The sequence below is a fragment of the Aedes aegypti genome, chromosome 2 (genome assembly GCF_002204515.2).
Source record: "Aedes aegypti strain LVP_AGWG chromosome 2, AaegL5.0 Primary Assembly, whole genome shotgun sequence".
Lineage (NCBI taxonomy): Eukaryota > Metazoa > Arthropoda > Insecta > Diptera > Culicidae > Aedes > Aedes aegypti.
Genome location: NC_035108.1, coordinates 113,017,902 through 113,089,990, shown reverse-complemented (window position 1 = coordinate 113,089,990; position 72,089 = coordinate 113,017,902). Strand labels below are relative to the sequence as shown.

Genomic DNA, 72,089 nt, shown 5'->3' with positions numbered 1-72,089 from the left:
TCATTAGAGGAACTAAATAAACTTAGCGAAATTCTTAAAATATAAAATTTGAAGAATTCTTGGAGTTTTTTATGGAAGACTTTTTGCTTAAATCCTTATGTCATGCACATGTTTTGTGTTTTTGATACAACACTTTTGATAGAATACATTGAAAAACAAAATCCCTGCAAATTTCAAATACGTGGATGAATAACTAAAAAAAACTAGAGAAACCCCTACAAGAATCCTGAGACATATTCCTGGCAGATTTTCGGTCAGACTCCTTAAAAAAATACCTAGCAACCTGGACAGCTTCGAGGTCGTTCCCCCCTGATTAAAACCCTGGCTACGCCCATGAATGCTTCCCGAAAATATAGCGATGGGAAAAACGTTACAACCGATTGAATCTCACCCTTCGCCAAAGCACACTTTAGTTTTCTCCGCACTTATGATCCCCGAGGAAACAAAAATAACCATCAACCGTGACATCCTTTTTCTCTTCGGCAAAGCTCACGTAACGCTTCGAAATATCTTCATTACTCTGCAGAAAAAAAAAACCCTCTCTCTTTCCGGACACGCGAAACAGCTTTCAGCCTACGTAAGTTCAGCTTTTCTTCGTAAGTCGCCTACACATTCTAGCATACCTCTACTTCCCATAAAGCCATTCCTAAAGCCCGATGTTCGATTTCTGCACCGTTCATGCTTCCCTTTGTGTCCCCGACTCCCCCGAACATCCCGCCCAAGTGGTTCAGTATCATTTCTCCACGAAATTGTTCCTCCAGAAAGGACATTCCCATCACATTGCCGGTGGATGGAAAATATATCGAACGCATTAGAACTAGGGACTCTGGGCCCCATTACCAACCCTCGGAAGCGATTCGTTTTTGGGGCCTGGGGAAAAAAAGTCCCGATGAAAAGTAATTTTAAAGAGGAAAATAAATTACTTTTAAATGATGACTCATTGTCGAGGAGATTTTTTTTTGCCTACCGTCGGAGACGACGAATCTCTACCGTGTAACACTATTTCACGCGAACCAGTTCGCGTGAATTTTCGTCGATATCAGTTAGGAGCGCCAAACTAGAAACCAATGCTTCGCTCCATCCAGAGCCGGATTTACTAAATATGGGGGCTCCGAGGCCACAGTCTTGTGGAGGCCTTTTTCTCAGATTTTTTTTGTGATACCAATGAATACACTCATTGATAATTCTCCTAATAATGCTCCAAAGCTTTGAAGCCACAAATCTCGCGAAAGAAGCATCAAACGACTGCGCAATTTATATTTTTATTATTTGTGTACAATCAAAAAGCTTAAAATAAGAAGATCGACTTCGTATGTTTGTTATTTCGGCACTAACGTGCTTCTTCCGGATACAACTCCAGATTTTCGTGGTCAACTGCTTCGTATCCTTGGCCCGCCAATTATATTTGCACACTAGGGCACTGACGAAAAAATCCTCAATGAGACGGCACTGGGGCAAGTTGATCGGGTTCCTTTCTTTCAGCACGTACGTAAACCGTAAAACCGTACAGCACGCTCGCCGAATGCTTGCTATTTCAACGCCATCTTCGATTGAACTGACAGCACCCTAGCGAAAAGTAACATATTTAGGGAGTCCAGGGAGCAATTCTCTTGGAGAGAAAAAAATTACGCTCTTTACTTCATTTACAGAGAAGAATCATTCTCATTTTTACTGAACACCCGATAGGGAACACATAATGTGATCTTTGAGACACGCGAAAAGATTGGTTTGTTCCGATGTGTACTGAATATTTTAAACATGATTTGGGCGCCTTCGCCCTTTCCTAAAATACGACTCTGTCCCCCTCCCTTCAAAGCATTTCCAGCTCTGGAAGAATGTTATTAATGAACCTTCCCGTCCAAAGCCCCCAAACGCTACTCGCAGCATTAGCAACTACTCAATTTCCTCGAGGCCCTCCGTCCCAATTTCGGCACATAGACTCTCCCAGCACACCGGATCGAAGATGACAAAAAAGGGCTTCCATAATTCTATGCGATATTAGGAATCGCGATGATTGGACAAACAAACTGCTAGACAAGCGGGAGAAGATGGGGCATGCGACGCAAGACGCTCGCCTCAATTTGGTTTGAAAAATTGCGTTATTGGAAATTGATGACTCGCACCAGTGGAGATTCCGCGCTTGTGAACACGGTTCCACCTCGTAACGGGTGCTCTCTGGAATGGCCGATTTAGATTCCGGAAGTGATTTTGCATTGGAGGAGAAAGGAGAGGGTGGTTGGTTTCTATAATGGAAACGAATTTATCACTCGGTTCTAAATTCATCGCAAGTATTGAAGATCTATATGTTAAACATGATATATAAATTATCACTACGCATAGCAATCGTTCAGTAGTTGAACTGCATTGCTTATGTTATGTTCAGTTGATTTTGATCAGCTAATCCACTTCATTAAATCAAGAACCAAAATTTTCAGAACTTATCCTGAGCAAAACAGCAATTGAAACTCTTGTGAAATGAAACTTGAAATTGGCCCATAGGCAAAATGGCTTGAAGATAGCAAAAAATCTTCTATTTCCCGTTGCATTTCCCGCATTTTTAGCCTTCAATGACTCTACTGATTTATAAAATTCATGAACCTAATATACCGTTTTGACTCATATTCCGAACACTTAAGGCCAACAGTGATTTCAAATGCATCTGATTGGCATAAATTGGCTGATATTTGTGTAAATTTTCATTTCTCTGCAAAGTCTAACTGTTGGATGTACGGATAATATTGTTGATATAGTTCGTTTTAGCATTGTTTTTATGCAAAAGTATGGAACAACATTTTGCTTCAAATGCCGAACACTGTGTTCATTCTGTCTCATATTCCGAACACCTTGATTCAAATTCCGAACAGCACGAATAAATCGTATTCAAATGAATAATTTCGCAAATAAGTTTATCTGAGCTTGTTCTAATAGTCACAAACTAGAGAATCATCACTACTCCCGCGGTATAAATTGTATTGGAGACGTTAAAATTGAATTGAAATTAACTGCCATCTCCTTGTTATTTGGTGACATATTTCAGCAAAACATTTCAACCGAATCGCCATACAAAAACCGAGTGTTCGGAATTTGAGTCTGTTCGGAATTTGAGGCAAAACGGTAGGCTACTTGATAAGATTTACGATTTTAAACTTCTGTAGAGAGAAAAGCTACGTAAGTCTCCAGAAAATCAAGCCTACTACTATTACCATTCCCAGCTCTGGTCGCATTTAAGGGGACACGGGAGACCGTGTTATTATCCCTATCTTTTGTCTCACTCTAACAATTATCATCAAAACTTTGCCGAAGCAAATCTCGAGTTTTAGTGAACCGATGAAGCTGAAAATTTAATCGATTGTGCACCACATATATAGAATATAGTGATAAACTTTTCACATCCATATATGGAGTGGTACTTGAGATCTGCTTCTTCAAATGGATTGGATGATTATAATGACGTCCCGTGCGGCCTTAATGGAGTTTTATTTCGTTTTTAATTTAGCTACTTCCTCCGTCGCATTCGGAACCGATCTTGGAACACAATCAGTAGTCTCACATGTAGTTTGAGGCCAAAATCCGCCAACCATTTATCGAAATATGCATGAAAAACATATGTTTAAATGCATCGCATGGTGAGAGTCAGGCTTGATAGAAACTCCTCTGCGATGCAAAGAGGAGGCGATTTTGCCGTTTTTCTGAGGAGAAAAAAATAAACTCAAAATTTTCAACACAGATCCTCAAGCGATTCGAGTGAGAGTGCAGAAAAATGCGAGGATTTTTTCAGACACTCTCTCTCTCTCTCTCATTGCGATGCTCACCATCACTCACACTTCAAACGAACTCTCGAGTCTGCCGCCCGAACAGACAGTCCTCGGGGAGTTGTGAGAGCACCCTTTTTTGATGGAATTTAACTCGGCTTTTTTTTGTGCTGCATCTTCCTCGCTCATTTTTCGTTGCCTCGCTGCTTAGCATTTTTTGGCTCCCTCGCAAAGAGGCACTGGCAGCACGCTGCTCTAGAGTATGTCACCGAACTCTGATGATGTTGAGGAGAATTATCAAGCCTGGTGAGAGTTTTCTGTTAACACATTTGGTCACTTTCTCGGAGTTGATTTCGAACTACTACCGGTTGTCTCGACCTTAAATCAAAAAATAAACCCCAAGTTGTTGGAAAAGATGCGATATTTGATATGTTACTTGATTAGTCATTCAAACTGTTCTTGAACTCAGAACATCAATGTTGTGAAAAACTCAAATTCATTCGGTTTTCACGACATTCAAAAACATTCGGTTTTCACGGCCTCTGCATCTGAATCATTTTTGACAGCTTGAGTGTGATTGATGATTTTGTACGGAAACCTCAAGAATGAAATTTTCGGAGCAGATCTCTAATGAGTTTGCTCTCGCGGAGAGCTCATTGATTGAGATTTGAGTGTGAGTCTGTCAACAGTGACGACGCCCGTAACAATAGTTTATTTTTTTCATTTTCAATGTTATGAAGCTTGTATACTTCTTGAACCATTGCAAATCGCAACGGCATATATAACGAACGATTGGGATATTGTAAGTTCTGCAGCTGTATCAAAAGCGTTTTTCGACCTTTTGTCATTTCGACTTTTTGTCTTTCGACCTTTTGTTCTTTCGGCCTTTTGTCTTTTGACCTTGTGTCCATAAACCAACGGAAACAGGCCTGCAGGCTTAAAGTCGATAGGCCGAAGTCAGGACGAATGCCGATACAACAAAAGTTCGTTAGGATGAGGACAGAAGTAATAATGCCGACAAAATAATTACAACGAATGGGTCGTTAAGCAGACTATTCATAATACGAACAGGCTTTAAAGCCAAATTACATGAAGAATAATGCCGTAGCTTTGAATAACGAAGTAAATAGCTACTGAAAAAAAAACAATGACGAGCCTGTTTGTGTTCACAGAGGAAGTGTTTTATAGGAACGAAATTGAATTTGAATTGATTTGAGTTATCCTAACCGTATCCGCTATACAAACTAATCGCACACTTTCTGTTTTTGCTGAAAGAGAATCGGAACTAGTTTCAGGGTTTATTGTTGAATATAGAAGAGGAGGTTCAAACTGAGCATTACTAAATCTTCCACAATCATCAGACTACTTCCAATTGACGGCCTTCCTTCCTCTTTCAGCGATTAAATGCGGAGAAGAAGTGGTTCTACTTTCACACAAACTGGGCGTTAACACTGTACGGATTCATAAGCATACACTCACGCAGTTATATAGATTCCACTGTGGCAACCCCATTCATTCTTAGAGGTAGAGATTTTTATCCGCCGTCATTGAAAATCCTGGAATAATTTTACAGTCAATCTTGAGAGACTTTCCTCGGAAATCCTGAAAGAATTTTATCGGAATTTAAGAGAGAATTTCAAATTAAATCCTGAAAGAAGCTAACTGGATATTCGTAGACAATTTCATTGGAAATCTTAAGAGAATATCAATGTAAATCATGTCACCATTTCACAGGATATCCTAAGAATATTTCACTTGATATACTAAGTGATGTTCTCTACAAATTCATTTCAAATCCGGAATGGATTTGATTTAATATCTTGGATGGTTCAACAGAAATTCTAGAATAATTTCACAGGAAACCTTAAAAGGGTGTTACTGCGAATACTGACCGAAATTCATCAAAAATCCTATCAGGACCTTACTGCAAATCTTGAAAAAAAAGTTCACTGAAAATCCTGGAAGGCTTCCACAGAAAATACTTATTATCATTCAATATCAGTAGAATTTTTCAATGGAAATATTGAAAATATGTCACATAAAATTAAGGGGCTCACTGGTAATCTTGAGAGGATTTCACTAGAAATAATGAGTAGATTTTACTGGAATTCCTCTAAAGTTCAACTTCAACTCTTTTCCAAAGCATAAATAAAGTGTTTGCCGAGCTACACAGTAAACATGCGCGATCAAAGAGAGAATGGCTAGAGGCAATCCTGCTCTCAGCGAGAAATCACAAAATGAGCATCCATTGGTGACTCACAAGTATTGTGTGCGTACGAGTTTGCTCTCATTCTCTCTGTCCGATTGAGCCTACCAATATGAAGCCAGGTAATCACACAACAAAGAGTAGGATTAGCTTCGAAACGGGTCGCCTCGATTGAGAGACGCTAAATGCACAGAAGCACAGAATCCACTGACTTAATTATATTATGCGGTTTGCTGGAATCTGAATTCAAACGGCTGTTTTGGTGTTATGAAATAGGAGTGGCCGTTTTGCCCCACGATTTGATTGCAGTTTAGGTCTTTCAATACGCTTTGTAAGGATAATTTTATCACTTTTTTCGCATGGAAAATCAACTATAGGAGTGCACAAGGCGATTCTCGGTGACAGTTTCAAAAGATTTGTTGTTTATCGACCTGAAAAATGACCTAGAAAATAACACAAAACTGTAACGAAAACAGCAAAAACCTTTTTTTTCGAGTTTTGCAGGTTTTTGCCAGGAAAACGTTAAAAAAAATAAACAGAGAAGCATTTTAATACATTTTCTATTATCTCGAGTGAAAAACTGCGTCCCAAAGCACGTCGTTCGTTCAAATCGAAGGTGGCGCGTTTTACCCCAACGGCGCATTTACACCCAGTGTTGGTCCATCAATAAGCTTTATAAGGACTAATTTGACATCTTTTTTCAATACAAGTTGGCGACAGTTTCAGAAATTTGGTTATTTGTCGACCTCAAAAATTACCAATCGCACAAAATTGCAACGATAACAGCGAAAAACGTTACGTTTATTACGATTTTCTTAAGAAAAACACTTGAGAATCTATTAAGAAAATTTTCTATGATCTGGGGTAAAAAATGCATTTTAAAACACATCGAACGTCCCCCTATGGGCCAATTACCCCCAGTTCCCGCTACCTTTCATTTGTTTGGCTCTCTCATTCTTTCATTGAAACCCACGACATACTCAACCGATTTCCTCCATTCACCCTACAAGAACCAAAAAGAAAAAAAGCAGGAAAAGCTTTGCCAACTGCTCACTTTTTGCTCTCTACCTTTCATCTGCATACAAGTGGGCGGGGCAAATTAGTTGTTTGGTTGTGTATGCTGAGAATGCGGAGCTGCTGCAAACTGTGTTTGTATGTCTGCAGAGGCGCGCAAAGCAAGGCACGTGTCAAGCGTTATAATAAAGGCGAGAAACGAACGAAGGGAAAGAATTCTCGCATAACTTGTGACCTCGCCATAAAAGCCATTGGTAACGCAGGGTTTTGCTTGTAGCTACCGATCATTCGAATGGATTTACAGGTTGCTCAACAATGCTACGAAGAAGAGAAGATCCTCCTCTATCTCCCAGTGATGGTAGTTTTCATCCAGGTCCATTAATTTGCTTAGAAACAAGGAGCTACATACTCGGTTACCAATGGCGAGAACGGTTATGCGAGAGTTGGTTCTTCTTTTTCTGGGACATTTTTTTCTGATCTGAGCTGATCAAATTAACCGCCTCACGGGTGAAAAGAGCCATGGATCTTTTGAGTGATCCGGATCTTTTAAACGGCTCCGATTCTATTGCAAATCTCTACTACTAAGCCAACAACCTTCCCATGATAACTGTGAAAATGCAAAAGATTTTTCAGTCTCTAGTAACAATGGTTGTCTAACTAACATTTCTTTCCTTCTCCAATGACCGTAAGGACGTTGCCGGTGGCGTTATTGTCTTTTAAAATTCGAGCTCTCGATTTGTGCACTTTAAGGAATGGTAAGCTAATCCCAAGCTCCATTTATTAAACCTATGTGCAACTTCATTGCTCTGGTCAACCACGGAGTACCAGCTACGAATTCTAATGCTCAAAATTTACAAAATATAGGGAAAGTGTACCAGTTATGACCATAGTGGTTCCCTTTTTGGCCATATGTGAATTTTCTATAACTTTCACATTTTAAATATTTTTAAATGTTTGAACATCAAGATATATCTTAAATCTAACTACTACAACACACAAAATTTTTAAAAATTTGAAGACATGAAAGTAATCACGTATGGCGAAAAAGGGAACCACTATGTTCATAACTGGTACACCTACCCTACTACTATTTTATGAATCATGGGAAGTATGATCTGATTATTTTCTATGAATTATTCAAGGAATATGGTACTGAAATATTTATAACAATTCAGCCATGAAATTATACAGAGTTTGCTCCTGGAGTTCTGTAGGAATTGCTCAAAGATCGTCAAAAGATTTATTTTTCTGGGAATGCCTTGAGAAATCAAGAGCATCATTGGCCATCGCCAGCAGCACTACGCTCGTGCTGTGTATAACAAGCAAGCTCTGCTTAAAATCCGTATAATCAGTACACGTTGCCACTGATCTTGGGTTAATCCATGAAATATTCCAACGATTTTTTAGCAATCTTTTGATAGTTTTCCATGCACATTCCAGTAATTTGACAAAAAATACTTCCATGAATTTTCATGGCAATTTATCCAATAACATATTACATTTCGTAATTTCTGTAGGAAAGATGTCACTTCGAGTTGAATCATTGGTAGGACAATGCTTTGACTATCCTACTCAGGTATTTTTGTGCGTAGGACATGTCCTAACTGCCCTACCCACTTCCCGCGCCACTGATTGATAAACATCGTTTGATCACTAAGTCAATCGGGTGACGCACTACTTTTTTATGTTATAGCACAATGAATTCTCTATATTTCCATACATTCGTACTGTTGTTTTTACTTCAAAAAACTAATCGTTGAAATCTATTTTCGTCTACAAAATATTACAATACTTTACAAAGTGTTTTTTTTTTTTTTTTTGAATGCCGTTTTGTGATTCCATCGCATTTCCTTTGATGTTTTTTGAAATTATACAAACTAGGGAGTCGAATCCTATTCTTGGCACCTTAGATTCGCCTAGGCAGTGGTTTTTTTTTATAGGTACTGCGCTCATATTTGACCACAATATGCGTCACATTGATGTGTTTCTTATTACAAAGTTTCAGACAATTCGGTAGAAAAAAACAGATAATGCCAAAGTGAATCATGAAAGTGCCCAAGTGGCTCTGCAACCTGTCTTCTTTATTTAAGTTAAAAGAAATCGCTCTACTGACAAGGAATAAAGCTATTCTTTGTCTTTCATTTTTTGAGTTTATTCTCCGCGGAGAATATTCTCCGCGTTAACAAAATTCAGTTTTAAATGCTTCGCTAAAATAAAATTCGAAAAAACCCCATACTTGCTGTACACCAGAAGTACATTTCATGATACGGTGTTTATTGCTACTTGGGCACCACATGATATATTTTAATTTGTCCATGAAAAAATCAAAAGCGCTGAAAATAGCATATGAATCTCTATTACTGATCTGTTTTGAAAAATCATTGCTAGAATGCGACTTTAAACAATCTATTGTTGCTGCTCTCAAACTCCACACAATAAATCCTCGTATTCTTCCAAGATTCAAATCTAACCCCCATAGAGTGATATATCTGTCTAGTCGCGGCCCATGAGCCCTCGATCTCCACTTTATATCCATCCACCGAAATCCTACACTCCATCATCGCATTACAATCCCGGGACAGTTTTTTATTTCTTTTCCCATTCAAAGTCACAATACCGGCAAGCCACCAGTCGCCAAACCTCCAAAACTCCATATCCTCCTACTCCCAAACCGAATCCCCCCGTCAGGCACCATATCCTTGAGAGGGGGAAGCCTGAACCGCTAAGAAAAAGCTAAATAATGACACATCTCATCAATCTTCGGCTACTTGTTCGCTTTCTCTGTTCTTCCTGAGTGGTCTCTTTTTACCATAGGCACCCTCGCCGCGTGTCGCCTAGCGAAGACTTTTTTCACCACAACGAACACTTGAAGATCCAAACCCTCACCGAGTGACCATATCCTAGACCATAACAACCAGAAACTAGGCTCCGCACAAAAGAAATGCCAACCAAAACTCAAAATAGGCCATTTTCATGGGAAAACACTTTGGCGACTTCTGGCCGCTACTGGCCGGACCTTCAAGTCATTATCAATCACCATTATCACAGGAAAAAAAGTAGAACCAAAACCGATCCACCAAAATAGGATCGTAAGTCCTTCGTAGTGTAAAAAAAACACCAAACCCACCCCGTAGAGTGGAATGCCGCGCTTTTTATAGGCTAAACCTAGAAAGAAAAGAGCATCATCTTCAATCATCGTCGCCATCGTCTTCGTCGTCGGCATCATCACCGTCATCATCATCACCAGCAGATAAACAGCGCGCAGCCAAGTACAAAAAAGTGCTATCGCAAATGTCAATTATTTTATATACGTTTTTAATCGATTAATCGATAAGTCCGAAAGCTGGAAGCTGAAACGATTTTTTTCTCCACGCACCCCCCACCATTCAAGAACCGGACGAAATAAAAAGTGAAAGAGGAGAGAGGGAAACAGAACTTGATGGAAAACAACAAAGAAACACTGATGGGGAAAAATGTAAAAACAAATATTTAGACACCAAGATGAAGAATAAGAAGACGAGCGATTTTCCTGAGGCGCCGAAAGGAGAAAAGATGTTTTTCTTGTTACAAGGGCTCAACCGTGTATCCTTCCACCCCCGGCCATGGGCAGCAGGCTTGATTCGCTCGATTAGGTAAGAGAAAAAAAAACTGTGAATTTGAATTCATGTAAAATTACATACAATTTCATTTAAAATTTTATGTGGCAATAAAACACGAAAAAGAAGTGTAAAAACCGTTTCCATACTTTTATACAAGATAATGTGATCAAAAATTCGTGTAATATAGTTTTTAATATAAGTTAAGGAATAGTTTTAATGATTATGTCTAAGTTTTATTATTTATTTGAAAACCGAAACCAGCGTATGAAAACTTCTAACAATGTAATGTTCCAAGTGAGTGAAACCTGTCTAAAAGAGCACACCAAGCCTGCCCCGTGCACAGCACTTATCATTCTCATAACCACCCACCAGGGTGTCCCCGACCTTCATATTGTGTTGATAAGAAAGATTTAAAGCCGGTTTATGCTTGTCGCGGATGAGCATGAGTACACCGAAGGGGGTGGGAGGATTCGCCAAACAAGATGTGAGCGAGAAACGAAACGGCACGGTTGTAAAAAGCCACTTCCATTCAAGTGGAAATGCTACTTTTTTTCTGTTGTGTCCCCGCTCGCGCCAAGCTCCTCAAGCTGATGCGTGCTTTCCGCAGTTATGATAAAAACGTGGCCGTGGAATGTTTATTAAGGAAAGAGTACACATACACTAGTAGAGTAAAAATATCAATCGATAACCATTGTAAAATATCTGAATAGTTTTAAATCGATCAATAATAGACAAAAATCAGTGTTGTCAGATTATAAAAAATTGTAGAGTAACAAATTCGCCATTTCGGGTTAAAATATTTTGACATCCCAGTATCTTAGTGCTTGACGTACGGAGTCCCAATGTAAAAAGGTCACATGGCAAAAAAAAAACAAGATTGACTCTATTTCAGTAAACTCGTAACTTCCGAAAGAAGACTCAGAAAATAACATTTGTTGACACTTTGAAATACCTTTCAATACTAAGACAACATTTAATCATTAACTAATCTCATTTCAAATCATTTCACTAATTTTAAGAGTGCTTAATGCAAGTTTTAACTCAATTTCTTGTTTGCAGTTTCAAGGATGCTATGCCATTTCCCAAAGTTCAATATTGAAATCTGAAGACCTGAAAGATTATCTAAGAAGTTAAGTGCTCAAGCAACTACTTTAACTTTTCCAGAGCTAATTCAGCTCTCCTGGATCTTATTTAGTTATCTTGAGCTAATTCAGCTGACCTGGTGCTAACTTGACTCTCCAAGAGCAAATTCAATCATCATAGTTCTTTCAAAAGTAAGCCAATATTTGTGTTGGAATAATCTAGATCTTATGGAGCTCATTTAGTTTTCTTAGATCTAGTTCAGCATTACTAAGGAACTACTATTGCTATTCTGTAGAGCTACTGAAGCTCTTCTGGAGAGCTACTTAAGCTCTTCTGGAGAGCTACTTAAGCTCTTCTAGAGAGCTACTTAAGCTATTCTGGAGAGCTACTTAAGCTCTTCTAGAGAACTTCTTAAGCTCTTCTAGAGAGCTTCTTAAGCTCTTCTGGAGAGCTACTTAAGCTTTCCTTCCGAGCTACTTAAGCTGCCTTGGGGAGTTACTTCAGTTCTCCCGTGAAGCTGCTTCAGAGATGTCTATAAGGAGCTAATTTAGAGCTCTCCTGTGGAGCTACGTTAGAGGTCTCCTGTGGAGCTACTTCTGAACTCTGCTATGGTGATACTTTAGAGTTCTTCTGTAGAACTACTTAAGAGCTCTCCTGTGGAGCTACTTTAAAAGTCTTCTGTGGCGCTAATGTAGAGCTCTCTTGGAGCAAATTTGACTCTCCTAAAGCTAATAAGCTTTCTTTGCTCTTTCAAAAGTAACTCACTAGTTCTTCAAGAACTAATTTAGTATCTTGGGGTGGTACTTTAGCTATTCTGAAGAACTATTTTAGTTTTCCAGTCGAGCCGTTTGGGAAAACCGCTCCCATTAAGTTACTTTAGAGCTCTTCTGTGAAGCTACTTTAGAGTTGTTCTGTGGATCAACTTCAGATGACTATTGTGGATTTACTTTAGAGCTCTACTGTAAAGCTACTTTAGAGCTCTCCTATGGAGCCTCTTCACAGCTCTCCTATGAAGCTACTTTGCAGCCATCCTGTGCAACTACTGTAAAACTCTCCTGTGCAGCTACTTGGATGTACATTAGACTCTGTGGAGTTTTCCTCTATAGCTACTTTAGAACTCTCTTCTGTAGCTCTCCTGTGGAGTTATTTTAGAGCCCTCCTGTACAACCACTGTAAAACACTCCTGTAGAACTACTTGGAGCTACATAAGAGTCTTCCTGTGAAGCTACTTCAGAACTCTCCAATGGAGCTACTTCAGAGCTCTCCTGTGGAGATACTTTAGAGCTGTCCTATGGAGCCTCTTTAGAGCTCTCCTGTGGAGCTACTGCAAAATTCTCCTGTGGAACTACTTGGAGCTACATAAGAGTCTTCCTGTGAAGCTACTTCAGAGCTCTCCAATGGAGCTACTTCAGAGCTCTCCTGTGGAGATACTTTAGAGCTCTTCTGTGGAGCTAATTTGGAGCTGTCCTGTAGAGATACTTTAGAGTTGTCCTATGGAGCATGCCCGAATCTTTGGAGATACTTTCTGAAACATCCATGAACTGATAGAAACTGTGTCAGGTAGAAGTTCACCACTCAATGCTTCCTATTCATCCACGTCAACAGGTTCTTCCGTACGTTTCTGACGTCTCATAGTTGGTAGCACTCGATGTCCTCCACCAAAGTCATGCAAATTGGGATCATCTCGGCTATAACGCATACTGCTACAGTATCTAACGATATCATTCTATATTTATGCTCTCGCGACTCGAACTGCCATCAGCCGAAACGCACTATTTAGCATTTCGCAGTTCCGCTTTGTTTTTAGTGCCTTGCCCCAAGCAGGAACTCCATACCTCATTATCGATGACGAGACGTTAGCTAGCAGACACCTAGTTTTGCTGCTTAGACCGCCTGACCGCATGATTCTCCCTATTGCGTTCATTGCCTTCTCGGTCTTTTCGCATGCGTATTCAACGTGGCTGTTGAAATTCTGCCGATCGTCGATATTTACTCCCAGGTGCTCCAACACGCGTTTCGGTGCAATCACATACCTTCCGATTGACCTCCATCTGCTGAAACGCCGTTGCTGATCAGCAGTAGCACTGTTTTGTGGTGAGCTATGAGCAGTTTGATTCCGCTCATCCAGCCCTCGATTGCGTCAATTTTTTCCATTACTGACATCTCCACTTCTTTCAGCGTATTGCCCATCACCGTTAGTGACACATCATCCGCTACACCAACAATCTTCACCATCTTGGGTAGCCGCACTGACAAGACTCCGTCGTACATCCCGTTCCAAAGAAAAAAATCCGAAAATGGAACCTTGAGGGACGCCCGCTGTCACTTGCATTGACTTCTGCCCTTTATTTGTTTCGTACACCGAAATTCTGTTCTGGAAGTAGCTTTTCAGGATCTTGCACAGACAGACGGGAACCTGCATTCTGTGCAGAGCTAGCAAGCTGGCACTGTTAAATGCGTTTTGCGATCTCCTCTTCGTTTCTGCTTCGACGCCGTTTCAGCACACTCGAGTACTGCTCGAATTGCGGAATCGTATCCATCAGGTCATATTCCATATTCCTGGATAGTTACCTTCGTCAAGGCATTTCTGCAACATCTTCCTGAACATGTCCGGATATGCCAGGTTGACAGCTTGCAGCGCTGTGTACCGTATTTCAACTGAACCGAGGGCTTTCTTAGATTTTAGTCGTTTCGCCGCTTCTACAAGCTCGTCGTTAGGCACTTGCTGTTCCTCAGCGATTGCTTCTGCTTCTTCACCGTACGACGTTGGTGGCCAAGGCGTTGGATCGTGCTTCGGGAAGAGATCAACTTCAGCTTGTCTGGCCCAGACAGTCTGGGCACATCTCATCTGGTGTCGCAGAACCCTTGATCTTTGCCATAACGACTCGATACGCATTACTCCACGGATAAGTGTCAGCATCTCGGCACAGCTCCTTGTAGCAATTAGATTTACCAAGCTTGATCTCCCGTTTGAGTGCAGTCCTAGCTTCTCGAAAAGCCGTTCTTCGATCCCTTCTCTTCATTTCCGTCCCTGCACTCTGAGCTCGCCTTCTGGCTCTGAGACAAGTAGCGCGAAGCGTGCTGAGTGTGTCATTCCACCAGTAAGCAGCTGTTCGCCTTTGTGTTAGCTCGGTGGCGCCGATATCCTTGTTATCGCCGTCTTGACGAAGTGCCTCGACGAATAGTTCCTTGTTAAAGGTTTTCGTCTTCCAAATCCGCTCGCAAGTTATTCTTCCCATTGTTGGCGCAGGGTTCCGTTGACCGATGCGATAGCGAATCGCAACGTAAATGATGGATTCCCTTCCCAGTCTAGCTTCGCTAAAACTTCCTGCAGGATATATCCTCTTGCGTTGGTCACTCTGCTGCCCCACACCACAGCACGGGCATTGAAGTCTCCTGCAACGAATAGCGGCTTCCTTCCAATCAACTTGTCAGTTAGCTGATCCACCATCTTGCTGAACTGTTCCACTGTCCACCTCGGAGGTGCATAACAACTGCATACATCAATACGTTGATTTTGGCGATGACGAAGCCTTCGCCTGAATTGTCCACCACTTCGTAAGGAACCTAACACTAACATGTATCGCAGCCGTTTCCGTTCTATCCATCACCCAGTTACCGTTATCAGGTGGAACTTTAATACGGCTCTGCAATGATCGCCACGACACACATATTTTCAGTCGTTGACTGCCACAACAGCTGCTGTGCGGTGTTGCAGTGGTTCAGATTGATCTGCGTGATTTTCATTAATATTGGCTTTTTATCGCTCTCTTGTAGGCAAGGCATTTGAAGCCACCCGTTTGATGGTCGTTTCCATCCTCTGGAGTACAGAGCATGCACTGTGGGCTCTGCGTGCAGTCTTTCACAAGATGACCCGTTCTCCCCTAAATCCAGCATATTTTGGATCTGTTGCAAGCGCCTGTCCGGTGTCCAAAGCTTAAGCACTTGAAACATTTTTATGGATGCTTGTTCAATCGACACTATGCCTACCTCCAATACCTTGTTCGCAGCGGTCACCGGCAGACGAATCTTCACTGTCAGTGTGCCTCCATACACCTTCCTCAATCTCTCCTCTCTTCTGTAGCTCTCCGGTGAAGCTACTTTAAAGCTCTCCTATGGAGCTATTTTAGAGCTCTCCTGTAGAACTACCTTAGAGCTTCCCTGTGCAACAATTATGAAACTATCCTGTAGAGCTGCTTGGAGCTACATTAGAGCCTTTCTGTGGAACTACCTTAGAGCTCTCCTCAGTACCTACTTTAGAGCTTTCCTCTATAGCTCTCCTATAGAGCTTCTTTGCAGCCTCCTATTGAGTTACTTCAGAGCTCTCCTGTGAAGGTACTTTGGAGCTCTCATGTGAAGCGAAGCCCTCCTGTAAAACTACCGTAAAACTTTCCCGTAGAGCTACTTTGAAGCTCTTAGAAATGCATGAAACGTCGAGATCTGGTGTTATTTGGAAAATTTTTTTTTGAAAAAATCGACCTTTTGGGACTTAGTAAATTTTTGAGTTGGGGGAGTGAATTGAATTTGAAATTAACGATTTGAATTCAATTGCTGAGAAATTCAAGGCAATAATATTGAAACATATCCTATATCATAGTTGGCCACTGAAAGCATATGATATGTGATATTTCATTAGGGTGGTTCATTAACTTTCCATTAGGGTGGTCCTTTTTGTTAAAAAATAAAAAATAGAATTTTAATTTAATATTGAAGACAATAGTATTGGAACATCTCTCACATTATCGTAAGCCATTTTCTACATTTAATATGTGGTATTTTATTAGAGTGGTTCACTTCTTTTCAATTACGGTGGGGCTTTCTGTCGAAAAATCATAATTTAAATGGGATATTAAAAACAATAGTATTTTATCACCTCTTTTATCATCGTAGGCCATTTCCTTAATTAGATTCGTGATATTTCATTGGGAAGGCTCACTTATATTCCATTACGATGGTCTTTTAAAAAAAAATTGAGAATTTGAATGGAATAGAAAATACAAGAGTAATTAGTAATTAAACATCTTCTTTGTCATGATAGGCCACTGTTAACATATAATATGTGATATTTCATTGGGGCTATTGTCCTCAGTTTTGCATAAGGGTGATCATTTAATTTGTAAATTAAAAAAAAATATTCTCAACAGATCTAAAAAATCAACTTTGTTTGTATAGTTTTGAATCATGATTCTTCATTGGCATGCAACTCTTTGTTAAGATATTTTCATTAAGGTTTTCTTTTGAATAGTTAAAATAAAACGTTCCAATAACAATAATCAGTGAATTCAGTGAAGCACAACTCTTACTGCCATAATCAAAATACAGATAAAAAAAGAATGAAATAATTTTTGACATATTCAAATTATGACAATAGCTTGATGGGCGACGATGAAGGGCAACAAAAGTGTTTAGTTTATATTTTCAAAAGAGATTCTCAGCCTTGGGCTCCTTCATTCCCGAAACAAAAGTACGTTGCCTTTTGCTTGCTATAGTACACGCGATTCGGTTGTGACAACGTAGGCAATTCCAGTTTTAACAATCATTTCTCGTTTATTCTTCAAAGATGTAACAAAGTTCCTTATAGAAATTTCGTTGGAATTTCATATGGATTTTTCCGTTGGAATTTTCAACGGAACTTTCTTTGGAGTTTCCTTTGGAATTTTAATCAGAATTTCCTTCGAAATTCCTTTTAAAAATTTTTATTGGACTTTTCTACGAAATTTCCTTTGAAATTTTCTACGGAATTTTCATCAAAATTGGAAATTTATCCTGAATTTGCTTCGGAATATCCTGTGGAATTTTCCTTTCATTGGAATTTTATTCAGAGTTTCTTTTTGAGTTTCCTTTGAAATTTGCTTTGGAATTTTCTTTGGAGTTTCCTTCCGAATTTCTTCTAGAGTTTGTTTCGGAATTTCCTGTGTAATTATCTTTGGAGCTTCCTTCAGAATTGTATTCGAAATATTATTTGGAATTTCTTTCGAAGCATTGGAATTTACTTTGGAATTTCCTTCGATATTTTCTTTGGAGCTTTCTTCGGAATTTCATTTGGGATTTCTTTTGGACCTTTGAAATTTAGTGCGGAAAATTCTTAGAAATTATCTTTACAATTTTCTTTGGAATTTCTACAGAGTGTTCTTGATAATTTTATTACAAATTTGCTTTGGATATTCCATAGAAAATTCCTTAGAAATTTTCTACGAAATTTCCTTTTACTTCCTTTTTTCATTGCAATTTGCTTCGGGATTTGCTTTTGAATTTTGTTTGGAATTTCCTTAGAAATTCCCTTTTGAATATGCTTTGGATATTTTTCAGAATTGTCGGCGGAATGTCCTTTGGAATGTGCTTCAGAATTTCTTTTAGAATTTTATTCAGTTAGTTTTTATTTTTATTTTTTTCGGGATTTTCCTGATATTTTGAAAGTTTCCATGGAAGTTTCCTTTGGAATTTCTTTTGGAGCTGTGACTTTTTCTTCGAAATTTTCTTAGAAATTCCTTTTTGAAATTCATTCGGAATTTGTTTTGAATTTTTTTTATGCAATTTCCTATGGAGTTTTCGGAATTTCCTTTGGAATTTTCCACGGAATTTTCTTTTGGAATTTCTTCCATGGAATTTCCTTTGGAATTTCTTTTGGAGCTGTGATTTTTTCTTCGAAATTTCCTTAGAAATTCCTTTTTGAAATTCATTCGGAATTTGTTTTGAATTTTTTTTATGGAATTTCCTATGGAGTTTTCGGAATTTCCTTTGGAATTTTCACGGAATTTTCTTCGGAATTTTATTTTGGATTTTTTTCGGAATTTCCTATGAAATTTTCTACGCAATTTTCGTCAGAATTGCGAAATTTTTGAAATTTGCTTCGGAAATTCCGTTGGATTTTTTTTTAGTTTCCTTCGGAATTAACTTTGGAATTTCCGTATCCTTTAAAATTCCTTTGCAGTTTTCTTTGAGGCTACTTATCAAATTTTCTTCAGAATTTCCTTTGGAATTCCTTTATTACTTCCTTCAAAATTCTCTTTGAAATTTCTTTCGGAATTTCGTTTGAAGTTTACTTCCAAATTTGTTATAGAGTTTCCTCGGAATTTCCTTTGTAATAACCTTTGAAATTTCCTATGGAGATTTCGGAATTTTATTTAGAGGTTTTGATTGGAATTTTTTACGGAATTTTCCTTTGGACTGTTTTACGTAATTTTCATCGGAATTTCCGTTGAATTTTCTCGGAATTTACTTTGGAATTTGCTTCGAATTGTTTTTTCGGAATTTTCTTAAGAGTATCCTTTAAAATTCCTTTGTATTCTTCGGAACTTCATATTTCATTTACTTCAGAATTTCCTTTGGAATTTCTTCATGAATTTCTTTCAGTAAGTTGCTTCAGGAATTTATTTTGGATTTCTTTGGAATTACTTTCGGAATTTCCTTCTTCAGTTTTTCAAATTTTTCTTCGGCGTTTTCTTTGGAATTTCTATTGGAATTTCTTCTGGAATTGCCTTCGGAATTTCCTTTGGAATTCGCTTCGGAAGTTCCTTTGCAATTTCTTTTAGAGCTGGCTTCGGAATTATATTCGGAATTTTCTGCGCAATTTTCGTCCGAGTTTTCTTTGGAATTTGCTTCGGAACATCCTTCAAAAATCCATTCGGATTTATTTTTATGGAATTTCCTTTGGAATTTCTTTCGGGATTTGCTTTGGAATTTCTTTTGGAGCTACCTTCGGGATTGGATTTGGAATTTTCTACGTTATTTTCTTCGAAATTTACTTTGCAATTTGCTTCGAAATTTCTTCTGGAGTTTCCTTCGGAATTCCTTTTGGAGCTTCATGCTAAATTTGATTCGGAATTTCATTTAGAATTTCTTTTGAAGCTTTGAAATTATTGCGGAATTTTCTTCGGAAGTACCTCTATAATTTTCGTTTCCTCTGGAATTTCCTTCGGTATTTCCTTCGGAATTTTCTCTGGAATTTGCTCTGGAATTTCCTTCGAAATTTTCCCTGGAATTTCCTTTGGAATATGCTCTGGAATATCCTTCTGAATTTCCTCTGGAATTTCCTTCGGAACTTCTTCTGGAGTATAAATAACACAAGATCTCGACGTTTCATGCATTTCTAAGACATCTGGCATCAAAAAAAAAATTTCGATTTCGCAAATTTGGGGGCATGGAGATTTTTCATGGGTCAAAAAAGCCAAACTTTGACCGCTTTGGGGGTCCACTTAATGAAGTCCGATTGAGCTCAAATTTTGCATGGGGACTTTTTTCGAGGGGACAAAACTTTTGAGCACTACCATTTTTTGAAATTCGAAAAATCGATTTTCATTGGCACCTTTGCTCATTCTGTTCGGTTCCATAAGCCGTTCATTTTTCATTTTTGCGTTCTTCTATTCAGTCCTCAAGTTACGTTCACCGAGAAAAGACAGTTATAGTCATTATCGTACTTAAAGCACGATGATTATACATAGTAAAAAGACACTTTGAAACTGCCTCGGAGACACATCAGAGTTTCCACGATGTTATTGGAATGCTATTCTACAGCTGGTTAAAGCGCCATTGAAAAAAGGTTTCCCTTTTCGAATTACTTGAGCTCTCAAGTGCTACTATAGCTCTCGTAGAGCTTCTTCTCAGCTAGAAGCTACTTTAAAAAACTAATAGCACTATTATACAACTTTATTGGGGCTAACCGAAAGCTTCTTCCAAAACCCTTTTGAAGCTACTTAAAAGATCTCTAAGTGCAAAATTTAATTTTATATGGAATCACTCTTCAGTGAATCGACGCTGAAAAGAGGGACGAGAATCTAACAAGAAATCTTGCACACAGAAGTTCCAATACATGGCAGTCATATTAATTTGAACAAAAATCTATCAATCATAGAGCTATGTATACATTTATAAATATAATTCATTATACCTGAACGACCCTACCTTCAATTTTCTTGGACTAGAAGACGTGAAATTAACGAAAGCTTTTCAAAAACTTCTTGGCGATAATCTACAGAGAAACAGTTTTCACGTTTGGCGTCTAAAGTTTTGTCATTAGCACAGTAGTTATCAACTGAGAAGCTTTCTGCCAACACTGCTTAGACTGACTACACATAGGTACCAATGGTTGCTATTCCGTGATTGACCGAAGTCAGTGATGTGTATCTTTTAACATAACAATTTTGCTTTTCATGCAAAAAGTCTCTCTGACGACACAAAATAAAAACACGTGTGCTTGGGCTTCCGCGAAGCACTGCCCAGCATATCGTGCAAACCGAGAAAAAAACACAAACCGCACTCTTCTGCCATCACTGTGTTTTACCGTGGATTAAGTGGCAAGCAAAAAGATACTCCAAACTCACGAAAATTTCGAACCCGATATGATCTTCATCCGTTTTGTGATTTGAATCCATCTGCTGTTGGCTTAGTTTCATTTTGTAGCCATGAATAGCGATACGATATTGTCGAAGCTTTGATTCACCAAACCAGACTGGCAACACTGAAAATTGTTAAACGCAAAATATAACAAACGCCCGGTTAGTTCAGTTAATCAATCCACCAATCGTTCAACGAACGAGAACATTCAATATAAGTCAATTTATTCACAATTAAATACAAACAATATAATAAATCGTCTAATTTCTAGCTTTTTTCTAACTAATCTAAATCGATATACTAAGAAAAAATCCCCGATCGAAATTTCAAGAGAAACGCAACTACTGTATGTGTACTTTTGATTAATAGCAACAGAATCAGTCAGATGTAAGACTTAAGGAAAAAAACGAAACATCAAACAGTAAAAAAAGACGTAACAGAGAAGATTGTAGAATCAAAAATATGAAAATGAAACATTCTTTAAATGAAACCAATGAAAATGTATAAACGAATGCATGAAGTGAAACCAAAAAGAGACAAACATCAAAATCTAAAGCTATTTTTATAACGCCATATTTTTCCGTTTATTATACAGTAGATTTAGCATGGTAGTATTTGAAAAATACTTTACTCCAGAAAACCAAGCAATTGCTATTCAGCTACCAAGTAGAACCAAGAAACTAAACGCAAAAGCAATACATTCCACTACCCCTGAGAAAAAAGCATTCTTGCAAAATTCCTTCGATTTTTGCTGTAAAGTTTAAGGATCATAGTGCAATACCGTATAGATCGAAAAGAGTTGGTGATTATATTACGATTTCGATCCAGAAAATTCGCACCACTTTTAGCCGTTAAGGAATCTAGGTCGTTTGCGCTGGAGCAAACCAGAAGAAAATAAATCCACCATCATCAGATAGCGATGAGTACCCAAACCCTGACAAGTAAGGATAATTAATAACCCATTACACACCCGGCAGCAAACCCGGGCAGTTCGTAAACGGGCAAAGTTCGGCACTTGAAACTGTTCCAAACAAGCACACCCTAGCCCTCTTTTGTGGGGCCGCGTGGGAAGTCGGGTGCCAAAAGTCAAACCAACACAAAAAATGGCAACAACTTTCAAGTGTACCACACCATACACCATTCACTTTCAATCCCAAAAACAGCAAGTGGAGAGCATCATCAACAGCAGCACCCTAGAGTGCGGATTATTTTATGAAAGGTCTCAAACCCGAAAGTTTGTGTGCTCATCTGAGTTCTAATCACATTGAAAGAGGAACCTTAAAGTTTGAGTCAATAAATCTTAATACTCAAAAGTGTATTTTCATATTATAAAATATTACGTTAATTTATTATTATTTTTAATTTTGAGAACTTTCGAAAACAAGCCGCACCCTAACCACCACCCGAACCGGTGAACCACAAGAAACTACATATGCGGCGCTGATGCAAGAAAGGGGGTCGAACCGAGTTTATGTGACACTTGCAGCAGCAGCAGCATGGTAGATGGTTAAGATAAATGGTCACTCAAGTGGTTCCGGTCAATGTTGGATGCTAGGAGTTGAGAGATGATGTTGATTGACACCGTCAGGCTAAGCCAAGCTAGGGGATGAAGAGTGAGAAATGACATTAAAATTGAGGACATCGGCAGACCAAACGAAAAAAAAACTGGGATAACAAAAGTGAGGGATTAGGGAGGAAAAAGGGACATCAGGCAAATGACACGTGACGTGAGTCGTCCCACGAGCAATATGAAATGTACACATGGCAAAAACAAGCAACGAAATTAGTTGATGATAGATCCTGTTTGATTTTATAAGAAATGGAAAAAGAGGAGAATATTCTCGTGTTTAGTTGGTTTGTTCGGATGTTTAAAAATATGTAATACTATATAACAGAAGAAGATGCAAAATTGGGAAGAGATTTGAAGGAGAATGATTGAAAGCGAGCGAACTATAGTAATTAGACCTATCTAGCACCATGTATCGTAGAAGTACTCCAAGACAATTTCAGTAAGCAATACTCCTATACCTAGAACACTTACAAAACTAACTTATAAACTCCTAGAGTAATCTAACCATAATACTAAAATTTTATTAGGTTCAGAAGCGCGTAGTGATTTTTTTTCTTCTAGCGATACAAAGAGATAAATTGCAATTTGCCATTATGCTACACTATTACTACTACTATCGGATATCGAAGATATAATTAAAGGCGTTGGGCAGTGAGCTGCGGAGAAACACAGTCAATATACAGATACGGTTGCGATTCGTACCATTCCTCCTAGTCAATTTGGTTGCATGTCGGTGAGTAGAGGTGATAAGATAGGAGGGATTCATTACAAGTAGCTAGATTCAACCCGAGTCAATTGTAATCAAGGTAAGTGAAATATTTGTTCAATTAAATGAAATGTGTATGAAATATAGTCGATTCCACCACAACTAACATGATATTAATCATCAACAATATATAAAACATCAATAAAATAAAAAGTTTATTCAAATCAACCAATTGTCCTAACGAATTTAAAACTTACATCTGATACTTTCTCATAAGTAACGCTAGATTCAAAATGGAAAATAAATAGGCCTTTTCATTTGACAGGTCCGTCTATGCATTTGTTTACATCGGTGAAGGATCGGTGCAAACACGAGGTTGTCATTTCCATAGAAAAACTGTCAAAGAACTTCCCGATCAGCTGATTTGAAACGTCTTGTGGAAAGGCCTACGGAAAATTTGAAAAAAATCGTTGGGCTCGTTTTGAAGTTGCGCCCTTTTGAAGGTATTAGTCTAAAAATCAAAGGAAATCAGAGCGGTTTATCATTTACCATACTTATGCAAAGAAATCTCGAAAAAGTATACAAACAGCCATAACTCCAAATAGTAAACAAACTTAGATTGTATTCCGTAGACTAAATTCTACAATTTACAATTCACTCTGAATCAACTCGATTTTAACTTTTGGAACGTTTAATTTCCGGATTTACAAAACGACGCAAGTAAGGTTTTTAACTTTCAAAAGCTAATCACTACTTTCACCGCTCCGTTATATAAAGAGACAAAGTGACTTAACCACGAATCAAAACATAACTCTACTTGAGTCTATTTTACACAGGTACAAAAACGTCGTAAGTAATTTAATTAAGGCTAAGTAGCCCGTCATTCGTTTTGGCAACAATGATGACTTTTCAGCTTGCATTTCAAAGTGATAAAACTCAGTCTTGATAGTTTATATTGACTTGAAAAAGTATCACTGTACGCACTAACATGCATTAAGTATGCTGTTACTTTTTCAGTTGTGTCAGTGCAAAACAAACTAATTTTCTTTGATTCGAAATCGTGAGATGAATTAGCAACAATCATCAACGACGCGTACAAATTTCAATGACGGCCTACTTCGCCTTAAATGGTGTATTATTTTATCATCAAATTTTTGTGGGAAATAATAGAAACTACCTAGAACTTGAACGCAAGCTGATTGTATGCAAAATTTAAGCGATGTACACAGCGAAAAAATGTTCAAAAGAGGATTCATTTTAAAACAGTTTTAAAATACGGGTTGTGATTCTTCTCAATTAATTTTCTATAAACCGTATGAAAGTTATTTATGTCGATTTGAAAAATTAATCGAGAACTATAACTTACATGCGTTAGCAATAATTTTCTTTATATTATTTTTTAATTCATAAAAACACATGGAACGCTTTTGTTGTGACCTTCTTCTTCTTGGCATTACGCCCTCACTGAGACAGTGCCTGCTTCTCAGCTTAGTATTCAATGTGCACTTCCACAGTTATTAACTGAGAGCTATCTTTGCCAAATTTGCCATTTTCACATTCGTGTGGCAAGTACGATGATACTCAATGCTCAGGTAAGTCAAGGAAATTTCCATTAGGAAAAGATCCTGGACCGACCGGGAATCGAACCCAGACACCTTTAGCATGACTTTGCTTTATAGCCGCGGACTCTAACCACATGGCTATGTTGTGGCCATAACCATTGTATATGAAAAGTACTCCGGAAACTTGACAAACTCACTCTTAATTCTAAAAAACTGTGCCCCTGAGCTTCCCAAACATCCCAAATTTACCGCACCGTGACCGTCAATTCGGAAAAATTTCCTCCAACAAAAACCCACGCCGCCAGCCGCCATTGGTTTCCGCCTCGTTGTGCTTTATTGTGATTGCTTTACTGCCTCGATGGGTGAATGGCAGCGTCGTCGCCGGCTGAGCAATGGCAATTCAGTCTCACTTTTTAATGAGCCTCTCTCCCGGAGTCATCAAAATTGAAATTAAGAAGCAAAAGGCCATCGAAATTTCTCCCCACCCATAGCCAAGAACCGCAAAACAATTGTTATTGTTCGGGACGCAGTCATCGCGGGCACTATGGGCAGTTTACATATAGTTTGGTGGCCAAAAATAAGTTTTACAGCTCATGTCATACTTTGGAATTATGTGACTAAAAAAAATATTTTTAAAAAGGATCAAAAGCCTCTGTTTGAAAAGGATAATGAGTCTTGTTATTATTGATGCATAAAGGCTGTTTATGCAATTAACTTTGCAAAAATAGTATACATGTCTGTATTAACGACTTAAAATGATTGATTGCAAACTAATGTAATAACATAATGATTCGACCAGCAAATATGATTAACTGAATTATTTGTTTTCCTTCGTATACTCTGATATTTCAGGAATATCTTACCGGAAGTCTTAACTATGAAATTATGTACAAGAAAACAAATCAGAACTATTTTTTTGTCCACCTGCCTGCCCATTGTGCCACGGTCCTCTTGCGCTACCGCTGTGACGTCAAGTGTTTGGCTGCAGTGCCCTAAGAAACGGTCATCCTAAAGGGGGCCGGGGGATGAGGGCTGATTCCGAATTCAACCGAAAGTGGCAAAACGCCACCGCGTCGCACTCAGCCCGAGGCTTCCAGCTATTTGGCTTTTTTGTGCCCAAACCATGGGAAACAATCGCACACAATAGAGCAATTGCCGGTTCCGCCAATGTGCAACAGCCGAAAAACGACGACCGACCGTCAGAATCCACGACATAACGGGGCTATTCTACATCGCCATTGACTTGGGGGTGAAAAAAGTGTTAGTGAAGTGGTAGCGCTCCGCCACTATAACAGTCAGAAGCCAGCACTCGGTCCGTCAGGGGTGGTGGCATTTTCCTCAAATTCAATTAAAAATAATTACATAATTTCTCTCTTTCACGAGCAACAGACTGTGGAGGCGAAATAGCGATTTTATAATGAAGAGCAAGGAATGGCATCCTCCGGATTGCACCGCACCGGAGTAGACGAGCTTATGGCAATTGGACGGGGGTGGCGGATTGTTAGGAAGGGAACTCGATCCAACAGTGAAGCATTTTTCTATCCTTTCCCAGTAACGGTTTTGCGATGGGAGGTAGAAAAAGCAACAATCAACGAGGGACAAGTGCATCCCCTTGGAATTGTGGCGAAGGTCTTGAGAGAGGGGAAATATCTTTCTGGAGAACTTTAGCAAAACAATTGAAATTTATTGTAATAAAGAGAAAAGATTGCCATCGCACTGACTTATATCAAATGCTACTTTTAGCTTTACAAGCTTGCGCGATATGCCTTTCGATCTTCTGGAAAAAGCTTAAAAAGCTTCCAGCAAAGGTTTTTGAAACTTTCATAAAAAGTTTTCCAAGCTTTCAGGAGAAGCTTCCTGAGCTACCCAGAGTAGCTTTTCTAGCTTCCAGGAGAAGCTTTTTTAGCTTCCAAGAGAACCTTTTAAGCTTCAAAAATAAGCTTTTCTAGCTTCCAAAATAAGCTTTTCTAACTTTCAAAAGAAGCTTACTAGTTTTCAAAAGGAACTTTTCAAGCTACCAAGAGAAGCTTTATAAGCTTTCATGTTTTCAAAAGAAGCTTTCCAAGCATCTAATAGAAGCTTTCCAAACTTCCTAGTGTAGCTTTTTAGGCTTCCATAGAAAGTTTTTCAAGCTCTTCAGAGAAGCTTTTTAAGCTTCCAGTGGAAGTTGTTGAAGCTTTTAGGAGAAGTTGTTGAAGCTTCTAGGAGAAGTTTTATAAGCTTCCAAGAGAAGCTCTTCTAGCTTCCACTAGTAGTTTTTCATGCTTCCAAGAGAAGCTATTCAAGCTTCCAAGAGAAGCAATTCAACCTTCCATGAGAAGGTATTCAAACTTCCAAGAGAAACTATTTAAGCTACCAAGAGAAGCTAATCAAGCTTCAAAGAGAAGCTATTCAAGCTTCCAAGAGAAGCTTTTCAATCTTTCAAGAGAAGCATTTCAATATTTCAAGAGAAGCTTTACAAGTTTTCAAGCCTCCAAACTTCCAAGAGAAACTTTTCAATTTTTCAAGCTTCCAAGAGAAGCTTTCCAAACTTTTTCAAGTTTCCAGGCAGTTTTGTTAATTTGTAGAATTATAGTACCGTTTTGATTCATATTACGGACACTTAAGGCCTTAGTGCAGTATAACTCATCGGAAATCATATAAAAAAATCATCATGTATTATTCCTCTGCGTAATCGAGCTTTCAAGGTGTTTAACTTCCGAATGGTGGCTGAAGATTTTGTTTCCGCAACATGAATAATTTTGAATAAATAGAAATGTCTGGGCTTTTCATGATTCTTATTCCGGACGCTTCCTTACTTTCGCATCATATTTCGGACATTGTGATTCAAATTCCGGACAGCTCATGAAAATCATAAATAGAAAAATCAAATTATCAATTCAAATCGCCAAACTACTAAAGAGACGTGTAAGCCAGTTGGGCATTATAAATTTGCATAAATATTTATGGATAATGTTCATTTAAACGAGCCTTGATTGCGAGAACTTTAAAACGGCAATAATTGAAACATTTCGTGAGAAATGTTTCCCATAGAAAGTCGATTGTCCGGAATTTGAAGCTGTTCGTAATATGAATCAAAACGGTAATCCTTTCTAACATAAACAACAACATTCGGTTTTCATGAGTTTTTGACAGATTTTATAACTAAAACAGTTTTGAAGGTTTGAGTATGATTGAGTGGTTTCGCACGAAATTCTCTAGTATGAGATTTGCGAAGCAGATCTCTTATGAGTTTCCTCTCACGAGAGAGCTCATTGATTGAGATTTGAGTGTGAGTCTGTCAACACAGCTTCCAGGTGTAGCTTTTTAAGCTACCTGAGAAAGAGTTCTCGGAGAAGCTTCCAATAGTACTTTTTAAAGCTTCAAGGAGAAGTTTTATAAGCTTTCGATGAAGATTTCAAACCTAATTTTAAAGAAGTTTTTAAACCTTTCAGAAGAAGCTCAGTTTTTCAAGCTTCCAGGGAAAGTTTTTCAATGTACCTTGGGAAGCTTCATCAAGCTTTCCGGAGAAGTATTCAAAATTTCCAGTACAAGTTTTTGCAATTTGAAAGATTTTTTTTTAAGCTACGAGTACAAGTTTTTTTTTTTGTTCAACGAGTCCAAACTTCTAGAAACTTGTTCAAGGTTCCAGAAGAATTTTTTAGGCTACATGCTTCCCAAGTAATACTCAAAAAAAAAGAAACTCAAAAAGATACTCGCAGACAAAGTGATGGTTCCGTTGCATATTAAAATAAAAAATAAACTCATGCATTTCAATTGCAATTCCAGTTTATTTGTAATTTCCCAAGAAAAAATATCCCACACTTTTCCTGGATCCGAAAAATAACGGATACCTGATTGTTGGATTTCATATTCTTTTTACAGAAAACGCACTGAGTTCAGTTGTCTCGTAAATCTTAAAGCTGAGATGAGAAAACCCTAAACCTAAACAAAATACATTAAGTTCATAATGCGATACTTGACAAAGTTGTACTTACTGCACAATAACTAAATCTAACTAGAAAATAGAGTCGATTCTCTCGACTTAGTGAAGCAAATTCAATAAAAACCTAATATTTGTTAAATTCACGATGTTTCTTCTTAGCAATTCCGAATGATGACTTTCAATTTTGATCTACGTTTGATGGAGTTTTTCGCGCTCCTCTTCCACGTATCTCATACTAAGAGAAGTTCCGCTGAGGTTCATATGCTGTCTCGTAGAATATTTTCCCAGCAGTGCTTCCAGGATTGGCAACACGGATATTTATCTAAAATCCAGCGAATTCCTGAAATTTTAGTTTCATTATCCTAACATTGCGGAACACGTCTCAAGTACCACTATTTACTAAGCTAAGGGTTGCTTAATCCATTGCAGTTTTTAATAAAATATCATAGCTCATCTAGTTTTTGAGAGATTGACTGCTGAAAATTCAAATATGACTATTTCAGTCAACTTGCATGCAAGTTTACGCAAATGTCATTTTTGTTATGCTGTGTTATCAATGAGCAAGTCACAAAAATTCTTACGGGTAAGAATATAAGACAAGGCTGCTTAATTTTTTTAATTAAATTTTCTTTTTATTTTATTAGCACAAAAGAGCATGTTCTTTTTCGCATTCTTTTCACTCAAGCAACAGCTTATTCATAATTAAACATGAATTTAAAAAATGTGTTGCATTCTCAAACTTGACTCTTTTGTTCATGTTTGACGTTCACTTCTCAGACAAAAAAACAACTGGTGTTTTGCTTTTTAACACTGGGGTTTTTCCTATCTGACAGTTCAAAAAGTACACGAAAAACATAATTCAGTTGAGTTAGGGATTCAGCATAAGCTTGAGTAAACGTGTATTTCTGACGTAAGTTCATGTTGTTTGACTGCTGCAATCTTCCCATCCGTTACCCAAAGATCGCAAGTTGAAGCTAGTGATTCTTTATAAGAGAGATACGCGGAAGCTGACATTTCTGTGAAAGAGTGAGCCAATCGAGCAGTGAGAGCTGTCAAAGTGTGAGCCAAACGAACATGCGTTATATTTGATTTGACTTTTCTTGAGAAGTAATGTAATCCGCTTGAAATTATTTCGGTGAAAGTTGTTTCAAATAGAGCAAAAGTTATGAAATATTTTCTTTTATAGAATTTTTGTCAATGCGATATTTTTTGTTGATTTTTTCTGCTGTTTATTAGTTTGGAAGTGTAGCACTAGTTGAAACTAAACTCTTGATCTCAGACCGGACTTACGGATTTTTGGCAGTCGAGAACTAATTCGACGAAATGCTGTGAAATCTTTCAGGATTTATCATGGTTTTGAAACCAACCTAAAACCAAAAATTGATCTATTTATTTGTTTTAAATTAAATTTTGTACACTGAAACGACATAAACTTAGTAAAAGTTATTTCAAAATCATAATTGTTTCAGTATGTAAGGACTTGAATAAACAACTTAAGTCTCAACAAATCAATCTGATTTGTAGGCCATAATGCACATTTGGAAGTGTTTAATCATTAGTGCATTAATTCTCTACACTTCACTTATGTTTCGATCGTTTTATACGGTTATTGTTGTTTTAGTTTTTTTTTCTAATCCTAGAATCCCGGGAATTTTTGAGATTTCATAATTAAAAATCCCAAATTACTGATTTTTTCCGAGTCCGGCAATCCAATCCCTTCCAAGATTAGTTATCCGAGTTCTAGGAGTAGTTTTCTAAGCATACAGGAGGAACTTTTAAAGCTTCCAAGAGAAGTTTATAAAGTTTCAAATTGAAGTTTGTACAGCATCCTGGAAAAGTTTATTTTTTTTTATGTTTCCCAGATTTTCATTTTCTTCTAAACTTTCAGGAGAAACTTTTCAAGCTTCTTGGAGAAGCTTTTATAGGCTCTAGAAGAATATTTACAGGCTTCCAGGAGAAGTATCTCGAGCTTTCTTAAAAAGCCTTTTGAGCTTCGAGGAGAAGTTTTTAAACCTTCCAGGAAAAGTTTTCAATGCTTCCTTAGCCGAGTGGTTAGAGTCCGCGGCTTCAATGCTGAATACGTCTGGGTTCGATTCCCGGTCGGTACAGGATCTTTTCGTAATGTAATTTCCTCGCGAAGAATGCGAAAATGGCAACTTTGGCAAAAAAAACTCTCAGCTCATAACTGTTGAAGTGCTCATTTAACACCTAGCTGAGAAGCAGGCTCTGTCCCAGTGATGACATAATGCCATTAAAAAGAAGAGAAGAAGGAGAAGTAGATGATGATGATGATGATAAGCTATTAATGCTTTCAATAGAAGCTGTACAAGCTTCCTTTTCTAGGAGAAGCTTTCAAAGCTTGAACGAGCACCTTTTTAAGCATCCAAGACAATTGTCTCAAGCTTCCAGGGACAGCATTTCAGGAGCAAGAGCAGCTTTTCAAGCTTCCTGAAGCGGGTCATAGAGCCATCACTGGAAAATTGCTCCTTCATATACTATTTTGGCACAGAAATGATTTTCAATTATTCACAAATGCTCAAATAGTGTGGAGATGGTGTTCGTCTGACCCACAAGCTAGCATTCATTTCTGCATCAAACACCGCCCGGCACCCATTCTAGCTGTTTTCAATTATTCGCCTTCATGCCCAAGTGCACTTGTGTCCGTTTTTAATTGGATTAAAAACAATAATATTTTTTGTTTTCTCATTAAATTAGTACCCCGGCTGTGGTGGCAGCAGCGGAAGCAGGATGCCCTGAGGAATCATTTCCCTGTTCCTGTTGCTTTAGCTGGGTAAGAAAGTACGAGGGCAGGCCACCACTTGTACTCCAACAAAAAGAGGAAATGCATCGCACAAAACAATGCAGCTGGAAGTCTTGCTACACAATGGGTCGTCGCGAGAACATAGTGCATCAAAGAAAAGCGGAAAGAATGAGAAAACCATAACCGTCTCTGTTCCTCCCGAACTTCCCGAATCCAGACGGAGGAAATGGCCGAGAGAGGGAAAATAGTATTCTTTTGTTGCACCAGGTTCCGCTATTTGCTGGGCGCGCACACCCAAAGAGCAACAAGAAACAAGTGTTGCTACAGAATGGGGTCGTCATCGTCGGCAGTTTGTGGCCCTCCAGTTTTGAGAGGTTGTGGGAACGTGGAAACCCACAAGCCAACTTTGGACGCTTTCTCCGTAAGCGTGCCTCTGGTATGGGGGCAATACCGAGTCGGAGCAGCGAACAACAAGTGACCTCCTCCAGTTTTGAAGGTTTTGCATTTTGAGATTCTACTGTGATGCAAGTCTGGTTTATTTTTCAATTGAAAAATTACATGAACAACGTAGTCTTTTCATAATATTTTTCTTCCATAACCGCAGATAGCTTGCGAATGAATTTATCTGCAAAATATTTTTGAACTGACGTTTTGCAAGGTAAAAATATAAATAAGGATTTTTTGTTGGTGTTTCAATGTAATTGTGCATAATTCTCTCTCGTCTTCTGCGTTCCAATTTCGATAACTTTTGCAAGTTTGTATGAATTTTCAAGAAACAATTCTTCTAGATCGAAAGACTGTAAAACGTGTTTCGCTATAACAACTAGCGGTAGCACAGTAATTAGTAAAAATCAATTAAATTCTACGTAGGACAGACTATTTAATATTGGTCCCAGAATTCTGTCTTGAGAAAGTCCAGCTTTTACAGGAAGTCTGTTTTTTTTTTTTAAATAACAGTTAATTTATCCACTAAGGGGCGATTCCACTAAGATATTGCATCAAGCAAGCGTAGGGCTAAACAAGTTTGTAAAATACCGTCCAGTTTAAATGATAAATTTTAGATTACATACTTCATTATAATTCAACGATATCCACTTTTGAATACTACCCATTTTGAGCTATGATTTATTTTTTCTGCTCTACAGAATTGAAAATAATCATTGTCCAGTTTCATAATGATATCTCAACTTATAACGACGTGAACCTATACGATGTGTCATTCGATAACCGGTTCCAGAGTATAAACCTTAAAACGGATTCCAAACCCTGGACCATAAATATAAAACTAAAATATTTACTCTATTATTTTATCCAACGCAATCCAAATCCAATCGAGCCCAAATGAAACCCTACTCAGAGCACACAAACATTCACCATTGAATCAACAGTTTTCATCACTACGCGAGTCGACCGATATCGGATGGTATTTATATTACGCGTTATAGGCTTAACGCACCATCAAAAATTCAAATTGTCGAAATCGATTGCAAAATGCAAAAGAACCATTCGCCGATACCTACGCACAGGTTCAATAACTATTTTTCCACGTTGTCCGATGAAGACCGACAATAGAGGTTCAAAACGACAGTGGCAATGGAATGCAAAATGCTTACCTATGCATTAGACTGGCGCAATTTTTTTTTTTGTTTTGGCTTCCCTACGCTTAAACGTTGTCGAATAATGACAAATAGCATCATCCCAAAGTTTGAAATATTTCAAACCTTGGGAAGATGATATTTAACATAACTGAGATCGTTTAAAGCATATGGGAGCCAAAACTTCGAAATTGGCATCAGTCTTCTCTACTATGCATATTGTCGACCCGCTCCAACCAGCTGTGACCGAACCACGCTGACTGACCGGCGAATCCGGCTTAAAATTGGTTTCGAGTAAATTCCCAACATTCGAATTTTACCCACCCGCCGTCGATCTTCGGCCAGACCCCTAACGCAGTTCCGTTGGGACAAAATTAATGATTTTTGCTACGGATGCAACAGCTTATTGCCAGTTGATCCCTTCGTTGGTCGACAAACCCTATAACACACTGTGTTGGGAAACAGGGAATAATCCACCTAGAGGATGATTTGAGACTATGAGCAAAGCTGAGCCTTCAACCCCTCTACAGGTAGTAGAGTAAGGTGGGGCAAAAGTTCGACCTTAGTGGTATAATCGAAGTTTCCAGAAAACCAATAGCAGTTGAAACAAAATAAATACCATACAGTGAACCATTGACTATAATTTTGCTGAACATACATGTGTCAAAATATTTACCCATTTTTAGTTATAACAGTTACAAAATTGATTGTCTTAAACGAACTTTTGCCCCACCGGTGGGGCAAGAGTTCGAATCAAGTGTGGGGCAAAAGTTCGCTGGCTAAAACACTAAATATTGATACTTTTATGACAGGCATACTTTATACCAGCCGTTAACTTTTGTTTGCCGAAAAATACACACTAAATTTTCATCAAAAAATTGTCCAAAACAGGGTTAATTTTAATATACCTAAAAATAGCAGTTTTTCGCAAAACTAAGTGAAAATGTAAAATTTTGGTAATATTTTTCGCACGATCAGGCAAATTTCACTAAATTTGAAGATAATATGTGGATTTTGAGCTATTTGAATTTTTTTCCGTGATTTTATACATGGGTCGAACTTTTGCCCCGCTGATTTGAACTTTTGCCCCACTATGGGCCAAAAATTGTTTCCAAGCATTTATGCAAAAACTAATACACCTCAAGGCATGCTAGAAACGCCCTTACATAAAATATTGAAAAAGATTTTATCTTTATTTGGTTCCGTGAAACGAAAGTTTGACCAAAAATTACAATATTCACGTCAAAAAACAACAAATAGCCTTAACTTTTCCAAATCTCAACCGATTTTTATGATATTTGGAGTGAAAGTCTCCTACTTGAACAGCATTCAAACCACCATGACATTTATAAGTTTTGTATTGAATTGAGTTTGAAATCTTAAAAAGAAACTCTTACCTCACTCGAACTTTTGCCCCACTTTACTCTATCACTTTTTTACTACAGAAAAAACTAATTTTCAAAATTTCTTCTAAGCAACAAGAGAGAAAAAGTATCAGAAAAAATCTTTCGATTTTTTCTTGCATTCTCCTTGAATCGTTTGAGGATCTGTGTCGAGAATTTTGAATTCAATTTTAACTTCCCGTTTAAGAACCGGGCATACGCGGGTTTCTCATATCGTGGATGGACGTGGTCCTTTTAGACGGATGTGCTCAATCTGCGGCGTTCAGAACTCCGTCGAGCACTTTATATGTACATGTCCGCAATACGAATCAGCCCGGAGATCCTTCGGAATTTCGGGAAGTATCCGCAGCGCCCTAGGAAACGATGCGGCCACCGTGTCAACTTTAATAGGGTTCCTAAAAGCTATCAACCTGTACGGACAAATATGACCCAACACTACAAGCCATCTTAGTCCGGCTAAGTAGATGTCCACCGACACAGTCGGCGGCTATAAGCAATTAGGTTATCAAATTTTTCAAAATAAGGAAGTTTCGCATTATGCGGTGCGCATTTACAATTAGGATATTTCAAATCAAGACTGTCTGTGGGTGTTACATGTAAAACAACGACAGGTCGACTGTCCAGTGAGTCATCTACAATAGCGTTACTCTGTGTTTGGCGAGACCCCTTGGTTGGGCTCGAAAGAGGCACCCCTTAAGGGTCCTCTTCTTCTTTTTTGAGGCACCATTTCGGTGACCTCTTCTGACGAGTGTTGAACTAGCTTTAAGTCAAAAAAACACTCATGTTTGTATCGCAGAGGAGCTTCTGTGAAGCCAGGTAACAACATTGCTGTTCTGTCAGACGCATAAGGCAACGATGGCGCTATCTATTTTTCCAAAGCGGCCGTTTTGGTTATATTAATGATTCATTATCCAATGTTTTCTTTTCTAGAGAATGCTTCTGGAATGCGTTCAGGAACTGCTCGGAAAAACCCCTTAAAAAATTCCCCAAGTAATTCATCATTAGCGGGATTTGGGGCAAGTGTGCCATCTTAAGCAAATTGTTCTCTAACTTTGTCTAAAGCTTAAAAAAACCCGCCAATTCAACCTCACGATGTTAGTTTCACATTTTTTCATAAGCACTGTGCCATTTAAAAAGAAAATAATTTCAAAAAGTATTAGTTTTGGAGCTCCTCAAATACCATCCAAAATACCCTGATTTTCAACACTATGGGGCAAGTGTGCCACCCTTATGGGGCAAGACGGCCATCGAATGAACATTCATGTAATTCTACTTGTAATGAAATTTTCATTATTTCCTGTTAATATTGCTAACAAAGCAGAGCCTAATTGACAATTTTAAAAATATTTTTAGGTTTACCGTCATGAGGGGATGCTTTATAACAAGATTCGTCCCATGCGGAACTCTCTACTAGTCAATTCAAATAACAAAAATCGTTATTTTAGTCTCCATTCAATGCGATATATGAATTACTCTTTCATTATAGAGGATCTGTATAACATTACACTAGATCAGCACTAAATAAAGGTAAAATATTGATGAAAATAAGTGAAATAGTTCTTAAAACGCCTAAAACCATGTTATTATCGAATATTTGGAGAAAAAATCATTGTGGGAGCAAAAATGTTCGCTATTCCTCTTCTACACTTCAAAAACCACTACTGGTGCCTCATTTTGGTTCATTATCATGATTTTGTTGATGATGTTTACATTTTTATGAATTTCACTCCAACCATTTTTGTTTACCAAATAGGTGGCACACTTGCCCCAAAAAGTATAGATTTCAACCAAAATGGATTTTGTATGTAAAACTAAACATTTTTTTCGTTCAAATGCCACAATTACTTACCTATTTGTTTAGCTTCACAATGTACAGTACGTTTGAAAAATTAATTTACCTCTCACCATGCTATTTATAAACAATGAAATCTTATATAAAATCACTGAAATTTTATGGTTTTCACAAAAGTCGATGTAAATACGTGAAAAATAGAGCAATTTGCGTCATATTTTGACCTTTGTATTATGGACTATAAGGGAACATATTGTTAAGCTCAAATGAAAAATATAGTTTGTAGTTTTTACAAAAATCAGGGGTGGCACACTTGCCCCTATGGCACACTTGCCCTAAATTCCGCTAAGGTGATTATAAAACGAAGCCAAACTAGGAATTTTCAAGTGAAAACCAATCAAATTGCTTGTTTACTGGTGGTGACCAATGGGATAGATTTTCAACGTGGAGCGCGGTTCGGTTCTCAAGTCTTGTGCTCTTAAAAATTTGAGGTGTGGCTTCGTTCTATAATCACCTTAATGATACAAATCTCCCAATTGGCAAGGAAAGTGCCGCCAGATTCACCTATCTGATATCTGATACGTGCTATTTCTCGTTTTATTTTCATAAATTACGCCAAACATTTCTGAAAAATTTCTTCGACAATTTCTGAATAAACCAGGAAAAAATTTAGATAAATTCTTTCAAAATTTCCTTGAAAAATACTTCAAATAGTTCTTGAGGAAATCTTAGGAGGAGTATCTAGAGTTATTCCTGAAAAAATCCTCGTACAAATCTTAGAGAAATCCTAGACAACATTTTTTTGATGAAGAAATCCGTGTAGGCACAATTGAAGAAATGGCTGGTTGAATTCTCAAAGATGTCGGACAAAATTCTAAGCAAATCGAAGAAATAACCACTGTGTGAGTTGCTTAGGACTTTTTAAGAAATTTCCGAAAGAATATTTGAATAAACTCCTGAAAAAATCTTGGTTAAATCTCTGAAGTAATGTTCAAGAATATCGTTAGAAAAAAAAAATCTTGAGAGTATGAGCGAAATTATTGTAGAAATTCCTTCAGTTCTTCGTTGAACAATCAGCAAATATACGCTTGAAAAAATATTCAAACCTGCTGAAATCGTTGGACAAATACTTGATTCATTTTCTGGTGAATTTTGCTAGACGAAATCATGAAAAAATACAGTTAATAATACCAGCAGTGATACCTGTCATAATGCTACACAGAATTTTCAAAAACAAACTGAACAGATCATTAGAGAAATGTTTGGTCAGATTCTCGGTCCTTATAAAATCCCATGTATGCTAATTCCGTTTGGTTTCGTTCTGTTTTCTGAGTTACTGTTCCTTTTGCTCATTTTGATTCCAATTTTGTTCCTTTTCCAGGCATAAGATCTCTAGCTTTACTATTATTTTAACTCATATCTGGTTATTACGTTTGGTTTCGTCTTGTTTTCTCGATTCCTGTTCGGATTCTTTTTGGTTCCTATTTGAATTCTCAATGACGAGGTTGGCAGTCGAACGGCTATCACTTCTGCTTTCCATGCAAGAGGACGAGGGTTCAACCCTAGGCCCGTCCTTTTCTCATATATACCTCTCTTTCTTTATCCCTCTTCGTCATCCTTTATAATGACATGTAGGGTAACTCGGTATAATATGCCCCCCCTTAAGCAAAAATGGATATATCTCTGTCAAAAGCACTATTTCTAATGGAAAAACCACTTCAATAGGACTATTACCTTACCAGTTGTGTAAAAAATGTGAGCTTTTCCGCAACATCTATTTAATTAACTGAAAATAAAATCTTTTTTACAACCATCTGAATCTCGCACTTCAAAAAGCGCCTGGGCAATATGCCCCAGTATCAGTATAATATGCCCCACAATAAACGGATAGTACGCCCCATGACAAATGGACAGTATGCCCCACAACACAGGGGTTATATGCCCCACGACTGTCAGCTGCTTATGCACGCTGAAAATCTGCTAACGAGCTTGCTTGGGAATAAATGGCATCAAGAATGGGGCATATCATCCGGCCCGTGATGGGGCATATTGTCCAGAGATGAGAAGTTGTTGGAAAATGAATATTTCAGTGAATTTCCACTCTTTTTGGTCTTTCTAACTAATGATATTCGTTCATTAGTTAAAGCGTCAATGTTTTACAATTGGTTGCTTCGATGTTATGCTATTTGACTCAAAAAATGCTTAAATCCACTGCGTGAAAATTTACATCGAAATTCGACTTTTGATACTTTTTGCATTATCTCTGTTTTGCTGCACGTTATAACTGTCAACTTTTCATAGTGAGACAGTCTCATGAACTGTAAGGATCCCCAGTCATTTTCAATTTCATATTGAATCTGGTCCGTTAAATATTGAGGAGGGGCGTATTGGCCGGGTGGGGCGTATAATACCGAGTACCCTAACACAAACAGTTCTATCTATCGCTGGAATTGAATAAATCGACTCAACCGCTTAGCATAGCGGTATCATATGGTCGAATCTTTATCAATTACTAACAAAACACTTCTGTTTCCAAAATAGTTGTGGGAAATGCAGGAGATTCTCCGGTTTTCTAGTAGCAACGGCGGTATTGACATTCCTTTCGCTTCCCGATGGTTATAAGGACATGGTCGGCGCTGTTATTGATCTAGCAGTATGATTGTACATTAGACTGATGCAAATTTTGAAGTTTTTGTTCCCCTATGCTTAAACGATGTCAATTATGATGAAAATGATCCTCCAAAAATTTGAAGAGATTCGGAAGAAATATGGTTGTGCACACGCTATTTGAAGTTTATATGAGAATTACTATGGAAAAGGTAAACTTTTTCTGTTCAGTCCTACACTGAAAAGAAACACATAGTAACAGCAACTATACCGAGGGTAAAATTAAAAATAGTTTACCACTTGATTTCAACGGAAAATGGTCCGGTATTAGAAAAACTATACCATTGTGAACGTTACTATGTTTTGACAAGCGACCTCAGAGTAGTTAGGGTTACCATGTTTATATTGATAAGTAATATAGAAGTATAGTAGAAATGACGAAAGTTCATGGTGTGATATGGTATTTCTCACTATTGCTACTGCACTGTCATCAATATCAAAACAAAACAATAATTTTGTAATTGCGATTTATTAATTTAAAATATTTGTGCCTCTTTACTCACTTCAAGCTTTAATTATTTATATTGTGAATCCTATTGACTCAAATGATGATCGATAACGCTTCCCTTCATTTGAAATTTACGATTTGGCATGCACGGCAGCAGTTTTTGTCCATCCGTTACCGTGCAGGATCCGCTCGAAGAGAAACCTTGAGGAACTGCTTAGCTCAAAAGAACCAGCCGGCCACGAATGGGATGCAGCAGTACCTACATTAATAAATGATCTTCCCTCCGCCGACATCCCATCCCATTGTGAAAGCTGGAGTTGTAAATTTATTCGCGTACGATACTCCGAATCTGCGGTGTTGAATAAGGCCAGGATGTCTCATTCGCCAGTATTTATGTGGATCACTCATCCTTTCCCGATCAACCAGTCAGTGTTTATCGATAGCGATCGATATCGATTCGATTTGAATCGTTGGCGATCGCCATCGCTGGACAAAGATCTATAAAGAAAATGTTACAATGGTTGACCGGGATCGCATTACGTACGCAACTGAGCTAACAATCCGGCAACGGGAGTGGGTGGCTGGGGTCCATTTTCATCCGGCCTGAGCAGTTTGGCTAGTGGTGAAATAAGTTTGTAGGATGGCATCGACGGTTTCCGTCACTTATTCTCTGCAAATCAAGTTGAACAACACATCGTAGACACGTTTTTTAATTTGTTGCATAATTACTTACCATTGTAAAACAGGAAAAATGTTTCAAATCATTGAAGATCAATTTGAAAAATATTCAGGGAGTTCGTATCAGAAGCTGCGATAAAATGGCGTCTTCCAATAATATGACTATGTTGAATGGTAAGGGTAACTATATCAATCACTATCCTATTATAGTTGTCGATACCATTCTTCATTACATGGAACCACATATGGTGGTCATAGTTACCATTTTATGGCATAGTAAAAATGAGAATGATGGTGTTGTTTGATACACTATGTATTTTCTATCAGTGTATTACTGCTCGTCATAATAATCTAAGTGAACACACTCATCTCATGTGAAAACTTCCCAGTTACAACTTTGCCGAAGACCACATTTCGATGGCACGTAAGGATAGTTTGTTATTAATGATAACAACGTCTAAATCATGCTGAGATGATCATTCATTTACTTTCAGAGCAACACTGCTTTTTTGCTGTAGAACACAGTAGTCTGGATTACTTTGATCTATCCTTCCAGCCAGGAGCACCACTGTTGCCTGCTGAACAATTGGTGAAGCATGCTACATGTAAACCAACTTTATGATGATGAATAACAATTTATCCTGAGGTCCAATCAAAAAGTGGTTTTCGGCAAAGTTGTAGCTGGGAGGATTTCATATTAGAAGGATTTGTTCACTTTTCCATAAAATATTATGACGAAGAGATAGAGAGCTGAGCACAAAAGATTGGTGTTTTCCATTGTAATCTCCATATAAACTTCAAATGGCGAGTGCACAGTCAAATTTCTTCCGAATCACTTCAAACTTTGGGAGGATGCTATTTACCATAATTACAATCGTTTCAGCATAGGGGAGCAAACATTTCAAAATTTGCATCACTCTATTGTACATTAAAGGTAGTAAAAACCTAAAACCAGAGCTCCATCTGAATGATTCTTTGTGCAATATCACAATGTTGTTTGATCACGAAGTAGAAACTACGAAGCATATGTTCCATCAGTTGATCGTTTGATCGTACGTATTTGGTTTCTTATTAGTCTCTTTTTGCAGACAAGAGGTCTCTAAAGTTTCTAATTTTAGGATACCCAGTCGATACCAGCCCTGTAATCGACATAGATTCTAAAAATAGAAGAGTTTTTTGAGAGCTTTTAGAAAAAAAAAATGGTACAAAAATATTGAAAGACAAAACAATTAACGCGTTTTAAAGGAGTTGTTGTGCTAAAGGATAATTATGCTACTAGTAGAGGGGTTAATCATACTCAGAGAGAAAATACAACCTTTCTGTGAAATCATTCGAACGTTGCAGAACAATAAATAAAACGCGAGTGACAATTGAAGCATCCAACTGTGCATTCAGCACCAGATTTTTTTTTTTTTTTGCTCCGTCAGTCGAGAGAGTGCATCGTTGTTTTGATTCAATCCGAATTAGCGCGCTGCAGTGGATATTGGCGCCCAACCGACCGACACTGACAGTAGTTTGCATTTTCCGCGCCATTTTATTTAGATATCATCCGCAGATACCTACGCAGGGAACGACAGATTGAACTTTTTTTGTGCGATTTGTTTGAAAATAAAACTAATCGAGCAGCATCGTATGGGTAGATTGGAGAACTGAATGCGTCATTTATGAAGACTTTAGTGCAGAACGAAAGCGTGACTAGACTAACGGGGATAAAAAGTTGGAATTTAAAACTTTTCTTAAAACTATACTTCATAAAAGCAATCGATATTGTAATCCAATGTTGCTCAAATTGAAATATTGAAACATGGCTGGTTTATTGGCAACTATCATTCGATAATTTATTGCCCTTTGTACCGAACTCACACACTGCCACATCATACAGGATGATCCAAAAGTTCGTAGTACTACCGCAACTGAACCGGTCAATGGTGGTAAGCCATGTACAACGGAATGTAAATTGTGGCTTCGGATCCAGTTGGTAGGTACCTACGTATCGGAATCGAACTCAAACCACTATCGAAACGCCTGCTGCCAACTGAAATTGAATAATCATTTTATCGGAAATATTATCTTCATTCAATTTCCGAGTGGGATTCGGGCGTAGCGGCTGTTAGCATCATCGTTGCGGTGCATCAGAAGAGCTGGAGGCGATGGTGATAGATAGAAAAGGGATCGAAGTCAGCAACGATAAGGGAAGTGTTTTAAGGGGGGATTTTTGAGAAAATACTGCATGAAATTTTTAGGACATTTTGGGAATCCGAACTCGTAACTGGGGATTTTTTTTATTACCGTACGGGTTTGGGCCGAAGGGTCTCAGATTTTCATGAAACTTTTTCCACAGGCAGGGCTCATGGATATATGAATAAAAAATAATTGAGAAAAAATCAGGGCCGCCTATTTTTCCGGAAAACTCAGGTGGAAATTTTTTGTTTTCCCTTGACACTACTTACTTTGAAAAATCATAACTCAAGAACGAAGCATCGTAGAAACAAAGTTTTTATATGAAAATTTAAGCAAATTTTCTCAAAAAAAAATATGAACTGGAAAAAGTTTTTCACAAAATTTTCCACCGTTGGGAAAATTCTTAAAGAAAAGCCGGAAAAACTATGCCCGAACTCGTGGAAAATTTTCAAAAAAATATTTTCGAGAAGGTAATTTTGTAAGCTTTAATCACTTAAATTTTTGGAATGCACTTTTTTCGTTTTTGAGTTATGGCCAATTTTGTGAAAAATGTCCAGATGTGCCATATAAGACTTTTCTTTGAAAAATCATAACTCAAGAACAAAACATTGTAGAAACAAAGTTTTTATATGAAAATTTAAGCAAATTTTCTCAGAAATCAAAAAAAAATATGCACTGGAAAAAGTTTTCCACAAAATTTTCCACCGTTGGGGAAATTCATAAAGAAAAGCTGGAAAATCTATGCCTAATATGCCTAATTCTAATATTTTTTAGAAAGAAACTTTATAAACTTCAATTCTGGTAACTTTTAGGATGTACTTTTCTTTAGTTCCTGATCTATGGTCAATTTTGTAAAAAATGCAAAGATTTGCCATACATGCCTTTTCGTTTAAAAATCATGACTCAAGACTCATCATGACTTGTCGAACCGGATTCAAATTATCCCAAAAATATGAAATTTTTGAAATGGAATCAGTTTCCCTGGACATTTTTCACTGTTTATGAAAACAAATAATGAAAACCCGATTAGCTATTCCAGCTTTCAAACAAAATATATTTGAAAACAGCGATCAATAAGATCCAATCCTACAATATTTTTCAATACGCTCATTTTTCGATCCTAAAACATGATCAAATATTGCTAGGATGAGCTGTTTGAACCATATATTTACAAATTTATAAGTTCATAAACAAAATTTCTTAAGAACGAAACTACATAGAAACAAAGTTTTCTTCAATCAGAATGTAGGCAATTTTTTCCTGTTAGGTAACTACAAAATTGACAGTTAAATAAATGGGTAGACAATATGACAAATAGGTATTTACCAATTCAAGTTTAAAGCGTTGAAATGGCTTGAGAATCATAAGTTTACCAAAAACTAACGAAGAGCAGTGAGAAAGTGCAAGTGTTGTCTATCAGCTGTATATTCCTCGTTATTAATTTTTGGAAAGTGAAAAAAGTTTTCCCGAAGCTGTTGAAATGGACAAAGTTCAATATTACGAATACAATTCTTTATGCTGTAACCCCTTCGGAATGGACGGCCACAAATCAGTAAGGACAAATCTACGATCGATCAGCCAAGGCCTCAGCAGTAAGCTTCATTCGAATGGAGTTCGGTGGATTACGGAAAAGATGAAAATTTGCGTGAAGTGCTCCATTACCGGTTCGACAAGTCATGATGAGTCTTGAGTCATGATTTTTAAACGAAAAGGCATGTATGGCAAATCTTTGCATTTTTTACAAAATTGACCATAACTCAGGAACAAAAAAAAAGTACATCCTAAAAGTTACTAGAATTGAAGTTTATAAAGTTTCCTTCTCAAAAATATTTTGATAAAAATTTTCCGCGAGTTCGGGCATAGATTTTCCAGCTTTTCTTTATGAATTTCCCTAACGGTGGAAAATTTTGTGGAAAACTTTTTCCAGTTCATTTTTTTTTTTGATTTCTGAGAAAATTTGCTTAAATTTTCATATAAAAACTTTGTTTCTACAATGTTTCGTTCTTGAGTTATGATTTTTCAAAGAAAAGTCTTATATGGCATATCTGGACATTTTTCACAAAATTGGCCATAACTCAAAAACGGAAAAAAAATGCATTCCAAAAATTTCAGTGATTAAAGCTTACAAAATTACCTTCTCAAAAATATTTTTTTGAAAATTTTCCACGAGTTCGGGCATAATTTTTCCGGCTTTTCTTTACGAATTTTCCCAACGGTGGAAAATTTTGCGGAAAACTTTTTCCAGTTCATATTTTTTTTTGATTTTTGAGAAAATTTGCTTAAATTTTCATATAAAAACTTTGTTTCTACGATGCTTTGTTCTTGAGTTATGATTTTTCAAAGTAAGTAGTGTCAAGGGAAAATAAAAAATTTCCACCTGAGTTTTCCGGAAAAATAGGCGACCCTGAATTTTTCTCGATTTTTTTTTATTCGTATATCCATGAGCCCTGCCTGTGGAAAAAGTTTCATGAAAATCTGAGACCCTTCGGCCCAATTTGTACGATAATAAAAAAAATCCCCAACTGTTTGCTGCCGCGCGGGAGAGATTGACAGTTCCATATCCATCGATCCCCGCACAGCCGAAGGCCATCGGCTACACACAGCATGAGTGCGACTTACACAGAATTTTCACTCAGCCAGAGAGTCCTGCATTGGTTGCCTCATTCTGTGTGGTTTTTACACATGCGCTGCGTTGAGCAGGCTTAGCGTGAAGTTTAAAAAATATCAAACTTCCACTGACATTACTACACGAGTCTTAACAAGAGGTAATATAGAGACACAGAAGCTTACAAATTTTCATTTGATTTTAAATTTGTTTTTACTATGCAACATCAATTACAATACCGTTATTATTGCTTTAGAAGTTCGTATTAGTATGCAGAAATTAATCATTCTAATTTTCAGCTATGGCGGCATCCACAAATTACGTAACGCTCTAAGGGGAGGGAGGGAGTAGGCTCAAGCGTTACGGCTCATACAAAAATTTGAAATTTTTCATACAAAAAGCGTTACGGAGAGGGGGGGGGGTAGGGGGTTAAAAATTTCCAATTTTAGCGTTACGTAATAAATGGACGCTGCCTATACTACATCCGAATTTATAGAATGTTCTTGGAATTTTCGCAATTTTTGTAAAAAAAAACATGAAATTATATCTGAGATATAGTCAAACGTTAGCTTTTATATCTATTGTAAAGAAAATTTAATATAAAAAGAATTTTGGTTTAAAAAAATAAAAATAATCTTCAAAATATCATGATATTTTCAGGATTTTTTTTTATGAACTTCTCTAAGAGCCTTCATGAATATTTTACTAGTAATTTCTTCAAGAACACCTCTAAAGATTTTTCTAAAATATTTATTCGGGGATTCCTACAAATACATATTCCATTTTAAATTCGTCAATTATTTTTCCAGGAGTTTCAAACGGCAATTTTTTTTCAGAATTCAACAAGATATTTTCCAAGTGTTCGACGAATATTTTCGCAAAGATTTGGACAGGAAGAATTCCTCCTTACATTCAGGAAGACATTCATCCTTACATTCTTCAAGAATTCTTTTTCAGATTCGTCATGGAGCTGTTCGGTCCAGAACGTCTTCAAAGATTTCAAAATATTTACAATAGAATCAAGATTTTGTTAAAAATTTTGATTTTTTTCTACATTTTTTAAGGATTATGGCACAAACAACTTGAAAAACTATGAAGCATTCCTTTAACAATTTGACCATAAATGTAACCAAAGGCGCCTTTCAAAATTCTTCTGTGGATTCCACATAACTCCATGTGTTTCTCCAAGTTAAAAACCCTTATCGTAAGCTAATGCTCATCATTTTGGGTTTAAACCTCAGTCTAGTGGAATATCTTTTCGAATTTGAAATTGTTTCAACTTCTCAGGGCATTTTATGCTTGTCAAACAATGTTCGTATGCAAAAATGGTAAATTCTCGCATAATTAATGGTCACGTCCTAGAGGAAATTGGTTATCTTTTTTTTTAAGGCACTCTGTGCTCGTGGCCACTACGGTGCCGGAATCAGCTAAGCTGTAGCTTCTTTACCGATACAGATCTATTTTCAACTTATCTATATTTACATCTACTTTCACTCTCTCCTACTCTTTTACTCTCACACCGAGCAGGTAGGAGAGAGCTCTGCTATTAGTGAGGCTAGCTGCCTGCGAAGAGGGTCAGTTTGTCTCAGTCACCATCTGATACTGACGGAGGATGGATGTACTCCCCAAAGCACGGTCCTCCGTGAGGCGTCTTCTGATGGCTGGACGGGTTTTTTGTGGAGGAGCTGGGAATCTAACCCATGACCTTCCGCTTATGAAGCGAAAGCGTAACCTCAAGGCTACAGACCCCCCAATAATTGGTTATCTAATATATATTTTTTTTTTTTGGTATTATGTCCTAACTAGTACAGAGCCTACCTCTTACCTCAGATTTATTTGAGGCACAGTCATTAGTTAAGAGCTCTTTTGACGTTAACTACGTCTTACGGCAATATACTGGGTGTCAATTGAAAATCTAAAATGTTGGGACCGTCACAATATTATGTTAAAGTTTGAACTAAAGGAAGGCTGCAACTATGAAAATCGACTAAAATTCAAATGCAAAATATCACTTGGCGTAGTTAACGTCATGCGGTCGTGTCTTGTACACAACCCCCTCTGATTTTTTTCAATGGACAATCTTTGAATTTGTTTATCGTGTGGAAAGTACGAAAATATTGTATGTCTAGGTATGTCGTGAAAATTGAAATCCATGGCCTTACTGAACAGCTACCAATTATTGCAACGGATAACGAAAACCCCATTCAAAGAAGCCTCCTGCTATTCATTCCGATAATTCTCAAAGGATTCCTCTCGATATTTATCCAAATATTTCTACAATGATTATTTAATAAATTTTACGAAAATACTCCCAAGGCTTTCTTCAGGTTCTTCTTTGAAAACCTACCGCCTTAATTTCACAAATTCCTTCCGAAAATGCTTCAAAAATTCTTCTAGCAACATCTCAAGGTATTCTTCTGAAGTCTATTCCACTTAATATTTGGCCCCTTTTTTAATAACTGTGGCGTCTCTAGCAGAAATAACGAGTAACTTGGCACAGCCTTTTGATCCGGAAGAATTGTTATCCAGTGGTACAAAATTCATGAAGGTACATACATATCCGCAAAAGTTATCGAAGTTGGTGTGTGAAAGACGTTAGAGAATTCTGCACAATTACGTTGAAAATCCTACATATTCAGGAAAAATTCTTAAATTTTCAAAATCCGTATCAAAACCTTGCACGGTGCAACTTAAGGTGTAGGGCAAATTCAAATAAGTTTTTGAAGATAAATTCGTTTAATCAATCGAACAAAGGTCCCGTGAAGTTCTGACCCGACTAAACCAGCTTCCATTACAGACCTGACGACATAGAATGAATGGTATTCGGCAAAACAAGTGGCTCACTGTTATCGGTAAGATACTACAAAAGCTAAACATTTAGTGATAAGTTACACTTCCACACATTTTTCAATCTACATATTGCTTTCAGCTTTCCATGTCAATATTTTCTATGAATAAATATACATTCCAACTTGGTACCCTGCTTGGTACCAGGGCCCTGGTGTAATTTTAGAAGGATTATCCGAAAGTCTTCCGGTGAGAGTGTTTTGAAGACTGAGCCTTGAAAAATGTCTGGAGTTTTCTTTGAAAAAAAAATCCTTCTATACACTTCGGCAACAGGGTTCTAAAATTTTGGTAATACCTACCTTCGATTGTTTTTCCGCTCAAATAACGACTTCATCATATTTAAAATTGGTCTAAATTTAAACCGTGACACTTTTGATCATGTTTGACGTTCACATCGCCGAAAAATTCGCACTGGAATTTCACTTTTTAAAAAATGCTAACACTGGGGTTGTTCCTTTCTGAAATTTCGAGAGGGGCACGGAAATCAAACTACACCCAAATTGTGAGTTTAAACCAAGGGGTGTGATAAAATTAGGGGCCTTCCTTAGCCGAGCGGTTAGAGTCCGCAGCTACAAAGCAAAGCCATGCTGAAGGTATCTGGGTTCGACTTCCAGTCGGTCTATGATCTTTTCGTAATGGAAATTTCCTAGACTTCCCTGGGCATAGAGTATCATCGTAACTGCCACACGATATACGAATGCAAAAATGGCAAATCAGGCCAAGAAAGCTGTCAGTTAATAAATGTGGAAGTGCTAATAAGAACACTACACTGAGTAGCCGGCTCTGTCCCAATGGGGACGTTAATGCCAAGAAGAAGAAGTGTGGTAAAATCTCCAAAACCAGAAAAAAATTAAGCGTTTGGTACTAACAATTTGAAGAGGGCTTTAAGGCCCTATTTCTGGAGAAAGATCTGGAGTGAGCATCTAGGGATTTTTTTTACGGAATTGTTTATAAGTTTACAATGTGAACCCTCTGAAGAATTCCTCGAAAACCCGTTTCATATCTACGACAACTGAAATCTGCGAAATCTTTGACTTCAGTCGTTTCATTAATTCACCATTAATCGATTGATCATATTTTCAAATCAAGAATATTTAGGCTTGCCTTACGTATCGTATTTAACGAGGCAGAAACATTTTTATGACCTTGACGGCATGTCCCGTCGTTTCAGCGCAAATTCTTAATTTTTCCCGTATTATCAAAAATGGTGGGTATCATAGATGTTCGGGTAAGCATAACAAAACATAGACTGAGAGTAAATGTCAATACTTGCTACTCCGTGATTGATCGAAACTGGTAAGAATTGCAGTTCTATCCAAATGAATGAGGAATAGGACATTCCGCTTATTCTCTGAGTGCACAGTCTATCTCATATTATTGATCAGTAAAGGTGCCAGGCAATCCCTTACAGTCAGTTGGGGTGAGGAAGGAATGTTAGTGCGTAATGAATGTTGCTTCTACCGACCAAAAATGCCAAAAAATAAATTAGAATACAAGTTTTATTAATTTTGATGTCTCTTAGCGTCTCAAGCTCTTGAAGTTAATACGAAAAATAGTTTTTGGTTATCCCTCGGCAAGTTTTACTTCCGGATGAGTCATTATGTGCATCAAACATAGTTTTGGATTTGATACCAATTTATAGTATCAACCATCCCTATGAGAGTCAAATTAATTATCTTGATTGAATTTACCCATAATGAGTAGCGGTTTAGCCTTACCTTAGCCGTTTCAATTTGCCTCGGTGCACCTCACATATAATATCAAAACTAAGCGTAAAAAAATTTTATCGTACTTAAACGAATGAGCAGTTGCGAGTTACCTACAAGAAACAGTAACTTTATTTATCACTAAATAACCCGATTTTGAATGATTGTTGACCCATTTTTTACGAGTATAGAAAGTAAAATCGAGAGAGTTTGATAATCGAACTTTTAAAACATAAAAGTTTGAAAAAGAGTCATTTTACCTGAAATTCTTTTAAGAATTTTACAAAGTATTTCTCAACATTTCCCCACAAACAATATTTGAAGAGCATTATATTATGCATCACGATTTGATGCAAAGATTAATCAGATACTACTTAATATTTTTCTCCAGATATTCCTACTACAATTTCTTTTGATATCCTTCTAAAAAATCATCTAAGTATTCGTTCTAGACTTTTTCTAATAATTCAGCAAATTTCTCTAGTAATTACTATACGAAAAGCTTTCTTCAAAATTCATTATAAATATTCTCGGGTTTCTATTAAGGTTTTTTTCCTCCAAAGCTACATATTTTCACCCAATGAATTCATCTACAATTCTAGAATATCTTGGAAGCTTAAGTATAGAATCCCAAAAATCTTCTATGAAGGATCCAAAGATTACTCCAGAGATTCTTAAATAATATATACAATAAACCTCCTATGGATTCACCTAGAGATATCTTAGTTGAAAACCTGATATGCAAGTATTCTTCAGGAGCAACTTCAAGGCCTTTTCCATTTGCTTCTTTTTTTAGAAGCAAATAAATTGTTATGCAAGTTGGCAAACTTGCATACAAGTTGGATAAAATAGACAAATATTGAAATATGCTCTATCACTAAACAATACTGCATTTTCGATATTTTACAGTTATTCAAGTAGAAACATCATATTTAACAGCGATTTGATGATTTTTTTTGCTGATATATCATACTAAAGAAAAAGAAAAACAATTATCAATAAGTGTTGTAATATGAATCTAAACGGTAAATAAATATTTTAAAACCTCCAGCTCAATTAATGGATAGCTTTGGTTACCGAAAACTGAAGCAATTAATTGTAATTTCACTTGACTAGCGTTGGGTGTATGGAATCGACTATATTTTGTTTATAACGTAAATAAATTGTATACAACGTATGAGAAATGCAGCAAAATACTTCAGAATCGCGTCAATTGCATTTTATAGAGCCTTGATGGTCATGAACAACACCTCAATTCCCACATCGCCACATGCAACCTATTTCTAGTCATTCAAATTCAGTAGCAATAGCAGCGCTTTAAGCTCTCTTCCTCCTAATCTTAACGAATCGAGATGAACTATTCAGTAGAACTATATTACATTATATTACATTATTCTTAGGAGCAAGCGAAAGAACAACATATCATACAAGACAATATTAAATTTAGTTCTTAAGTTCAAAGTAAACGTAGATGAAAATGGAAGTAAGAACTACGCACTTAACTCATCCAATACTCTCTCCCTCTAGTTTTCTATCTCTCATGTAGTGGATGCAAGCAACCCCCATCGCCATCCCGTCAGGTCAGGCAATCAAGCTAACAAGCTCGGTTCCGAACTTTCACACAGAAAACAACTTTCAATAGCTCCCCCAAAAACGGTTCCGAATCTCTCGCAAATTAGCCACTAGCAGCGCCGTTTAGCTGTGAACGCAATCGAGAGGGGTAGATGCTAGGGTGTTCCATAAAAATTCAATGTTCAAAAAGTCGTAGTGCTCAAGCTTTTTGTTATTTTTCTATTTGTATTTTTGTATGTGATTATTATTGGACATAAGATCAGCTTTGTGGGTTTGGAAAGTTTTGGAGACAGAAAACTGAATATTTTCAAAAAGTAATTACCATTCGAATTTCCAATCAGTAATACTCATAGAAACATTTGAAAAATAGTAGTATTAAAAACATCTGTACAAAACGTCAAAATATGACAATTATTGTGCAAAATTAGCATCCTTCATAGATCGATCTGATAAAACCTCCGAACAATTTTTAAAAAGATTGTTTTGTTTTACAAAAATGCTTAACAGCATATCTTTTACTCTAGGGTTGAGCAGAATGGCTTTCTGAGCATTGATTTTTTATGGGACACCCTAGTAACCAGGAAGTGAATCCACCATCACCACCACAACTAGCAGCGAGCAATTTACAACTATAGGTAATAGTTTTAACAGAACTTTTCAATTGGTTCCACCACTCGGAGCAAAAGTTACTGCTGCATGGAGGCAGCTGCAAAAACCAGCGTTATGACACGCTCCTCTTCATCGTCCAAGTTACTGATGATGGAACACTGGTCTGCATGCATGCACTCACTCACTCACTCACTCATCTGCAGACGAACGTTTTGTGTTGATTGCAATCCCTGCCCTGGACAAAGGCTACCGGACAACGACTGCGACGAAGACGGGTGAGTATCCAGCAAATGTTTTCAAGTGATCACGCAAACAAAACTTTTTCCTTTTCCCATACCTCATATCCGAAGCCTCGGGAAAATCTTGCCTTGTTTTTTACGTGCTGTTGCTTTCTTACAACCCACTATGGGTTGGGAATCAAAATTTCGTTACGAAATTCCGAGCGATTTCAAAGTGAACAAAAATCAATCTAATAGCTATTAAAATTCACATATACATACAAAACACGTTTTTGGAGTAGTTTATATGCATTCTGAATTAAATCTATATAAAAAAATGGAGTGGTGTTTGAAAGCCACGAAATGGCTTGAGAACGGATCAACGGATTGACGTAAGTTTTTCACTGTTGCACTCGACAAGGGATGTGACGTGATCTTGCGAGGAAAAAGTTCGGGAAAGTCTCCGGAATAATCGGGAAAACGGAAGAATACTGATGTATCATTTTGTATGGGGGATTACATGTCATTTACAATAGCCTACTTGATGGCAAGACGAAGTTTGCCGGGACCACTAATTGTCAGTGTTGACCAGACTCATTTCCCCGAAATTCGAATTGTGAAGCCATGAACTGTTTTAACTGTGCGTTGTATTCCTGTGATGGAGGGGGAGGTGGTTGGGCTTCAGTGTTGCACATGGGATCCGACAGTTTCGATCTCGGTGGGCCGCAATTCAAGTTTCGGTGAAATGATTCGCACTCACTCACTCACTCACTCATTTCATTTCACCGAAACTTGAATTGTGGCTCTCTGGGATCAAAATTGATCGATTTTGTGTGCAGTACTCAAGCTCAACCATCTGCTTTTCTATCTTAGGAGGATAGAGCATGGTTGTAGTAGTTCGTGGCTTCGTAGTTCGGAAAATGTTATTTTCGGGGAAATGAGTCTGAACAACACTGCTAATTGTGAATTAAAAAAAGATTAGTATTATGATTTATTTAAAAAGAGAATTTTGGTATCATGAAAAATTACAAACTTCTATGTTACTAAACTATCGAATGACCCGCTTTCCCGAAAGCCATTTCCCCAAAAGACCCGTTTCCCCGAAAAGTGATGCAGTTTAAAAATGTGCCAGAATAGTCTTAGTGACAGGGTGCTGAACTAAACGAATGATAAGCAATCAAAAGAAGAATACATTAGGTCATTCTTGATTGAACACATCTTGCCAAAAATGCTGAGGACGGTAGATCCGCCAAACAAATAAAGAATGGTGTATATCAGATGACCAGGTGTTTCACCACCTTAAAATTGAAAAAAATATTACAATTATGAGAACTTAAAACATTTCGAGGAACTAAGCTATTCGGAGAAAAAGGGTATTCGGGGAGCTAGCGTTCGAGGAAACGACATTCGGGGAAAAGTAGCCCAACCCTAAGAACGATCTCTTTCATGCATTTTAAGGTATTAGAAAGAAATACAGATTGAAGTTTCGTAAAATGGTTTAGAATAATGCATGTAAAATGTGATCAGCAAGCCATAGATGTTGACATGAGCGTAGCCAGAGAGGGTCAGTGGGGGACACTTAGAGTTTCTTCACATTCTTTTGAAATTAAAAAAAAAATCTGTCATGAAGTCTTTACACAATTTTTTTTTTTCAATTTACAGTAAATTTTGAACAGGAGTGTTTAAAAAACATAATTTTAAAGGATTTTATCAAACATTTTATACAAAATTTCTACAGATGTTCTAAAACTCGTCCAGTATTAACAAGGTCATTTAAGTAATCACTGCAAGAAGATTTTCAATATTAAAAAAAAAATATTTTTTTCATGCGAATATTTTCGATTATACCTTTCTTTTTAATTTCTACCTTAAACACTTCCTCTAGGAGTGAGAAGGGTTTAAAAATTGTTGTTGCTCCACACCGTTCATTTGAGTCTAGATCAAATTCTGAGTGTCTTTTCAAAATTTAAGCTGATTTGGATGAAAACTGAGACTGCAGAAGTCCTTCAAAGTTTGTATGGGAATTTATTTGGGAAAAGCAAGCAGTTCGTACAACTGGTCGGACAATCAGAACATTATCTTATACCTTAAAGAATGAGTATATTTTACCACCTCAACCTTAAATAACTTCATGAATTCCCTCCAAAATCCCTTTAATGCTTCCTTTTATTAAATATTGATCAAAAAAAGCTATGAAATACAACTCGTGCCTCATCAACATAATCGCCCAGAAATAACCCCCAGAGGATATGAATAGACTCCTTTAGAAATACCACTTATTTTGCTTCTTGCATTCCTTCAGAGTTTTTTTTTTTCAATGTCATCAATATGTTTTATGAGGATTCCTGAAAGAAATGTTTCCATAAACCCAAAACACAGAACCATATTATACAATAGAACTAAAAAAAAATCTAAAAGTACTCCTACATTTTCAGGAAATTTTGATGAATTCGTCCAGGAATTTCACTACAGAAACATCCAAGCATTTCTCTAAGCAGCAATTTCCAAGAAAAATTTCATTCTTCAAGTACTTTCAATCGATCCATCTGAGATATTTCCCAGCATTCCTCCTAGAATTTCTACAGCAATTCTACTGGAAGTTTTTTCTTGAATATAGTTAGGTATTTCTCTGAAACATTCAGCTGGAATTCTTTCTAACATTATCTCTAAAGAGTTGATAGGAATTTATAAAGTGATGTCTCTTGAATATTATTCCATTCGTACATTTTAAGATTTCCAGGGATGACTTGAAGCATTGAATAAAAAAAAATCGTACAGTGATTCCTGGAGCACTTTCTCCAGGGCATTTTTGATTATTCAACCAGGAGGTTATCCAAGAGTTATATTTAAGATTTTTTTTTTCTTGAAATACTCCTAATAAATGTTAATAAAGCTCATTTTAGATATTCCAGGAATGTAACTCGTTTTTCCAAGGTAGTTTCAAGGTGATTTCTTTTGAAAAGCAGTTCATTTATTTGTTCAGAAGTTTCTTTTTAAACAATTCTGATTTGTTTCCGAAAAAACAATTCAGTGCAAAAAAACCCAGTGTTTTCGAAGTCTCCCTAGTGTAGTGTAATAGAACAACTTAAATGTAAGTAAAATTTGTCTCATTACACGGACATTCGACACTGGGTCGATGCGTTCCTTTTTTTTTGGACAACATTGCTGTTACGAAAGAGACAACACTACCATACTGCAGGTAAAAACTTAACGCAGTTTACTCAAATTTGAGTTAAAAGATCTTAGTATTCTGATTTCTCCATGTACGTCATATGTGCCAGACATATCGAATCAAGTAAAATTCTGTAAACTTAAGTCACAAATGAGATAATTTTCCGTCTCATTGAACTGAGTATTGTACGGATCACAAAAATGTTCAATCACATAGGATGTAATTTTACAAGAATGATGTATTTTTAAGTTCGACTACCACCAAAATAACCCAATTTCGTTTTTACATAGAGTATTTCCATGGACTTTACGTCATATGTTATATAAGTTTTTTTCTTAGGTACAGGATGGGCATTTTGAACCACCGGCCAAATCTCATAAATAATATCGAGTAGCGGGTCAAAGTATCTCCATTTGTTTTTTAGAGCAAATAAGAAAAGCCAAATTTATTTTGGAAAAAATCAGAGATTATTCAGTTAGAATCCCTTTTAGTATTTTACAATATTTATGCGAAGGAGTTGTGTTCAAGATTACCTCACAGTTTCGTTCAGGAATCATGAAAAATTCTGCTCTCAATTTTATATAAGAATCATGTCAAAGATATTATAAGAAACTCAGAATTTTGTCACAACTCATCCAACATTATTTGAAAATCTTGCTTGGTAGGGTTATGTGAGAATCCTGCCTGGCATTTTGCAAAACTCCAACGCGGGATACTGTAATAAATTTTTTTCTAGGTTACCCTCAGAATCTTCATTCTAAAATTATAGTACTGGAATCTGTGAAACATCTGTCCAGGATTTTGAAACAATCCAGAGTTCGGTCAAAAATCCAAAAAATCCCCCCCTGCGCAGAGTTTCGTGAAAACTTGATTTTGATGATTCTTAGAAATCCTGCTAATGGTTTTGTAAGAATTTTGTCCAAGTTTTCGGAAATAAATATGTACAGAGTTTTGTAGAAATCAAGCCTTTGTTCAGCTAGTGTATTCTTTTACCATCATATTTTATTCGAGCTTGATTGAAGTTCAGTTAGATATCGAGTTAGAGACCCATAGTAAAAATTGCTACTTCGATGGTCGCATTTGCATGTGTTTTGTATTCCATAACTCGATACCTCCCTAGCTCAATGATCCATTCAGTTGACTGTATTGAAAAAGTACCGTTTGGATTCATATTACGGACAGCTTCTTATTCCGGACACTCTACTTTGTATGGGAAACATTTTATATGAAATGTTTCAATTTTTGCCGTTCAAAAGTTCACATTTTCGAGGTTCATTTTAATCAGAATTTTCTATTGATATCTATAAAAAATTATAATACTCAACTGCCTTAGACGCCTCTTCAGTGGTTTGTCAATTTGAAATAATGATTTCACTTGTCTTTTTATGATTTTCATGTGCTGTCCGGAATTTGAATCAAAGTGCCCGGAATATGGGGCAAAAGTAAGGAAGCGTCCGGAATAAGAAGCATGAGAAGTCCACACATTTCTATTTATTTAGAATTATTCATGTATCACGAACAAAATATTCACCCATCATTCGAAAGTTAAGTGTTTTGAAGGCTCGATAACGCCGAGGAATCATACAGATTGATTTATTTTATATCCTTCCTGATGCGTTATACTTCTTCGAGGCCTTAAGTGTCCGTAATATGAATCAAAACGGTATGGTTTCTCATTATGATTCGTGAAAGTAGATTTATATGTACAATTTTAACGCTTTAACTTCACTTCAAAGAAGAGTGGTACCAAGTTTTCCAGTATTTTTGAAGTTTCAAATAAAATAATTTCGAATCTTTCATCAATAGAAGAAATTTTAGAAGAAACTTCAGAAAACAATCAAAGAGTTCCAGGGAATATTCAGTCGTTCATATTTTTGGAGAGTATCTGAAGCTGTTACCGATGTTAATTCTACAACAATCTAAGAAGGGAACTCTAAATGAACTCTTGAAAGTGTTAGCAGAGGTGTTTCTGGGCTAAAGTTTTGAAACTATCTAATGAGGGATTCATGTCGGAAAACGTTAGAAGATTATCGGCAGAGAAATAAGTAATATTAAGAATGATGGCTGAAAGATATTTTGAGTGTATCTCAAATCAAATAATCTATCTAATCTAAGCGCTTGCACAGCCAATATTGAAAAGCATTCTTGTCAGTATTAATATTTGCAGAACATCGGCAATCTGATACAAATATTAAAAAGACCAGGCCCACTGTGCAGGCTTTGGGGTTAAAGGCAATTGAAAAAAATCCTGACTATTAGTTTATTCACGCATGAATAAACTGATAGGTAAAACAATTTCAATTCATGAAAGGAAAAAACGGGGACAACCGTACCAACCGTTTTGATTCAGGGTTATAGGTAAAATCGTTGGAAGTGGCGTTGCTAAGAAAGTTAATGCACACTCCATTGTTGAAATCCTCGGATGGGACATAGGCATTTCTTCCTCATGTCCTGGCTCTAGAGCCTTGGTTTAAGCGCCTTTGCACGCTCTCTGAAACGAGATGAAAATTTATTTTGCCCCTTACCCCTTTTAGGAAACCGCTATACAGGAGTTGTTTCCCATGAATTCATGTGTGCAATTTGACCCAAATTTATAATATTGAGTATTCAAAAACGATCTCACCAGATTTCATGTGCCGACGCCAGTTGTTTTTACTCCTGGATCGTGCATCCCGCTGTAATCGCCAATGCAGCAATTATTAATTATAAAATAACTGGGTATCTCAAATCAAATAATGAGAAGAAAGAGAAATCAAAACAAACAAACAAAAATCAAAAATTGATTCCTGAAAAAAATCATGGAGAAATTCCATGTGCATTCAAAAATAATAGCTTCGATGGAGTTATAAGAGTATTATGGTTTAAGAATAGTCAAATCCTGGGGGAATATCTGGAAGTTTTTTTTAGAAAATATTCTTTAAGAGTCTCGAGATAATTCCTACAGATTCCTTAGAGGAATTCCACAAATAACTTCTTGCAGGATGTCTGTATAAATTCTATAGTCAGTATTTAATGATACTGCAGAGCTTTCTTCCTAGTATTACAATAGCTAGTCCATATTGTTACAGCATACAAAATGGCTGGCCTGAAAATTTGTTTAAAGATCATAAGCTTGTTGTTAAAATAGAGTTTTGATTTTTATTAATACGTGTATACAGTCATTTTACATATCTGTTACATTTGACTTGAATGCCCTTAATGTGAATTTTGAAAGTTGAATTGTTATCTAGCATGAGCTCTAGATGACAACATGTCTACTTGAAGGTTTCAAATAAAGAACTTTTGGTTTATGTGAGAAAATTATTAGTTGAGTTAGAGAAGCATTAGGAGAAGTCTTCCATTTTTGCAAGTATGATGAAAAAATATCCAAACTTTTTTGCAATCTACTACAGATGACACGCAGGCTTCGTCCTTTGGCGGAGAGGCCTGTGTCATCCGCAAACAAAGATTTTTGACATCCCTAAGGTAATTCAAATAAGTCAGATGTGAAAATATTGTATAATATTGCTTCCAAAATGCTGCCTTGAGGAACACCAGCTCTTACAGGAAGTCTTTCAGACCTGGAGTTCTGATAATTAACCTGATTTGTACGATTTGACAGATAACTTTGAATTATTCTACATTATAGAATGCTTTTTCTATGTCTAGAAGAGCAAGTCTAGTAGAATAGCCTTCAGATTTGTTGGAACGGATCAAATTTGTTACACGTAAAAGTTGATGAGTGGTCGAATATTCATATCGGAATCCGAACTGTTCATTGGAAAAAATGATTTTTTGTTGATGTGAACATCATTCTGCTCAAAATAACCATTTCAAAAAGTTTACTCGTGGAAGAAAGCAAACTGATTGGATGATAGCTTCTGCAGGATTTTTGTCTAGTTTTAAAATTGGGACAACCTTTACATTTGCCAGGAAAATATGCCAGAGAAATATTGGTTAAATGTATCAACTAAGAATGATAAGCTACTTTCTAGGAGTAGAAGTTCCTTAATGAGGTTGTAGAAAATTCCAACATTGCCAGGGGCTTTCATATTTTAATAATAGTTCTCACTTCTTCCAAATCGATCTCGACTCGACTCTCGGAATTTTCGACAACGTTTTGTTTCTGAAATCCTGAGTATCTTGATTTTCTATTGAACTAGGAAGTCCCAAATTAAAATTGTGCGCGCTTTCAAACTGCATAGCAAGGTTTGGAGCGTTTTCGCATTTTGTTATGAATAAATTGTTTTTCTCTTTCAATAACGGAATTGGCTTCTGAGATTTTTCTAAAATTTTAGATAACTTCCAAAAGGCCTTAGAACTAGAGGCCGATTAAGAAATTTTATTTTCAAAATTTTTGGTTTCCTAATTGAGTAAAATGTGTTTTTTTTTTATTTTTAGATGAATATCGTTTCATTGAAAACATCTCATTTTCATTTTATGAAAAAAGTGTTTGTAATTTATCATGAAATTTCGCTTTCTAGCCCATAGCGCAAACCCCAGCCACCATACTAGATGTGTATGATGTTCAAATTATTAAATTGTTACAAAACTGGCCCGGGCACGGAGTGCCCCCAGGCAACTGCCCTGCACAGCCAGGCGCCTGCTAGAAAGTGCCCAACTCGGGTCGAAAGTTTTTGGGTAGGTACACTCGGAAAGTGCGGGGCAAACACTGTCCGAAAGGAGCCCGAAAATGTTTTTCGAGTGCGCTTTACATAAATCAAAGCGCTTGTCGTTTGCTTCCACAACAACGAACCCTCCCCAAAATCGAAAATAAGGGAACCGTAGCTTGAGGACGGAAGGTCTTCTAGGGGGCTTGAAACAACAACGCTTGACCGGCAGATTATATGGTAAAATCTCTACATTAACAGCTTTCGACCGCACCAGTGGCAGCAAAACTGCATTCTCTCTAAGCTGTTGTAAAATTACGAAATTCAATTATCACACTCTCAAAGCATAAGTTCCAATAACAAAGTTTCAACTTACATTATTGAACACCCTCTTGGCTCACTCACAAGCTCCCAAGCAGAATCCCGGTCACCCCAGAAAAGATACCCGGGACATCATTAAAACCGCTCCGGCAAAGTTCAATCGAACAACAATCCCATTCGAACAAGAGGGCCAAGCAACCACCACTATCAACGACCAACTGCTGATGCATCTTTCATCTTCTTCTTCTTGTTGGCGCTACGTCCCAACTGGGTCGGAGCCTGCTTCTCAGCTTTGTGTTCTTATGAGCACTTCCACAATTATTAACTGGAGAGTTTCTTCGTCAATTGACCGGTGGGATTCGAACCCACGACCCTCAGTTTGGTCTTGCTGAATAGCTGTGCGTTTACCGCTACGGCTGCATCTGGACTTCTGCATCCACCATTATTGATAGGAAAAATGGCATCCCCAACGAGCAATCGAGAACCATGTCGATAAACGCAGTCAACCGGAAAGACGGACAGCTCGCTCCGTTGATCAAGCCCTACAAGCTGGTATGGTCCACTGTTGCTGATCAGCACGCTTGTAATGCTGACCAGCAAATGTCACAATCAGTGGGTGATTGCTGCACTGAGGCGAGATGCAGTTCTCCCACAGCAAAAAGACATTCGAGTACCTACCAACGGTTTCTCCTTTGGCCAACACTCGAAATGGTTGGTCCTGTGAAGTTGCCCTGGTCACTTGTTTGCCGTAATTGATTTATTTATTGCATTTTCGAACTTGAATAATTGATTTATATTCCGTTGCACTTGGGTACTGAATGTAGCATGGACTGGATGGTATTATATACAGCATGTGCGCATAAAAATAGCAATTATGGTTAAATTCGATTATGATACAAAAAATCGTATCTGAAAATTGATCTTTTATATTAGTTGAATACAGTTTTCCCTTATATCGTACTTATAGAAGTACATAATCAACATCTACTATAACTATCTAGATAGTTACATGGGCGACATGTTCACTAAGAGTCAAATAATGTCTTCATTTAGCATTCGAGTATAGTTGTTACTTTTTTATATTCTTGGTACTATGTCCCAATAAAGACAGAGCTAGGCTGACCATACGTACCGTATTTAACGGGACAGTACCGTTTTCATCCCCTCGACGGGCTGTCCCGTCGTTTTATGGAAAATGCTCGAAATGTCCCGTATTTTCAACACTAGTAAAACAATAACATTAAAAACGTAACAAACAGTTTTAGAAATATTTCAGAGTATATTGTCTTACTCAGCTACTTTCCAAGCAATTATTAGTTTCTCAAACAGAGTTAAACTTGATCCGTACATGCTGGAGGATTTCCAAAATACGGATCTTTATAAGATAATTATTCTATAATACCTAAAATTATAAAGAACAACTATGTGTTTACTTCTGATACGCAATTGATTGAATTAACTGTTTAAAAGTGGATATTTCAAAAAAAAGTAATGAAATATTAGAAAAATTTACGTGTGAATCGGATAAATTGAAAAGTGTAAAGATTTTTTTTTGGGAAATACTTAAAAAACACTGCTTCTCGGAAATCAAAGATTGCACTTCAAGGTTCTTAAGTGATTTTTATTGAATCATACAGACATGTAGCTTGGGATTGCATAATCTGGTACTGCTACTTTCCCTCGAATAGCGGTTTCCCGAATGTCGTTCTCCCGCCAGTTCTCAGAATGCTAGTTCCCCGAAAACCCCGTTTCCCTGAACAGCTCTGTTCTCCGAAAAGTCATAACACTCATAATTGTCATAATCTTTTGCATTTCAAGGTGGTGAACAATACATAGTTTTGGCAATATGTATTTAGTCGAGAATGGTTAAATATCTCCTTCTTTGGTAGCTTATCGATCTTTCTAACTCAACAGTATCTCACTACCCGAGCAGAAGCAAAGTTCTGACCATTAAATCGAGATATTGATTTGATAGACATAAGAGATAGAAGATCTGAAGATAATATCAAAACTTTATTCCTAGAACTTCTGAACCATACCTAAATTTGATAATAAAGATCTAAGGAAAAGCTCGCTGATATTGGTGAGATCTTATAAAAGCTAAATATGATATGCTATTAGTATTCCAGGAGTAAATTTTAGATATTATTTTCGGATGATCTTTTATCTCTTATATCTTTCAAGTTAATATCACTTTTGTATGTCCTTATCAAAATTTGCTATTACTTAGCTTTTTCGCCGACTATTATTGCACTTTTTTGAGCTGCATTGCTTTACAAGGGAACGGGCCATTCAGAGAAACGGACCATTGGGGGAAAAGCAGCACAGTCGCATAATCTATGTCTTTTAAAATTGTCCCGTTTTTGTTTTTTATTTGTCCCGTTTTTATCTGGTTGGCTTATGGTCAGCCTAGACAGAGCAGAAATGTGCAGGCTTGATAATACTCCTCAACATCATCAGAGTTCGATTACATACTCTAGAGCAGCGTGCTGCCTTTGACTCTTTGCGAGGGAGCGAAAAAATGCTGAGCAGAGAGGCAACAAAAAATGAGCGAGGAAGATGCAGCACAAAACACAATAGAGTGAAATTCCATCAAAGAAGTGTGCACTCATAACTCCACGAGGACTGCCTTGTTCGGGTGGGACACTCAAGTGTTCTTTTGAATCGTGAGCAAATGTGAGCATCGCAACAAAAGATAGAGAGTACCAGAAAAAATCCTCGCAGTTGTTTTTTGCGCTCTCACTAAAATCGCTTGAGGATCTGTGTTAAAAATTTTGAGTTCAGTTTTTACTCCTCAAAAAAATGGCAAAATCCACTCATCATTGCATCGCAGAGAAGTTTCTGTCCAACCTGGAAATGTGAGGCCAACTGAGAGACCTGGCCTACCATTTTCTCGGTAGACATGCTTTCTGATTTAAAACCCTGATATTATAATTCGACTCATTGTTGTTGCATAAATCACTAGTGAACATCGCAAACCAGAAGCTTATACTTACAAAAATCATGGTCCTTAAAGCCCTAAAATCATGGTCCCTGAGGGCCAAACTCTTACAAGTAATTTACTTTTTGAGTAATTTCAAAATAAAAACACCTTGAATTGTGAAATACTCCTAAATGTAGGCAATTTCCTAAGGAATTTCTGCATTCTTTAGGGGTTGTTCAAAAACCACGTGGACATTTATGGGGGGAGGAGGGGGAGGGTTTGGCCAATGACCACGGTCCATACTAATTTTATTTTTTTGGACGAATGACCACGAGGGGGAGGGGGGTGTCTGAAAATTATAGTAATTCGTGAATTATGCTTAACTGAACATACTTATGAAAGCTTTGACAACGGAATCGTGTTTAGCGCTGTCATTTTTAGTAATAACTGCATTTCTTCTGCTCATATCGTTTTCGAACTCATGTGAGACATGATTCTTTGAGCGTGTCATCCATAATCATGAAAATCATTGTTTCCAAAAGTTGAAAAATTTACGCTTGAACACAACTTATTTTTTGCACAAACTATAATATTTATTTGCTCAGGAATAGAAGAAAGCGAATCACCATTCACGCACTAAAAATATTTCATCAATTAATGGTGAATTGAACTTTTAACAAGGAGGGTAATTGCGATCAATGTTGCCCCGCTGATCAATGTTACCCCACATTACAGTATATAAAATTTGAATAGAAACAAAAAAAAATGATTTCCGCTGTGTCAAAATCGTCAAAAACAAGTAAATACAAGATTACTTTAAACATGTATAAAGCAAACAATAATGTTACCCAGTATACAGGATTGACTTAAATGAGTCTGAAATGTATTATTTTCTTTCTATTGCAGACATCATGTATACGCGCTTCATATCATGAGCTTGAGATCAGCTTGCCATGAGCGTACAATAATAATCGCGCGCTTGAGCACGTGCTATGTTGAGACGCATTTTTTTAGATCTCATGTAGCAATGTGCTAGCTCAAACAATCACATCTGCACTGGCTCATGCGCCGTCTCATGAGAAAATCTCAATGTGACAGTGCATTTGAGACTCACAGGTGTAGGTTTCAAAAGCAAAGAAATGGAATTAAACCATGGATTAAACTGTCCGTAGGCAGTTTGAAAGCACTGACGCGGTTCAACGCAGTTGAGATTCTAGCATTTGAATTGAAAAACTTGGCTGGCCACCGAAGAAGCATAGGCATAGACCGAAGCCGTATGCTTCCGCAGGGTTATTGTACCAGGCAAACATAACTGCATAAATGCACTCCTAGTAAGCGCATGTGACGAGCCTAACGAGAATTCTCATGAGACTCGCTCAATAAGATATATTTTGTACGTATCTGCATCTCGTGTCTCATATAATCTGTGAGCTGCGATATGGAATATCGCATGGCACACTAGCTCATTTAAGTATACATGAGAAATACGACACTCTGTTCTATTGAAGATAACTGAAAAGTTATATTTTTTGGGATCTTGTCTTAAGTGAAGAGAAAAACTAGTGATTTTTAACAGTTTTACAATTCTGTCAAATGTTTTCTTGTGAGGCCAAGTAAAATTCATACAAATTATCTTAAATTTTATGCACTTAACTTCAACACGGTGGAAGCTTTTAGTTAAAATATTCGTCAACTAATTATATTTCAACAAAACAAAAAAGTGTACTGGAAAAAATTATTTTCTATAAACAAAATTTTCAATGCAAAAGGTTATGTGATCAAACAAAATTATCACAGACAGCATTTTCAATACCTTTAAGAAAAATACAAAAAAAAAATTAAAATTACTGTTTTTTCAAAAAGAACTACATTTAATTTTTATTATGTCTTGCCTATACTTTCTGGGACACCCAGTGTCGGATTAGGGCTTCGGAGGCCCGGGTCAGATCTCATAGCCCCTTAATACCAAATTCAGCACGTTTTGGCTAATCACAAACTAACGTATTGAATTTGATTTTTTAATAAGATGTTCGGTCCCAAGATGTGCAAAAAGGTGTAAGTGATATTTATGTCAGTTTTGAGCTATATACATTGAAGCTTTCCAATTGAAATTTGCGTCCAATGGGAAAAAAATATTTAAACTAATTTTAAAATATGTTTGAAGTTAATGTGGAAATCATTTTTGAATCATCCCTGCAAATTTTACTACGGGAAAGCTGTCATTATCTAAATTGAAATGTCATTGAGTCTACTGAATGGAATCTTCATTCATCATTTATAATGTCAAAATTATTATATTGAAACGCAATAGAATTGTGTTATATGTACTAAGAAAAATGTGCACTTTCGATCAAGCTACGAAATTTTTTCATCACTTGTTCGTAGAAGATTGGCTGATTTTTGTCTTCTAAATAACTTATATGAAGTAGAAAGTTGCTGAAAACCTTCAAAGTAGTTTTTCATAAATACCTTTCAACCCCCTTATATAGAAAATTCCATCTTTTCACTGTTCTAAGGACTGTTCATTTAAGAAAGTGGACACCTAAATATTAGCATTTTGGTGTAAAAATTCCATAAAAACAAATAAAATTTTGTTTCAGTGTGATCTCAAGTGTTTATTTTGACAGCAGACAAAAGTTGACATAAAAAAATTATAAATTCTAAACGATGGGTCGAATTGACATGGTGACTCTCAATTTTTTTCTGCACAAATGGTGTACAGAAAAACTGCCGTTCCGAGATTTGGCTTAAATCGCGAAGTGTCCATATTGAATTTATTCAACGCTGTGGCCAAAACAAATATTCCTGACGACGTACGATACATCCTAACAGAAAAATTTGGGAAAAATGGTTTGGTATGGCAAGCAATTTGCTCCTGCGGTATGAAAGTACTACATATTTCACGACGGGTTCAATCAACGGCGAAAATTACAGAACTGAATGCTTTAAAAAATGGCTTCTGCCCATCTACTGAAAGCATACCATGCCTCCATTGTTTTTGCCAGACCTAGCATTGGCTCACTATGCTTCAGCTACTCAAATTTGTATAAAAATGATCGAATCCATCAAATTGCTCAGAACTACGCCTCATTGAAACATATTGGGCAATAATCAAACGGCATCTTAAGAAGGATGGAAGAGAAGCAAGCTCCATCGATTTTTTTCAAGAAAATGTGGTCAGCAGTTCAAAAAGCAGTTCGAAAAGTTCCGAAAAAAGTTGTGCAGAATTTTATGGGAGGTATCAAAAGAAAAGTAAGAGCATTCTCCAGCAATGCTCAATAAATGTTCAAATTTATGCGAATTTGATCGAAATTACGTTGATTTCCATGTATTTTAGGTAAACTCATGAATTTGTCCGCAAATAAACAGTTTACTGTAAAAAACACGTGTCCACTTTCTTAAATGAACAGTCCTTAATTGTAGAATGATGCCATTTTCATTGACATTATAAATTCAAAAAATCAACAATTTTTCCTCAAACAGGGTAACGCTACTTTTGGACATATTTCACATTTTAAATATATTTGGATGTTTTAACATCAACATATATCTTAAATCTAACTACTACAACACACACAAATTTTCAGAATTAGAAGACATTCAAGAAATCACGTATGGCGAAATAGGGAACCACTATGTCCATAACTGATACACCTACCATAGATTGTTTAACTAGCCTAAACACACTCAGCCTTCAAAACGTAAAACATAAATCTTTCAAGTAACCGATTTCTAAAAGCAGAAAAATAATTTAAAAACGGTGTTTCTGATGATAACTTTATTTTTCTCTGAAAATCCAAATCACAGATCGCCGTCTGATTCGAATGAATCAACACCTCGCAAAGGTCTTCCATCAACTCTCTCCCACACAGCCCTGAGCACTTTTCCTTCAAGATCGACCCCTTCTCAACGTACGTTGTTTCTCATCGATTGTTACCCATGGACCAGTTGCATTATTAATCCCCTCTGGCATTGTTTTATCACCCCTCTTCGAGCCCCGCAACCCACCAGCATTCTGCGCCTAGTGGGTGGAACCAGGAGGGGGATGAAGCTGATTTTCACTCACTTCCGACACTTTCAAGACGTCGTCCATTCAGCCATCGATGATGAGGATGGTGTGTTTCGTATCGCCTTGGCCTGGTTAACCCGAGTAAGTCGTGGTGGGAGAATAGGGTGTAACATGCGTCACAGCAATATCTTCAAGATAAAAGATATTTTAGTCAAATTTGATCATTTCATACGACATCTCTATCAATGTTATCGCTTCTCACAACAAAAACACAAATTTCCACAAAAAAAATCAAAGGAAATCAAAAGCAATTTTGGTAACCTTAGTAGTAAATGACGTGGAGCAAGCCATACGCTGTTTTGAAAATCGTTTAATATAGTTAAATTTATTGAATATGATTTCTCTGAAACAAGGTAAAATAACGTTTTCGACAGAATTCACAGTTAAAATTTATTTTTTCCTGAGGGGATCATATTACACCGTTTACCCTAAGCGGATAGGGGAAAAGGAGTCACACAAAAAGCTCTTTTCTCGGTGTGCTGCCACTAGATGTTTGCAGCTCCCCGGAGGAAAACTGCAACAGTGGACTGGCTGCACCACCCAGAGAGTGTAGTAGTTTCTCGAGTGTTCTTTCGTAAGAACAACACACTTTTGTAGTAGGTAGGTAGGGATACCTAACCAGCTATAGGACCAAGTTGATACATCGGTAGTCTGTGGAAAAATGTCTTACAGCTGTACGTACTTTTCCCATCGTCATCGTCTTCCGGGGGATGAAGACGGTATCAACCGTCCCATACATACAAATATGGATAGTAAGGATAGTGGCGATGTTCAAATGTGAGTGCATAAATCTCTTAGAACATACTTGAAGCTAGGTACTTCTTCAGCTCCAGTGGGAGGCAATGTCGATCCGATGCATTTGAATGGTTCAATGCTTTTGCCATGGGGGCTTTCATAGCCTTCGACGGTTGCAAATAATGCCACGTTGAAGGTATCTGGTTCGATTCTCGGTCGGTCCAAGGTCTTTTCGTAATGGTAATTTCCTTGACTTCCCTGGGCATAGAGTATCATTGTATCTGCGACAAGAGACACGTATGCGAATATAACAACTTTAGCAAAGAAAGCTCTCAGTTAATAACTGTGGAAGTGTTCATAAGAACACTAAGCTGATAAGCAGGCTCTGTCCCAGAGAGGACATAATGCCAAGAATAAGAAAAAGGAGATGTCGGGCAGGGCTTCGGTTCCCCTGGCATGCTGATGTGCTTTTTCGTATGTATTCCAAGGTGGAGTTGCGATGTACAGGATGTGAGAATAAAATTTGCCCGGGAAAATATCAGCGATTTAAAATAGATATTGAAGTTAAAATTGGGTCTTTCTCAGAATATTGGTAACGTCCGCGACTACAAAACAAAGCCATGCTTAGGTGTCTAGGTTTGAATCCCGGACGGCTCAGAATCTTTAAGTACTGGACATTTCTTTGACTGACTATTGTTGTCAGAGATCACAGAGCAAAACAACCCAAAAACCGAACCTTAGTGCGTTACCTCAAATTTGAGTAAGTGGCATAGTACTGGTAGTTGAGTTATTTAATCTGCCGGTTGAGTGAAAAGAACTTAGTCAGTAGGAATTTTCTCGCATGGCTGCAAACGAAAACAACTTCTACCCCATCAACTCAAAATTAGGTTAGCGTACGAACCCTCGGAATTGACTGGAATGAACTCACTTTTGAGTACCTTCATTTTCTCCGTGCATAGGGACCGGATCTCGTTTAGCAAATAGGGTAGATATACCAATAGTAGATTAGTACTCAACTTCATTTAACCGTTCAAAAATCAAGAAACGGATATGTACATATTATTATTGTAGCGCGAAGTAACGAGCATTGACATTATGAGAAAATGAATTCATCGCAGTAACCAACGAGTATCAACGAACCAGTTTGTAAATTGGCAGTTTCAGTTCTGTGGCTTTTGCAATAAAATAAACTCAATGGAATGCATAGACTCTTCAATCTAGCTTACTTCTAGAATACTCAAATAGATTAAAATCATAAATCTCATCAAGTACCCTAACCCCAACATTTTTCTGTAGTGTGAATCTCATGAGTTTTCCTCTCTGTCCCTGAGCATTAGGTTTCGTTTTTGCCCTATAGCATACCAGGGTTTGCCAACCAGTGGTCCACGGATCCCTAGGCGACAACTATGACTTCTCAGGGGATCCGTGAAGCCATTGTAAAAAAAGAAAGGTTCCATATGAAATTTCTGGTATACTTTCGATTGGACCTTTTTCGTCAGCTTCCTGGTGAAATATCCGAAAAATTTCATGGAAGTTCCTTAACGGGATAAAAGAAATTGACAAACCTTTGACAAGATAGAAGAAATTCGAAATGTTTCACTATGTCCACTCAAACCATTGGCAGAATCTTCTCTTTTTGATGAAGTTTTCGACAGATATCTGTTGAAGTGATCCTTGAAAGATTTCGGCAATGATTTTTTACTGATACCTGATATGATTTTTGCACAGCTCCTGGCAAAATTTATATTTTTTTCGACTACCTTTGTTGGCCCTTAAGAAGCCCATTGACAGGATCCTCATATTATTCAAAGCAACTTACAGAGGTGATGTAAAGTGAACTCCTACCTCCAAACCTATCTTTGGAAAATTTCTTCGCGATAACTTCGCGGATTCTGGTGGAACCCTTAACAATACCCGGAAAAATCATCTTGTAAAATCTTTTAAAATGATTCTTGAATAAATCTTCAATGCACTCTTGGGATTATTTTTGACATATTACTGGAGACAATTGCTGATTTTTTTATTGAAGATTTAGCAAACATCCGTTTTAGAAGTTCCTTATTGGTCATTGTAAAGATGTTTAGAAGATACCTTGATAGATTCGCGATGGACTAAGTGGACTCCAGATGATCCTAACAGAATGCTAAGGTTATCTGTTATGGAATACAGACGTTACTTTGAAGTATAGGTACCTAAGAGCTTCGAAATGTTTGTATAAAGTTTCATTTCGAAAACAGACATATTCACAAAATGTTTGTAGAATTTCAAAGGGGACTTCAAATAGTTGGGAACCATTATAATCGAATGCATACTGTAACAAAAATCTCTCAGTCACTGCACAATGATCAGAAAAAAAAAGAAGTTAGGCCCTAATCGATGAAATATGTAATCCGAATACGTTATTTGTTTTTTTTTTTCAGTAGGGGTTAGTCACGTATTACGTAACTCTTTAAAAAAAATGTTTTTTCATTAGAATTGCAATCAAACTTGGCCGAAAACACAAATTTTGTTTGTATTTGACCGAGTATGATGATTGGTAGTTAAATATATTTTAAATGAATTTTGTATGAAAAACATCGTCAAAATATATGCACAATATTGAATTATTCAAATAGCTCTAACTTGAAAATCAGCAATTTTCTGCAAAACATTTGGTGTTTTGAAAAAAAACCTGAAGTTTGTAGACACAAAAGTCAATTTGGACAAATTGAGATGTAAAATTGAGAAAAATATGGTGAACCGAATTAAATTTAGGGTTGTGAAGGAGAATATGGGGTCGTGACGGACTTTGGTTTCAGGTTGGCCGATTGCACTGCAGAATCATTACCCGTTCTGTGGCGTAGTTGGTTAACGCGCTGAGTCTAGCGTATTGGGAGTCGTTGGATCGAAGCCCACCAGATCGATTCCATTAATTTTCACATCTCATCTCTCACGCGGGCCGGCCCAAATAGCACAGGTCGAAAACGCGGGCCAAGCCAGGAACCAAACGCTGATGCTTTTCAACCAGGGATGGAAAATGTACTCTAGCAAACATTTACCACCTCGACATTCACATGTTTCTACACGATCATCAAAATCCAAAGCAAATCATGACCGTTCAAAACAAAAAAAAAAATGTCATGGCTCTTCAAAACTGTAATCTTCTTCTTCCTAACGTTTATTCAATCCCGAATACGAAAAGACTCGAGCACAGTGGTGACACGGTTTTTCCGGTTTTCGGGTACTTTTTGATCAGTAAAGGCGGTATAAAATTGAACTTGTTTATATGTATCGCAACAGAATGATTGTGCTTTTGCTGTTAGAACTAATAGATTTCAATTAATTGAAAACACAAGCATAATATTAGCGATTGAATTATTTAACACTTTCTTCAATCATTCACCTCGGAATGGCTGCCCGAAAACGATCATAGTGGAGAGACAAAAACATTCAAGCAGTGCGTGAACCGTTGGCTACTGCTGCTGCTTTGTGTTTTGGTTGACTGGCAGAATGAGTGAACTGTGGTAAATTTTGGTCACAGTTCCCAAGCCTGTTTTCAACACTCAACCAATGGGATGTTTAACAGCGTTGTGAGCTACTTTAACACACTCACAAAACATGAAAAGTTGGCGTACCTCGTTGCGTATATCCCCTGGTATAGGTAGTGGTTTTTGCGCTCGTGTACATACACGTAACATGTCGCCAACACTACTTAAAGATTGCTGGTGGAAAATATAAACAAAGATCAGCTGTTCCCAGCAAAATCAAACGGCAGTATTTTCCACCAGTAAATTTGCGCATGTGTTCGTGACACCGCTCGGCGAGAGCTCAGCTTGGACATTTCATGTGCATTCGCGATGACGAAGGCAATTACCACAGTTGACCCTTTGCGTGAAGCTCCGATTTCTTTACATGGCAAAGCATAGGAAGTCAATTTTCAAATACTTCTAAAAAATTCAAAACATAATCTAATTAAATTCTGTTGTACGGTGTTAGATTTATGATAAGCTATAGAAGGGACGAATGACCTTCGGGTTAAAGTCCCTCTCAAACAACAACAACAACAACAACAACAACGATAAGCTATAGAATCCGCAGAATAATGAGGAAAACATATAAAAATCAAAATAATGTGTCTATAATGTAGCCCATCAAAAGTCTATCAACATGTACTGAAAAGATTTCAAATAGCTATTGTAACTAATTTTATATAAGGATTTAAAATTTCGCTTCCTATACCTTGCCAGGTAAAATTTTCGACGCTTCACGCATAGAGTAAACTTTTCCCAGATGGCAGCACCGTACCTTTGTTAGAGCGAATTATTTATAATTTCTGCATTTAATAAATATCGATAAATTTCTGATTATGCATGTGGACTTTGAGAAAGTTCTTACCTAGTTGGAAACATCTCTACTAAGCTTAACACTTCCTGCAACCCATTTCTCTGAATCTCTTTGAGTGGATACAA

At 37.2% G+C, this 72,089-nt stretch overlaps 1 long non-coding RNA gene across 1 annotated transcript; it reads right to left on the bottom strand.

Moving 5' to 3' along the window:
- Nucleotides 1-39,418: 39,418 nt before the first annotated feature.
- LOC110675933 lies at nt 39,419-40,444 on the bottom strand. Its single transcript, XR_002499932.1, has 2 exons — nt 40,150-40,444; nt 39,419-40,086 (listed from the first exon to the last, which is right to left on the bottom strand). It is a non-coding gene; the product is annotated as an uncharacterized LOC110675933 (long non-coding RNA).
- Nucleotides 40,445-72,089: the final 31,645 nt, after the last annotated feature.